A 72,089-nucleotide genomic window follows, 5' to 3' on the forward strand; every position below is an offset into this window, starting at 1 on the left:
TAACGCTTCTCAGCATCGATCAAAGAAGGGGCTGCATAAGCCACAGGCTTCCACACACCTTGATGCTCCTGAAGCAGCACTTAGTAGGCCTCTCAGGTTTGAAAAAATGTAGCACTGGCTTCAGCCAAAATGTTCTTTATATTGTTCCACTCTCTTTCATGTTCTCTGTTCCACGAGAACTCAGTCTTGTCCTGAAGGAGTGTCCTTAATTTCACTGTTCTAGCTGACAGATTTGGTACAAACTTATAATTGACCATACCCAAAACCTGCTGAATGCCTTTCCTATATGATTTAGCTTCAAACCATGCTTCTGAACCCTCTGCAGTCTTTTCCATTCACTCATTGTGTTTCTGAATAATAAACCCCCAGAACACAAAATCATCCACATACAAACAAACTCCCTCTCTAACCCCTCAATGACACTTCCCATGGCCTTGTGAAAGAGCTCAGGGGCAGCTTATGCCAAAAGGTAACCTCTTAAAGGAATATCTTCCAAAGGGTGTATTGACAGTACACAGTTTGGTGCTGGCTGCATCCGACCTAACCTACCAGAATCCATTTGAAGCATCCAACTTGGAGAAATAATGTGCGCCAGCCATTTCGCACACTATCTCCTCCCTCTTAGGAATCTGAAACTGCTCCCTTTTGATACATTTATTAAGGTCCTTGGGGTCCATACAGACTTTAAGATCTCCATTCCTTTTCCGGACACACACTATGGAATTGACCCAGTCTGTTGTCTCCTCTGTTTTCACGAGCACATCGAGTTTCACCATTCCTCCCAACTCCTTGCATGAATCACTGGCTTGGCATTCTCTGTGAGGGTAATGGAGTGAAGGAGAGGTAATGCAAATCTTGTGAACACATCCAAATATCTTTGAGCAATCTCCTCACCATTTTGATTACTTGTCACCCGTTGACCACTGTGCAGCCAGTCAAAGTCATTAATGGTGTACACTCGCTTAACCAGTCCCAACGACTCACATGCTGTATCCCCAAAAAGAGAATCATGCCCCACTGGTACAATCCCAAACATAAGTGTGTGGCTTCTTGTTTTCCCCTTTACAGTTAATTGACACAGACCTTTAGTCTCAATTACTTGGGCATTGTACGCTTTGAGAGCCACAGCCTTTTGCATGACGACTGGTTTGTGCTTTAACTCATGACAATTCCTCATATTGATTAGGTTGGCTTTAGCTCCTGAATCCAGCTTTAAGGTCAAAATTGTACCATTGTACAACCCAATGGTAACTAACTACAGTAAGGACCTGTGATGGTTCTTGCCCATCCTCCACGCATTCCACAGTGCCCACAAACAAATCGCTTTGTTCATTCTCCATTTCAATGGTGTGAACATTTTGTCTCCCATACTTGTCCTTTGTAAAACACATTTTTCAAAAATGATTTTCTCACTTGCACTTGTAGTAACATTTTTCCCAAAGGCAGGACACTTCCTGGTCTGGTGACTGTTGCGGTGCCCCACCTGTCACAATCATATTGTTTGTGAATCCTTTGATCAAAGTCATATTGTTTGTGAATCCTTTGATCAAAGTCATATTGTTTGTGGCTCCTTTGCTCATAGCGCCCCCTTGTGTCCTAATCTACAAAATCCATTGATGCGCTTTCCTCCTCCATAGCAGTGTTTGCCGGTGTGGAGCTAAAGGTTTTAACATGCAATTGTGCCAGCTCACTGTAACTCACTTTCCCGTGGCAATCTAACTCTGGAATCATTTATACCAAACACAATCTGATCTTGAAGCTGAGATGAGGTTAGGTCTACAAAAAGCACAGACGTGTAATTTAATCTCAAATCAGTAAGAAAGACGTTCACACATAACGTTCATATGTCTCGTTCTTCTTAGGTGAACAATATGCATCAAACGGATCCAGTAACTCCGCAAACTGGTCTTTATCCACATTTGCAAGCGTGAAGGTATTGAATATATCGATTGCCTGTGTTCCTGCTATAGTAAGAGAGCAACTTTACATACACCCGACTCCTTTGTAACTCCAATGGCAGATATATACAGCAACAACCTCTGCCGAAATGTTTTCCAATCCGCATCCACATTCCCAACCAGGCTCAAAGCCTCTGGTGGCTTGATTACATCCATTGCACTTCCATAAACTCCAACATTCACAGAAAAAACACAACTTCCACTCCTGGAACCATGTATTACTTTGTTAGTTGCAGCGAGCAAGGACAACCAGCACCATCAATCACAGATAACGAGTTTTAATGTTAATCCGCAATTGCTACACATACACCACAGGTGTCGTAAACCATCACTCAGAACACCATCAGTACACTTTTCTCCCAGCTCTGCTGACAAGTATTTTTCTCCGCTCATACAGGAATAAAGGCCTAGTGCACTTATTTGGTGAAGAAGAAAAAATATTTTATTTTAACATTTTTTTTTCATTGGGATTTATCAGGGTTTGCTGCAGCACCCCTACTTCCCGTGGCTATGGTGGATGTTGAAGTGTCAATGAACAAGGCAGAGGCAAAAGTCAACAGGAGCAGTGGAATAGAGACACTTAGGGCAGAAGCACAGTTTCGACTGCTCCTACAATTTCCTTACAATACCATACAAATAAGTCTGATTTGAAAATTCCTAATAAGACACTTTAGTCATCACCTTTGTGCACAAAACATGCATTGAATTATAAAAATTCTAATAAAAATCATCACACACAGCCAAAGATATTAACATTTTATATTCAACCCAATGTCTGCCATGTTTTTGGTGCTCCTTGTGTGCAGTAAGTGCTAGCGCATATGTGATGTTGGTCAACATAAACCAGATTCAAACCGGATATAGACGGTCCATGAATTAGCATATGCGAAAATCAGTAGATTACTTTGAAAACAACGGGCGGATATCTTGGACACAGTCTCCAGGTCTTATTATACCTCAACGGTCTGTTTCAAATGAATGCTGGGTCTAAATGAATTATTCACGAGGTTACCATGGATTTGATTTGATTTGGATCTCTTTTCGTCCCCATTTGGACTAATCTTCCAAGAGTCCTTAAACACTAAAATACAATTTATAATACAAACACACTTTCACATTTAACACACTATTACAAACATACATAATATACTAGCATAATGGCCCAATAAATACTCAATCTAAAAAATATTGATTCTTCATCTACTATAGTCCCACAACATTTCTATATACTATATTTAAATTGTTTTAAAATAATGTTTAAATGTATACATTTTCTAGTATAAATTTTCTATTTATACAGGTTTCTAGTTTGCTCAGTTAATTTATTCAATTTCTGTATTGCTCTAAATCGAAATGTTCTTTTGCCTATTTCTCTTTTCTGTCTGGATAACGGATAGATGGTGGACAATCTATTCCTAGTATTTACCAACTGAATTACCGTTGTGAATAGAACTTGGCCGTTTTAAATTGTGTCTATTATAAAATAAAATAAGCATGTTTTTTTCAATGACCTTGTTGATTGATGACCAACCAAGAACACTGCGCATGACTGCAACAGAAGAACCATATCTCCACCTTAAAACAATCCTTGCTGCTTTATTCTGTGCATTCTGCAGCCTCCTAACTTCACTTGATGATGCATTTCCCCAGACCACCGAACAGTAGTTAACCTGACTCTCAATTAATGCTTGTGTAATTTGCTGAATCATTTTTCCTGGTAAATATTTAGCTATCCTTCTGATTATGCATGCTGTTTTAATATATATATATTTTTTACATAGATTAGTTATTTGAGACGACCATGATAAGCAGTTATCTAGCTGCACTCCCAATAGTTTGGTTTCTGCCACTTCTTCAATTTGTTCTCCTCCCATACTTAATTGTATCCCATGCTGTTTTGGCCTTTTCCTAGTTGAACAGACCAACATAACTTTGGTTTTCTTGGTGTTTAAAACAAGGTTGTTTTGGCCAACCCCCTTCCTGATATTCTACAAATCTCCTTGTAAAACCTACTGTACCTGTTGAACCGATTGTCTTGCTGCATAAATTGTAGTATCATCTGCAAATATAGTAGATTGAGTTTCAACCAAGGCATATGGAAGTTCGTTGGTATATATTAAATAAAGAAGTGGCCCAAGGCAGCTGCCCTGCGGTATTCCACAGTTTAACACATTAGGGGAAGAAAATGAATCATTGATAAAGATGGACTGTTTCCTATCAGATGGATACAGCTCTGAAGCGCGAAATCAAGGGTGTATGATAGGCAGCCTAGTCTTTGCAAGTCTGATCTGCGATGGATTTGTTAGTATAATGTTTATACTGGTCACAATAAATAGTGTGGTAGTCTTTTCAACATTTGGAGCATAAACTGTGTGCATTAAGGAAATAAGACGCCTGGCTACTGTGTTCATTGATTGAAGCAAATAAATGCCTGGCCTATTAATTGAAGTTTTACGGTAGTTCCTCACTGTCTGTGGCCCACTGCATCCAATGCAGCAATGACATTGGATGCCAACCGCAGAAAAACCCCACTGAAGAAGAAGAAGTCATGTGGGACCAGACGGGTCGTCACTAAAGATAATCAATTATAGTGACAAGACAGTCAAGTGACCACTCTAACAATGAAAATACATGTCCTGAAAGATGGAAGGCAGGCTGGAGTAGGCAAGATAAGGTGGGACCATTCCAGCCACTTAGAGGGCATAGAGATAGATACTGGACCCATCTTTGTATATCAGTGCCATTATAGCATCTGTGACAGCATGGGCAGTGCATTTTAAAGTGGTCCATTTTCTTGTTCTTCATAGGCTGATTTTTCCCAATTCATTGGAATCCCCACCCAATTGACTGCTTTAAAAAGCCTTCAATGGCAACGTCCATGGCAACTCATTTTCAAAGTTGCCGAAATGCCACATGCATCCACTTATATCAGTGCATTCGTAACAACCTAACCACTATGACACTTCTATTCAATCTAGCAAATTAGCAATTTTGTTGACACAAATGCACGCTCTCTCATTGACCTCCATACAAAAATTCCTCAGTTCGTGGGCTTATTTTCATGGACAGATTTTGGGCAGTGTAAAACCTCTCGCCTCACCACTTCCACCCTGTAGTCACTAGCTTCTATAGCCACACGGTCATAAATCCCGCCCATTTCCACAATTTCTCTTCTTAAAATTGTATTTTGAACCTAGCCTTAACCCTAAACACATTGTTAACTTTATGCATAAACCTAACCTTAAATTAAGACCAACGTTTTTTTTTTTGGGGGGGGGGGTCATGTGTAAATACATACATGGAGTGTGTCTGAAAGTGGGCGTGACAACAGAAGTGGGAGGTACAAGGGAAGTGGGTGTATGGAAAGAGAATCAGATAATTGGGAAGATTTGTTGCCAGACAAGACTGTTTTGTGTGGCTGATTGGGCTGCAATACGACTCGATTTTTGACAACTGTAGCATTTTAGCTAACCCTTTTCCTAACCTTAAACTTCTTATCCTAACTTGCCATGTTAATTATCCTAACCTGCTACCCATTGTAGCTAAGCCGAAACCTAACCCTTTTCCTAACCTTAACCTCATTCTCCTAACCTGCCACGTTAACTATCCTAACCTGCTAAGTTAATTCTCTTCACCTGCTACATTCCGGGTCGCCTCTGGGGATAACATCAACGAATACACCGACTCAGTCAACGGATTCATAAAAAAATGCATAGATGATGTGATACCGATTAGTGTCTATCAAAACTTTCCCGAATCAAAAACCGTGGATGGATGACAGCCTTGTAGAAGTAGAGAGATGCTGCTTATAGACATGGCAAGGTGACCGGGGACAATAGTATGGTTAAACGAACAAATACGACCTATGCAGATTCATCAAGATGGCAAAACATGTATAAGGACAATGTGGAGGAGCAGTTCAGTGGGTCAGACACGAGGCGTGGCAGGAGCTCCTAACGATCACGGATTACAAAAAGAAAGCCAGACACGTCAAGGACACGAACGCCGCCCTACCAGATTACCTAAAAAACGTTATCCTCATGCTTCGAGCACAGTAATGACTCTGAGCAGACGAGGAGAACCCATGAGGATGAGGGTTACGTACTTACGGTCTCCACTGAAAACATCTGTAAATCATTCAATGTGTTAACCCTCGCAAGGCTACAGGCCCAGATGGCATCCCTAGCCGCTCCCTCAGAGCATTTGCAGACCAGCTGGCTATTGTGTTTTCTGACATTTTCAATCGCTCTCTAGGTCAGGCCGCTACCCCCCTCCTGCTTCAAGATGTCCACCTATCATCCAGGTGCCCCAGAAGGGAAAGTGACTGAGCTGAATGACTACCGACCCGTAGCACTCACTTCCATCATCATGAAGTGCTTCGAGAGACTAGTCAAAGACAGGGTTGAGGCGTAACGGATTACATGTAATCCTTAACATGTAAGGGATTACAAAAAGACGTTAACTGTAATCCGTTACGTTACCATCAAAAATATTGTAATTGAATTACAGATACTTTTGTTAAAGTAGATGATTACTTCAAGGAATACTTTTAAATTCGGAAACGAAAAATAATATTTCACACTTCTTTGCTTTCTCAATGACTTTCAAATCAACATTGAAAAAAGGTGCAAGTTTAAATTTGTTCCACCTGAGCGAGTCTGACCACAAATCAAAGACCACTATGATGACACACCAAATGTGTTTGATTGATCGCTAGAGAAAAGAGCAGGAATAGGCTTTTCTAGGCTACAGTCCAATCTATTTCTTCCAATGGTGTGACTGCTGTCGGCATCCAAAGATCATTCAACTTGAATAAACGCTTGGAGGTAAGGATGACAGCAGTGATATCTACATAGAGCATTGATGTGAATCACACTGCTGTTGTCTCATTTAGCTACTTGCGCCTTACAGAGTGTGGTTGTTGTGGATGGCTGTTTTCAAATCTAAATGTGTATTTGAACCCAATAATGGTTGAATTCAAGAAGTTTAAGCTGCCTATCAATCATTGTTTTTGAAATCGGTGGACAGCCAGTGGAAAATGCACTCTTGCAACAGTTTTACAGTGCAGATCCCAACCTACGGAATAAAAGTGGGACTTTTATTGCTCAATATAATTCATGCTGATAAAAAAAAATCCATAGGCCTAATGGATACATGCTCAAACTTTTGATAGACTTAAAGGGGCAATCTGTAGTTGCTACATCCATTTTTGGTCTTAGAAAGGATGTATATATATATGTATATACATGTATATACATTGATTCTTGAAGAATATATCAAATAAATAAATGCCATGAGTTTAGTTCAACTGTCATACTCCACGAGAACCCAAAATATAAGCTTGTTTTACTCCAATGTTTGTAAACATTGTAAATGTAACATGGTTAAAACAATAATTGTTATATAATGGATGGTCAGTCCTTGCATCCATAGCTCTGTCTATTAATCTGAGAGTGGTTACATTTCTCCAGGCCCTTCCCTCAGCTTTTACCAAACCAGAGGTGGGGTGTCCGTTTTGTTATTGTTTCATCTGTGGATTTGCCCTTTAAACAGCTGCATATTATGAAGATATCAAAGTGTCACCAACAAAAAGTTCAACAATAGGACTATAGCAAATGCAGAATATGGCATTCCATTTTTCATGATAGCAGAATTTATTTTTCAACTCGAATCAATGAGCCCATTCAGTCCTCGAAGACAACAAAATCATAAACATCAGAGTAGGGCTGGATAATAAATCCTTAGTTTGGGGTCATGCTCAGGTAAAAAAAATTGGCTAATCTATACTTCCATATTTCCAAGTCTTATTCTTGAAGATAAAGGAGCATAAGATTAATTGGAATGAACGAAATTCTGACAGACTTTGTTTTTAATGTAAAGATATAATTTAATTGTATTATTATATGTAGTAGAAACCAATGGGTTAAAAGAACCAACCCATAACCAACATAACCAACCCATAAAGTAAAATGTAACATCCATATATGGCCAGCTATGTAAACTTTTACATTGATTTATCCTGCAATAGATGTTGTTATATTGGTAACATGCATTTTTGTCTTCTTTTAAAGTGAAAGTAATCTAAAATTAACAGAATGTAATCAGATTACGTTACTGAGTTTGGGTAATCCAAAAGTTATGTTACTGATTACAATTTTGGACAGGTAACTATTAACTGTAATGGATTACATTTAGAAAGTAACCTACCCAGCCCTGGTCAAAGCCCACATCACCTCCTCCCTCCTGATAAACTTGACCCTATACAATTCGCCTACAGCCCTGACAGATTCACGGACGAAGCAATCGCCATTGCACTGCACACTGCCCTCACCCACCTGGACAAAAGGAATGCATATGTGAAGATACTGTTCATCAACAACACCTTGGCCATTAATACCTTAGTGCCCTCTAAGCTCAGCACAAAGCTCACAACCCTGGGACTGAACTCCTCCCTATGCAACTGGGTCCTGGATTTCCTGATGGGCCGCCCCCAGGTGGTGAAGGTAGGAAACATTACCTCATTGACACTGATTCTTAACACAGGTGCATCCTCAGTTCCCTCCTGTACTCATTGTCTTCTCCATGACTGCGTGGCCTCTCACAGTTCCAAGTCCATCATCAAGTTCGCTGACCACACAACAGTAGTAGGCTGACGGCCTACAGGGAGGAGGTAGGCACTCTGACGGCGTGGTGCGTGACGGCTGCCTCTCGAAGCAACATCAGCACAAGAACTGTTCATCGGGACCTTCATGAAATGTGTTTCCATGGCCTAGCAGCCACACACAAGCCTAAGAACACCATGCCCAATCCCAAGCGTTGGCTGGAGTGGTGTAAAGCTCGCTGTCTTTGGACTCTGAAGCAGTGGAAACGTGTTCCCTGGAGTGATGAATCACGCTTCACCATCTGGCAGTCCGACAGAGGAATCTGGGTTTGACAAATGCCAGGAGAACACTACCTGCCCCAATACATAGTGCCAACTGTAAAGTTTGGTGGAGGAGGAAAAATTATCTGGGGCTGTTTTTCAATGATTAGTGCTAATCCCATTAGCTCCATTAAAGGGGAATCTTAACGCTACAGCATACAATGGCATTCTAGACGATTCTGTGCTTCCAACTTTGTGATAACTGTTTGGGGAAGGCACTTTCCTGTTTCAACATGACAATGCCCCCGTGGATAAAGCGAGGTCCATACAGAACGGTTTGTCGAGATTGTTGTGGAAGTGCACAACCTCACTAAGGCTCTTGTGGCTGAATGGAAGCAAGTCACTGCAGCAATAACCCAACATCTAGTGGAAAGCTATCTCAGAAGAGTGGAGGCTGTTATAGCAGTAAAGGGGGTACCAACTCCATATTAATGCCTATGATTTTGGAATGAGATGTTCGATGAGCAGGTGTCCACAGTAGTGTACAGTATGTATGTATTATTATTTGTATTGTTATTATCTATTTTTATTATATACTGAACAAAACAAAAAAACAACATGCAGCAATTTCTAAGATTTTATTGAGATACAGTTCATATGAGGATATCAGTAATTTGAAGTAAATTGATTAGGCTCTAATTTATTGATTTCACATGACTGGGAATACAGATATGCATCTGTCACAGATACCTTAAAAGAAATGGGCCTCCCAATGGGACTCTGGATCTTGTCACTGTATTTTTGTGTATTCAAATTGCCATTCGATAAAATTCAATTGTGTTCGTTGTCCGTAGTATATTCCTGCCCAAACCATAACCCCACCGACACCATGGGGCACTCTGTTGATATCGTTAACTTCAGCAAACCGCTTGCCCATACGACACCATACACATGGTCTGCAGTTGTGTGCCCAATTCTCTAAAACAACGTAGGAGGTTGCTTATGGTAGAGAAATTAACATTAAATTCTCTGGCAACAGTTTTGGTGGACATTCCTGAAGTCACCATGCCAATTGCACCCTCAAAACTTGAGACATCTGTGGCATTGTGTTGTTGTGTGACAAAACTGCACATTTTAGAGTGGCCTTTTATTGGCCCCAGCATAAGATGCACCTGTGTAATGATCAGCTTCTGTTTAATCAGCTTCTTGAAATGCCACACCTGTCTGGTGGGTGGATTATCTTGGCAAATGAGAAATGCTCACTAATAGGGATGTAAACACATTTTAGCATTTTAAAGAAATAAGCATTTTGTGCATATAGAACATTTCTGGGATCTTTTATTTCAGCTCATGATACATGGGACCAACATTATATTGTTTATTTGGCTTTGTCCTGCATTGTTGGATCTCGGAGCTCAAGAATTTCATTGTACCCTGTAATTACATCTCCAACCCCATACATGTGACAACTAAACTCTAATCTAGACTAACATTAGTTCTCTTAACCTGCTATGTAAACATTAAACTGACCCGTGGTGCACCTGGCTGTGGCCGGTCTAACCAATATTGAAGCGCTGATGTTACACCCATCGCCCTTGATCCACCCACTTCTTTTGCAACGCCCACTTTCAGACACACTCAAACAGGTCAAATAAAATCAAATGTGATTTGACACTCCATGTCTGCAGTTATCCATACTTTATTTTGTGTAGCCAATTTTGACTTTATGGTTTTGGAATATGATTTTGGTACTGTAGAATCTGACTTTGTGGCTATGGTGGAAGGGTTAGTTGTCACGAATATCACCGAAGGTGGCTCCCCTTCCTGTTCGGGTGGCGCTCAGCGGTCGTCGTCGCCGGTCGACTAGCTGCCACCAATCCCCTTTTCCTTTTAGTTTGTTTTTGTCTAATTGTTTTCACCTGTTCCTTGTTGGGGTTTTGGGGTGGGTATTATTTAAGTTTGTTTAGCCCGCTTGTGGTTGTACGGGCTTGTTGTTATTGTACGTAGGTGGTATATTGTTGGTTTTTGTTTTTTTTGGGGTTTTCGCTGTCCGGTTTATGTAACAGTGGTCTTTGGGTTGTGTTGCGCCTGTGTTTTGGCTTCACCCATTGTTGTACCTGTTCCTGTTTACTGAGGACATTAAAGCGTTTTTTCCCGTGAAACGTCTGCTCTCTGCGCCTGACTCCACACCCATCACTCTCCCGACGTTACATTAGTGCTATCAGAAAACCTTGGGACATCCCTACCCTAAACTCTAACTTTAAGCATAACGCTTACCTAACCATAACCCTTTAAAGGGACATTTCTAAATTGCTCAACTTCATATTCATCATCTCCAGCACCACCCAACATCAACATATGTGAAAATGGAGTGTTTCTATGCTTTGTAGTAAAAAAAGATAGAAGCATTTCCAATAACATAATCAACCAATTAGTAGTCAATGCTTACTCATAATTGGTTAAAATCACACGATGCACACCGATGTCACTGGAAACACTTATCTTCCTCTTGTTTTTTTCCCTCAAACATAGAAAGGTGCCATTTTCACATGTTGATGTTGTGGTGGTGCTGGAGATGATGAATATGCACGGATGCAAACTGGTGAGGGCCCAAAAAGGTGAACATTTAAAAAAATCCCTGCTAGGGGGAACTGCAGGTTTTTACTAATTAAACAACAAAGAATATGATCTATATGATCAGTCTCTGTGTGTAAAATAAAGTGGTTAATGTAAACCTAACTCACAGCTAAATAAATTAAAGAAAGAAATCCAATGTTATTTGTTGCCTAGACTTTACTGCAAGACACTCAAGTCTTGAGAAAAACAATACACTAATATTGCAGTTAGCCATGACAACATTTATAATAGGCCGCTTGTGACCACACACATCTAAATATTGCACATGGGAAAAAACTTCTTAAAGTAGGATGGAATGGAATGAAACAAACAGGCATTCTATTTTTTTCTCTATTATAGAGGCCACTTTAGTAGACATCGATCAAGTGAACAAGGCTACATCTGTGCAAAAATAACATTCACTGAGTCAACAATGTAATAATCCCCCCTCACTCACACACAGGTGTTACTGTCAAGTTCAATAAAACAAAGACAATATCTTCGGACTACACTGGACATTATTACATTGTACACTTTCTGCCTGTGGACATCTGTTCTACGATGTACCAGCAGAGTATGATACCCTTTGTTGGCATAATTGATATTTTTCAGGCAGAGAGTACACCCTTTTTATCCACTGTATTGAAAAAGTGGGAAAGTGTGTGGTGTTCCTTTCACCGATATAGTGGCACCCAGTTTAAGCCAAGCCGAGCTCCAACTACACTTGATCCCTGAATCCACTTGTTTAACAAGCAATGTATAATTTTTACCTAATTCTCTCATTCAGAAAATTAACCACATACTGTAGCGGGAAAACATTAGTTCACAGATAGTTTGTTAGCTAGTTAACATTTCATACAGATTGCCAGGGTCCAGTAAGCAACTAACACGTTATAACTTTGAGGTAACATCAAGGAGTCATATACCAGTTAATACTATAGAGAATTGGTTAGGTTACTAGCGTTAGCTCATCTGATGTTGTAACGTTAGCTAGCTAACGTTAGCTGTCTGACTTTATTAGCCAGCTCATTTTCACACCATAAACTCAGTTATTTGATCAGTTAAATTGGCTAATGTTGCTCAACATTTCTCTGGCTCGCTAACGGAGAATTCGATAGCAAGATACTTAACAAGGATTACAAACCAAGTCATATGACTAATAGGTCTTCGTGTTCCCTTGAGAAAGGAAGTCCGACAGCAGTGGTGAGCGCTCTGAGGTTGAGCCAGTCCAGGTTGAAGTGGGCCTACCTGCAGTGGCGGGTGTAGGGGAGACTTTCAATGTATGCCCTGAGATTTCTACCAGAGATGATTTTGGACCAGTAGGAGTAGGGCTGTGGCGGTTATGACATTTTGTCAAGCAAATAACTGCCGGTCTCATGGTAATTGACAGTTAATTAACATAAACATGTTTAGCATCTCCTGGCTTCCATGCATAGCCTATAAGCCACTGATGCAGACCTTTGGAACATCTACATTTTTAAAAAGTATAATAAGTCAATTAATATAGCCTACACCATCAAAATAAATCCATTATTTATTTTAGACAGTCTTTTTCAGAATAACCGAATAGCATACTCTGACTTTGGCTGTGTGCTATATTAGTTCATTTATCAGACAAGATGTGCTTAGAATTCTGTGGTATTATTTTTTCTTATTTTATAGTATGAAGAATACAGTTGAACATAGCTTTAATAAAATAGAAAGGATATTCTCCAAACGATTTCAAATGAAGTGCACACATTTGGCTATTCTGTGTTGAGTGGTTAACAAATGCTCTGTCTGTCTTGAGCTTTGACACAGAGTTTCTGATATGGTCAGGTTAGGTTATATTTGCTATTCTGTGAGGGCCTATGTTCCGAACCTGCTTCAGTGCTTTAGGTGCCAAGGATTCGGACATGTTGCAGCAGTATGTAAAAGGGAAAAGGGCAATTTGCAGGAGGGCATAGTCAGAGAGAGTGTACAGGTGGAATAAAGAAAGCACTGTGTGTCAACTGTGGGGATTCCCATGTAGCTGGGATCCGAAGTGCCCTGTGAGAGAGAGACAGGTTGAGATTTCCAGAGTGGTGAGGCGGTGAAGAGTATAAAAGATAGCCAAAGGGTGAGTGAGTTGACTGGGAGCCCCTCATTGAGTAGGCCTGAAGAGTGAGACCCAGAGAGGCTGTTTTAGTACGGTTGGATTTCTTGCGTTTATAGCCACGGTGATCAACATAGTGCACTGATGGAGCAGAAATCACAGACGATAGATGTGGTAGTTGCATCGGGAGGGAAAGATTTGAGTGTGAGAGATTTTAGTGCAGAAGATCTACAGGAAGTTTTGAGAAAAAGGGTTCTATCCACCAGCCTATGGCCTGGTGTAGGATCGTTTAGGGTCAAGTAATGGGATGGGGTGGTGGGTTTTGGGGGATAGTGTTTAGGTGCAGGTTTAGATGGTGGTGCAACTTACGTTTTTCCTATTTCCCCTTTCCCTTAAATGTTTTGTTTTGTTACAATGTGGAATGCACATCCCCAACTGAGAAAGGCAGCAATACACGAAAAGCGTCTAATCCGCCGGGAAATTCACAAGAAGAAGACCCTGGAACATTTACAACTTCAATAGTGTAACGTTAGATGGACTTGTTTAGATGTTTTGTGTGTCTGCTGCTCAGCTGCTCGTTTCAAGACTCAGGACGAAAGCAGTAGCCTGATAACATGTTTACGGTCACGTTATAGCCACCATGGCGCCCTAGTAGCAGCCTTAGCACAGAGCTCCTGTAAATGTGTACATGTTTTTTTTTTTTTTTACTTTTTAATTGTTGTTTTTCAAATCATCTCTTTTGTATTTGATAACATCAAGTTTTTATTGCATATATCTGGCGTTTTTTGAGCCACAGATTTTCAAATTGACTGACAGGTTAACACTTTTTGGCTTGGCTAGCTAGCTTTTGTTCGAACAATGCATCTGGACACAGTACCATCGTCTTTGTTTCACCTGGCTGCCAACTCAAGATCTTTTGAGAACATCATTTGAGGAGTCGTCTGAAGCGTGATAGGAATGGGAGATACAGAAATACAGCAGTGCTGAGGCAGAGGGTTCATAATGAGTATGACTGGTGTGGTGAGTCTTCTGGCGCCCAGAGCTGCTGAGGCATCACCCAAGTGTGTGTTATACAGAGAGGAAGAGGAGAAGTCCAGTGGCTATAAGACTCAAGTCTGGTTCCCAGTCTTGCCCTCAACAAGATCATCACCATTGTCTACCATCCGCTGACCAGCTCTCTCTGTTCAAGCCATGAACTGATCCTCTCCATCTGCAGAGGATGCAGCTTTCAAATTATTGGCCTCTACTGGCTGACCTTTCATGATATATTGCTTTTTTTTTTTGATCTTCAAGCAGTTTGAGATTCCATGAAAAGCGCTATAGAAATGTAATAAATTATTATTATGTTGCAGCAGTATGTAGGAGGTAGATTCTGAGGTGTGCGAAGTGTGGAGGAGGGCATGGAACAAAATAATGTGTAGTTTCAGTTGAAAAAGAGGAGTGTTTCAATTTTGTGGGTGGTCATGTTGCTGTGGATCAGAAATGTCCTGTGCTAGTGAGACAGGTTGAAGTTTCCAGGTAGTAGCAGCCACAGAGAAGTTTTTGGTTATCAGAGATTTTAGTGCAGAATAACTACAGGGGGGTTTGAGAGAAGGGGTTGCAGCCTCCCAGCCCTATGGCCTGGAGTAGGTTATGTTTGGGCAAAAGTAGTGGGAGGGGGTGGTGATGATAATGGTGGTGCAATTTCCTTTTCTCGTGAATAAATGTGCTATGCACTTTACAAACTGTGAACGGCAGCAATACGAAACATAGCGTCGAGTCTACCCGAAAGGACGGTACAAAGAAGAAGAAGAGGAACGTCAGAGTTGGGACGTCCCAAGGATCCCAGATAGCATGGACCATAGTGGAAAAAGACCAGACGCGGTAGCGCCATTTTGAACTGTCTGCGAATGGCTGGTGTTGGAAGGACTTGTCCGGGAGGGTGCGCGAGTGATTGAACAAGCCGGGAGAGGGAGGAAAGAAAGTCAAGAAGGAGGGTGGCCCGCAACGTCTGTCCCACTACATAGCGCCATCATTTGAGAAATACCGCTTGCACGAGTCCATACCCGGACATACAAGCCCGGGAATCGAGCGCGCGGCTAGAATCCCACTCGCCATGGCAGGTAATGGTAGCTAGTTAGCTAACTGATAAGACACCTAGCTAGCTACCGGTGGTAATAACGGAACTGTAGCTAGCTAGAGAAAAGTCTAAATATAGCATTGCAATATAAATATGTATATATCGCTAGCTAGCTAGCTGCTAACGTTAGCTAGGAAATATACCGGCGGTAATGACGTTATATATAAACAATACTGTGTTTAGACGTAACTGCAAGTCTAGCTAACTTAACTAACTGCTAAAGCTAACTAACGTTAACTAAGTAAGTTAACTCATGACATATCACTGGCCCTGAACCAATCATCATCACTGGGGTCCGAGCTCCACGTTCCTCTCACACATCATAACTAGCTAATATGCATCACTGTCATTTCAAGATAACTGTTAGTATTATACTGTTGCTAGCCACAGTTATACCAAAGACTATACTTTCCGTTACCATTTTGGCTATGGTATATAATATAGTTAACTGTCTAAGATGAGGCGAGTTAGCCATGCGACCAATTATTGTTAGTCAAGCTAGCTAGCTTGCTAAATTATCCATAATGTGATAGTACTATCAAGTTAGCTAACTAGCTACTGGTAGCTTGCTAGGCCTGTGCGCAGCAAGCTAACCTAAACTTTGAGAGAGACACCGGTGGCATTTGTGAGTTTCCTCTGTCCTGCATTGTGGGATAGCAAGGCTAGTTAGTTCACGTTCTCGAACCACCATTTCTATATGATGTCTTGCAATGGAAGGCTATCTTAACACATTTAGCAGGTTCGCCAGTCGCCGCAGACTGACTGGCGAGTTGAGCGGGAGTCATGATGTGAAAGATTAGTGGATAAGGACTGGCTTCTTCTGAACAGCACCTTGCACATACCTGTACGATGTCCACCTTTAATTCCCCACCACCATCATGGATTAAGCCATGAGTCACAGTTGAGTTTTACAGCTGGATGTAATTCAACTGGATGTGGGATTTGATTTAATATTTACGTGTGCTTGAAAATGAAGATTATCAACACAATATAACTGCCATTTCCCTCAGGTGGATTGCTAGGTGTGATGATAAAGACATAGCTGAAGTCAATCTAATGCAGAATGCATCTAGGCTATGACTCAGATTATGCATGAGATTCAGTGTAGGCTGGGCAAACTCATTTTGGTGATTTCTGCAGTGGTGAACCGTGACTATAGGACCTAGGCCTTCGGACAAAAAAATAGCTTCACTTAATGCGCCCTACATATCTACTGTAGTTGGACCATTCTTGTTCTATTGAAGGAGGAGCAATAATTTTTGAATGAATCTAAAAGGCCTGGCCGTGCTTCGGGCTGCCGCACACACAAAGACCGAACCGGCATAGACACAACGTGACACACAGCATATAATAATGCACTGTTTACACAACTCATGATAGCCAACACCATTATAACACCATCACCAAAAAGGACAACTATGTCACATCAAAGGTGACAGACTAAGGGTGCTGAAAGAACAGTGACCTTAATACCTGTGCACTCTATGGAACTGAAGGAGAGCTAATTTTGGTCAAACACATAGACACGGCTGATAGACAGGCTGCAGAAGTCACACACAGCATCAATAAGTGTTAAAGAATAAGCAGCCCATTCACTCTAGTAGGCCCCATGAAGTCATAACAATACAAAAGCACAACTACTTCATGTCCAGAGTCATTAAAAATAGTTTTTGAACCACTCCAAAAATTTCTTGTTAACAAACTATAGTTTTGGCAAGTCTGTTAAGGACATCTACTTTGTGCATGACAAGTCATTTTTCCAACAATTGTTTACAGACAGATTATTTCACTTATGATTCACTGTATCACAATTCCAGTGGGTCAGAAGTTTACATACACCAAGTTGACTGTGCCTTAAAACAGCTTGGAAAATTCCAGAAAATGATTTCATGGCTTTGGGCTAATTAACTTGATTTGAGTCAATTGGAGGTGTACCTGTGGATGCATTTTAGGCCTACCTTCAAACTGTGCCTTTTTGCTTGAAATCATGGGAAAATCTAAAGAAATCAGCCTAGGCCTCACTTTTTTTTTTTTTTAGAACTCCATAAGGCCGGTTCATCTTTGGAGCAATTTCCAAATGCCTGAAAGTACCATGTTCATCTGTACAAACAATAGTACGCAAGTATAAACACCATGGGACCACGTAGCCGTCATACCGCTCAGGAAGGTGACGCGATCTGTGTCCTTGAGATGAATGTACTTCGGTGCGAAAATTGCAAATCAATCCCAGAACAACAGCAACGGACCTTGTGAAGATGCTGGAGGAAACCGGTACAAAAGTGTCTATACAGTAAAACGAGTCCTATATCGACATAACCTGAAAGGCCGCTCAGCAAGGAAGAAGCCACTGCTCCAAAACCGCCATAAAAAAAGGCAGACTACAGTTTGCAACTAAACATGGGGACAAGATCATACTTTTTGGAGAAATGTCCTCTGGTCTAATGAAACAAAAATAGAACTGTTTGGCCATAATGACAATCGTTCTGTTTGGAGCGAAAAAGGGGATGCTTGCATGCCGAAGTACACCATCCCAACCGTGAAGCACGGGGGTGGCAACATCATGTTGTGGGGATGCTTTGCTGCAGGAGGGACTGGTGCACTTCACTAAATGGATGGTATCATGAGGGAGGGGGAAATTATGTGGATATATTGAGGCATCTCAAGACATTAGTCAGGAAGTTAAAGCTTGGTTGCAAATGGGTCTACCAAATGCACAATGACCCCAAGCATACTTCCAAAGTTGTGGCAAAATGGCTTAACTTCTTGAGTGTAGGGGGCAGTGTTTTTGGCTAAAAACCGTACCCATTTGAAACTGCCTATTTTTCAGGCCCAGAAACTAGAATATGCATATAATTGTCAGATTAGTATATAAAACACTCAAGTTTCCAAAACTGTCAAAATATTCTCTGTGAGTATAACAGAACTGATATTGCAGGTGAAAACCTGAGGAAAATCCAAAGAGGAAGTGCTGTTTTTCCAGAAAGCTCTCTGTTCCATTGGATGCCTTGCCTCCATTTAAAGGGATACCAACCAGATTCCTTTTCCTATGGCTTCCTAAAGCTGTGAACAGTCTTTAGACATAGTTTCAGGCTTTTATTTTGAAAAATGAGCGAGAAAGAACCCATCGCGTCAGTTGATGGCTGGGTGCCAGCAGAGTTTTTCATGCACAACTGCCATTTTCTCTCTCCTATGGAAGAAGCTACATTCCAGTTGACATATTATCGATTATATATTGTAAAAAGAACCTGAGGATTGATTATAAAAAAAACATTTGACATCTTTCTACGCACTTTACAGATACTATTTGGAATTGTTGTCTGCGATGTCGTGACCGCTCGAGTCTGGATTTCTGAACATAATGCGCCAAACAGATTTAGGTATTTTGGATATAAAAATACTCTTCATGGAACAAAATGAACATTTATTGTGTAACTGGGAGTCTCGTGAGCGCAAACATCCGAAGATCATCAAAGGTAAGCGATTTAATTTATTGCTTTTCTGAAATGACCAATCTACTTGGCTGCTAGCTGTTTGTAATATTTTGTCTACTGAGAGAGATGTGCTTACATAAACGCTTGGATAGCTTTCACCGAGAAGCTTTATTGAAATCTGACACCCCAGGTGGATTAACAACAAGCTACGGTGTGTTTTGCTATATTGCACTTGTGATTTCATGAAAATTAAATATTTTTAGTAATTTAATTTGAATTTGGCGCTCTGCAATGGATGTTGATGAAAATGATCTCGCTAATGCTGTGGGTGCGTCAAGTAGTTAAGGACAACAATGTCAAGCTATTGGAGTGGTCATCACAAAGCCCTGACCTCAATCACAGAACATTTGTGGGCAGAATTGAAAAGGCGTGGGTGTGCAAGGAGCCCTACAAATCTGACTCAGTTACACCAGCTCTGTCAGGAGGAATGGGCCAAAATTCACCCAACTTATTGTGGGAAATTTGTGGAAGGCTACTCGAAATGTTTGACCCAAGTTAAACAATATAATGGCAATGCTACAAAATACTAATTGAGTGTATGTAAACTTCCTACCCACTTGGAATGTGATGAAATATATAAAAGCTGAAAAAAATAATTCTCTCCACTATTATTCTGATATTTCACATTCTTAAAATAAAGTAGTAATCCTATCTGACCTAAAAACTGATTTTTTTACTAGGATTAAATGTCAGGAATTGTGAACCCGAGTTTAAATGTATTTGGCTAAGGTGTTTGTGAACTTCCGACTTCAACTGTATTTTTTTATTATGTTCCTCAGACTAACCGGTGGTCTAAAGTTTAAATGCAACAATGTTTCAGTCATGCGCTGTTGAAACTACCACAACTCAAAAACCAACTCAAAATATTTTTACCTCACTGGTTTGATGACAACCTGCAGAACACAGTTGGCTACGTTTTGGAATGATACAGGTTCACCAAAACAGAAAGATCACCACAACACTTTTTTTTCAATCACTCATCAATTATCATGTTGAAATAAATTGTGCGAGGTGAGGTTGCGCATCCTGTTAAAATCAATACGGCAAAAAAAAAATCTGGGAATACTGTACATCACTGGTTGATGGACAATTTCTAGAAGAGAGCTAGCTACATTTTTTGAGGTGTTGCCAACACGGTAACTGTAACGCAACACTTTTTTTTGTTAATCGGTTCCTTGGATATCAGGGTGAAATCAATAGAACCGGCAGCAAACGTTTGGGGTGTAGTGCAGTTTAAAATAACACTATTCAAAGGCCACATGGATACTTGGAATAACCTATATATGGTTGGTTAGATGAGAAATTGTAGAAGGCTCATTTCTATATTATGAAATGGCAGATGTTGATTTTGGGAGGCTGCCATCACGGAAAACGGAACCAATCACTTTTTCTGTTAACCTCAACAAATCACGACCCGCCTTAGGATATCAACCGTGACAACGGTTGTCTGCTTTCAAGTCGTAGTTTAACTGTCAAATCAGTGTGTTTGGCTGGTGGCCCAGCGCCTATGACAAAATCAATAGTACATTTACATTTAAGTCATTTAGCAGACGCTCTTATCCAGAGCGACTTACAAATTGGACAAAACAAAATATGTTGATCTGTTTTAAGCAACTGATCTTGTCATCGTCACCAATCTGAGGTAAAAAGGATGTGTAATTCGATCTGGTCAAAGCATCCACATGTGTGATGTAGTAATGCGTACAGTCCACATCATGGAAAGTAGAGCAACGTACATTAATTAGATATGCCAAAATAATTCAGTTTTAATTTAGGATGGTAAATAAAGCAAATTCACACATTTTTGCATTCACATATTTCACACTAGTTTAACCATTTTAGAAATAAATACAGTGGGACAAAAAAGTATTGTCAGCCACCAATTGTGCAAGTTCTCCCACTTAAAAAGATGAGAGGCCTGTAATTTTCATCATAGGTACACTTCAACTATGGCAGACAAAATGAGGGGGGAAAATCCAGAAAATCACATTGTAGGATTTTTAATGAATTTATTTGCAAATTATGGTGGAAAAGAAGTATTTGGTCACCTACAAACAAGCAAGATGTCTGGCTCTCACAGACCTGTAACTTCTTCTTTAAGAGGCTCCCCTATCCTCCACTCGTTACCTGTATTAATGGCACCTGTTTGAACTTGTTGTCAGTATAAAAGACACATGTCCACAACCTCAAACAGTCACACTCCAAACTTCACTATGGCCAAGACCGAAGAGCTGTCAAAGGACACCAGAAACAAAATTGTAGACCTGCACCAGGCTGGGAAGACCTGAATCTGCAATAGGTAAGCAGCTTGGTTTGAAGAAATCAACTGTGGGAGCAATTATTAGGAAATGGAAGACATATAAGACCACTGATAATCTCCCTCGATCTTGGGCTCCACGTAAGATCTCACCCCAGGACCACATGGGGGGCCCTAGTGAATGGCCTGCAGAGAGCTGGAACCAAAGGAACAAAGCCTACCATCAGTAACAAACTACGCCGCCAGGGACTCAAATCCTGCAGTGCCAGACGTGTCCCCCTGCTTAAGCCAGTACATGTCCAGGCCCGTCTGAAGTTTGCTAGAGAGCATTTGGATGATCCAGAAGAAGATTGGGAGAATGTCATATGGTCAGATGAAACCAAAATATAACTTTTTGGTAAAAACTCAACTCGTTGTGTTTGGAGGACAAAGAATGCTGAGTTGCATCCAAAGAACACCATACCTACTGTGAAGCATGGGGTGGAAACATCATGCTTTGGGTCTGTTTTTCTGCAAAGGGACCAGGATGACTGATCCGTGTAAAGGAAAGAATGAATGGGGCCATGTATCGTGAGATTTTGAGTGAAAACCTCCTTCCATCTTCAAGGGCATTGAAGATGAAACGTGGCTGGGTCTTTCAGCATGACAATAATCCCAAACACACCGCCTGGGCAACGAAGGAGTGGCTTCGTAAGAAGCATTTCAAGGTCCTGGAGTGGCCTTGCCAGTCTCCAGATCTCAACCCCATATAAAATCTTTGGAGGGAGTTGAAAGTCCGTGTTGCCCAGCAACAGCCCCAAAACATCACTGCTCTAGAGGAGATCTGCATGGAGGAATGGGACAAAATACCAGCAACAGTGTGTGAAAACCTTGTGAAGACTTACAGAAAACGTTTGACCTCTGTCATTGCCAACAAAGGGTATATAACAAAGTATTGATAAACTTTTGTTATTGACCAAATACATATTTTCCACCATAATTTGCAAATAAATTCATTAAAAATCCTACAATGTGATTTTCTGGAGAGAAAAAAATTCTCATGTTGTCTGTCCTAGTTGAAGTGTACCTATGATGAAAATTACAGGCCTCTCTCATATTTTTAAGTTGGAGAACTTGCACAATTGGTGGCTGACTAAATATTTTTTGCCCCACTGTAAATCAATCCTCTTATGCACAATTTAACTGGGCACTCTAGAAAGAACTCCCCATAGTGACTGTGCAGCAGCCCATTCAATCAACTTCCCTATTCAGTGTGACAAAGTAGGCAGCGCTCTAAATATAGCCCTGTCTGCCTTCCAGCATGTATTGTAAGTTAGCCAGCTAAATAGGCTTTTGCAATGCCTCTCTAATGATGGAATTAGGACTGGTCGATTTATATCGAATTCATTCGGGTTCATGTTTTGCACAATATTCAAAATACCTGTATCACAAGAATCAAGGTTTTGTATTTTTCGTTTTTATGAGCGATTATGTCCTCTTGTTGTCTTTTTGGTCTCATCTCCTTCGCTCCATCTGTGCTGTGTGCACCTTCCCATTTACACCGGAGATCTGAATATAATGACGAGATACTCATGTCCCCGCCCTAACAATCGGCATCGTCGTCCCAAAAGCTGGAAGGCTGGCGACAAGCTTAGGTCCAAAATTAACGCATTGGGCTTATTTTGGACAGATTTTGGCAATAGTGAAACCTCTCGCTTTGCTTCTTCCTCTCTGTTTACACACACAGACACCAAGCCCCTGCCACTCACACCAACGAAGTTGAGAGATTTCTACTAACTCGCTATTTGCTTTTGAGGTTTGGTCCAACAGAATCAGTCATATTAACATCAATGCACACTGAGAAATTATTTTACTGAATTAGAGGAAGTTGACCTTTCTAACGATACCTTTTTATGTTCCAACTATACAATTTGCTCTCAGAGAAGACACTCCTGTTTTAGTAGGATCATTGAACATTGATTCTGGAAAATTAATGCTCAATTGATTGTGTGTTGCCTTGCGTTACCATGTAGCGCTAGCATCATTTTAGCCAAAGACTTATACTGTCTAGTCTGTTTTATAAATGCAATGAGCACCCAACACTATTTTATAAGGAATTGGCAACTTGTTCTCATTCTGCAAAATAAAGTAAGCTACTTGATTTCAAAATCGGAACAAAGTGGAAAGGCTAACATCCTTTTCAGATGGACAGAAGGGTGTGTTCATAACAATTCAACTGTTATGCCTTTTTTTAAATAGCAAGTAGTTGGCAACTTGAAAAAACAACATTATCTGGCTATTCACTAGCACGTGGGATTGTGCTTGAAGTTGTTTGAAACCTGTGTTGATTTTCTAAAATGCGTGCTACCAAGAGGTTAGTAATTATTAGTGAAAATGCATAATGCATGGTTCTGGATAAATTTGTTATGAAAAGGGCATTTTCATGGACAGACATGAGTGCCAGATCAGTGATTACTGCAAAAAGTTCATATTTACCCTAATTTCACAAGCTCAATTCATTAGATTATTGCTGACTGTTTTGAAATGCAGTGTATTTGACCTTTTTAATTGTACAACAAAGCTTCTTTTTTTTTTTTTTTTGCCCATAAATTTGGAATAATCTAGATATGATTTCTAGGCCATCTCGCCCAGCCCTAGATGGAATAAGTTATTACTTGTTGCCAAATGGCTCTATGGTGCTTGTATCACAATTTTCTGCAGAGGCAGATGACAACCTAATTGTAGAAAATAAACCAGTCCCATTGCCTATTATCGATGGGACATTAGGCTTCCCCCTCTGCATTGAGAACCTCATTGTCATAACCGCTCCTCCTGCAGTTCACACACCCAACCAATCTACACCCCAAACGTATATTTGTATGGACAAATCTCACCAGTTTCATTGTGCAATGAAATAAATGCTTACATGTGGAAATGTACAACTCAACCTGTTTCATTGTGTAATGCCAGTTTTCAATCAAGTACCTGTCAGGACGAGTTATACTGTACCTGTATTAACCCAGCAAGAGAGAGAGATTTTGATATTGACACATTTGAGGCTGGCTGTGCACAAGTCTTTTTGGGGAAAGTTTTATATTTCTGATCTACAGTGCATTCGGAAAGTATTCAGACCCTTGACTTTTTCCACATTTTGTTACGTTACAGCAGTATTCTAAAATAGATTTTTTTTAAATCCTCATCAATCTACACACAATACCCCATAATGACAAAAAAAGGTTTTTCGAAGAAAGAAAAAAATATTACAACTAAATACTAACTGCAATATCACATTTACATAAGTATTCAGACCCTTTACTCAGTACTTTGTTGAAACACCTTTGGCAGCAATTACAGCATTGAGTCTTCTTGGGTATGACGCTACAAGCTTGGCACTGTATTTGGGTTACTCCCATTTCTTCTCTGCAGATCCTCTCAAGCTCTGTCAGGTTGGATGGGGTGGGTTGCTGCACAGCTATTTTCAGGTCTCTCCGGAGATGTTAAATCGGGTTCAAGTCCTGGCTCTGACTGGGCCACTCAAGGACATTCAGAGACTTGTCCCTAAGTCACTCCTGCATTGTCTTGGCTGTGTGCTTAGGGTTGTTGTCCTGTTGTAAGGTAAACCTTCTCCCCAGTCTAAAGTCCTGAGCACTATGGAGCAGGTTTTCATCAAGGATCTCTCAGTACTTTTGCTCCGTTCATCTTTCCCTCGATCATTACTAGTCTCCCAGTCCCTGCTGCTGAAAAACATCCCCACAGCGTTATTCTGCCACCACCATGCTTCACTGTAGGGATGGTGCCAGGTTTCCTCTCAATGTGACCCGTGGCAGCCCAAAGAGTTCAATCTTGATTTCATCAGACCAGAGAATCTGGTTTCTCGTGGTCTTGAGTTTTTTAGGTGCCTATTGGCAAACTCCCAAGCGGGCTGTTATGTGTCTGTTACTGAGGAGTGGCTTCCGTCTGGCCACTTCTCCCCCGATTGCTCAGTTTGGCCGAGCAGCCAGCTCTAGGAAGAGTTGGTGGTTCCAAACTTCTTCCATATAAGAATAATGGAGGCCACTGTGTTCTTGGGGACCTTCTATGCTGCAGATGTTTTTTGGTACCTGTACCTTTCCCCATATCTGTGCCTCGACACATTCCTGTCTCGGAGCTCTACGGACAATTCCTTCGACCTCATGGCTTGGTTTTTGCTCTGACATGCACTGTCAACTGGGACCTTAGGCAGATGTGTGCCTTTCCAAATCCTGTCCAATCAATTGAATTTACCAAAGGTGGACTTCAATCAAGTTGTAGAAACATTTTATATATATATATATATACACACACACGTTTCTAAAAACCAAAAAAAACTGTTTTTGCTTTGTCATTATGGGGTATTGTGTGTAGATTGAGGGGGGAAAAGATTTAAGGCTAATGTAACAATTGGAAAAAGGTCAAGGGGTTTGAATACTTTCCAAATACGCTATATTAGAAATATCGTACTGTATCATTCCCCCTGCTTTGACCTAGTGTATGTTGTTGGACCTTTTGACATTAACTCCTGTTGATCTTGAGCTGTGCCTCAGTGCCTGCGAGTTGTATTGTCAATAGGCTGTGGAAGTACAGTCCTAAGCCATTGCTGTTTAATTTCTACTGTATTGTCTGTCCATGAAGTATGTTATTAAAGACAAATTGGCTTATTGCACGAGATCAGACCAAGACAGACACAGAATGACCTTCTGAGACTGTCTACACATTTTCTCACTGCAATGGTCAGGATACAGGCTCCCCCCTTTCTTCTAAACTCCTCTTCCTGTCAGATTTGTAACGTAAACCGTCATGCGATATCTTGATCCGTTACTGTCATTCTGCCATTTCAGGAACTGGAGGTGGGAGCAATGACGTGCAGTGGTGCTTCTCACAGGTGAAGGGTGCCATTGATGATGACGTGGCCGAAGGTAAGAGCCCTTACTCATATTGTACAGTACCACTGTTGCTATGACCAATGGCAGTACTTGTTGCAGAATCATCATGGAGTAGGGTTGTTGCCAAGCAATTCTATCATCTCCTGCGAATCCTCAGATCTGCCAACCTGCACACGTTTTGCGTACCATGGCTGTAATTTGAGGTCCTATTACGAAAAATACGCAAATAATAGGCTTCGACTTGGCACATTTTTGTTTTTTGACAACAGTCTGAAGTTGGAACTGAGCCAATCAGAGGACTTTAGCAAGGAGAAATAAACTCTTAACTCTGCTTTGGCCTTCCTTGGGCCCATCCCCCGTAGTCATCGTATTATTTTCCTCCCCCATGCTGGATGGCAGCCCTCCACTTCGTCCCCGTTGACACCAATGATGTGTGAGGAAAATGGTAGCGAAAATGGACAACGAACTTTTAGCAATAAACATTTTCCAACATTGTATGTGTTAAGCACATAACTACAAAATAGTGGTTGACTATCACCTTAGGTAAGTCAGCATTATGACGAAGGTAGTTAGCTACAGCATTTAGTAAACTAGGCGAACAGTTTTGTTTGCCGGCACATGCTTTGATCCCCGCAACCATAGTAGGAGGAAGCGCATTGACTAGCAAGGAAGTGTGTGTTGTTGTGGTAGAAAGCAGACACGGCAGAGAGCTCTTACACTAATATCGCTCTTCAGAGATAGTCATGTCGGGCTGTTAGATTAGTAGGCCTATAATAATCAGTTCTTGATCTGACCCCTTGATATAGCCATATGTTTTTTTCATTTTTGCCATGAAAAAAATATTGCAGAACTGGTATGTCACAGCCCTACTTGTATTTCGAATACCCCCTAAATTTAACCTAGAAAAATGTGTCATTGAGACCACCTTAATTTAAGTTAGGATCAAACACTCTACTACGGTGTTGGCTACAATGTTTGATATAATATAAGACTCTAGGTTTTAGAAAATTGCAGTTATGGGTTTTTGAAAAATGTTAAATGCTCAACCTCCCCCGTACCCAACCTCAGGGCTACATCACAACCACCCAATCCTACAGAGAACCCTGATTTGTAGAATGAAACATATTTCTGGTTGGCTGCTGAAGAGCAGCAGATTACCAGGTGTCTGTAAGTCTATAGTCTACCATTCCTACTGAGCCAGTGTTCTGCCAACAACATTATTGGGCTAATAAAGGTGAATTTGTCTGATTTGAGCAGTGTGGGTGTCACGCTCCGCCACCGTGGGGTCCGCCTCTGGGCTGAAGTGGTAGGTCTGGATCCTAGATCAGTCTAAACCTGCACAGAAGGTGAACTGATTCACTGTGTGCTCTGCTCATGGTCGTAGGTCAATCTCTTAAGGATTTAGTGTGTGTGTTACTCTGTAGACTGGCACTAGGCATATGTGTGTGTGTGGTAAATGGGGGGGGGGGGGGGGGTGTCAGTCAGTATATTGACAACGTGGCATTCAGCCTCCCCATCCTTACACGCGATACAAACACTCACCCACATACCCCCACCCTCGGCCCCAGGGTGTTCAGCCCAGACAATGGCCTCCTGCTGCAACCTTTCTCGGCATTGTCTTTCTGCTCCAATAGGCAACAAAGCGTGTGTGTCAGCCTCTGTCTAAAAAGCCTCCATACTGCTGTTGGTGTAATGTGTGCTGCGGCCTGTAGAAACTAGGTTACCGATCATTGTGTGTTTGCTTTGGATGCGTTCACATCCTCAGTAGGATACTATGGCCTGCCTCAACTCATCCAGGCCTAAGACTCTAGCTCCTAGACATCAGACAGACTCCCTAACTAATCCAATGCCTGTAATGCTGACATGCTACCTGCCCTTGCATGGATACAATGAACTGAAATTCCTTAAGTGTTGAATAGAAAATGATAGTGGTCTAATTTCTTGTTTTCCTGATGTTGTTCAGCCGACATCATATCTACTGTGGAGTTCAACCACTCAGGAGAGCTGCTAGCCACAGGAGACAAGGGCGGCAGGGTCGTCATCTTTCAGCAGGAAATAGAGGTATGGCTGCCTGTCTGAAAGTTTAGTTTGAATTCAAAATCTGCATTATTAATTCTAGTTACATTTGAATGAAAAGGAGGTGATGATGAAAACAAAAGCTAACATTTTCCAGCCTTTCCTCTGCCTTTCTCCATCCCTTACTCCATATCTTCTTTTCCTCCTCCTAACAGAATAAGAGTCAGCCACAGTGCCGCAGTGAGTACAATGTTTACAGCACTTTCCAGAGCCATGAGCCTGAGTTTGACTACTTGAAAAGTTTGGAGATTGAGGAGAAGATCAATAAAATCCGCTGGCTGCCCCAGAAGAACGCAGCTCAGTTCCTGTTGTCCACTAACGGTTAGTCAGTTACCTTCACCTACAAACAGCCAGTTCACACTCTGGTGAACTTTTGTACGAGCTTTGTTTGGCTGTTAAATATATTTATCTACTTGTCTGTTCTGATTGGCAGACAAAACAATAAAGTTGTGGAAGATCAGTGAACGAGACAAGCGACTGGAGGGTTACAACCTGAAAGAGGAGGATGGACGCTGCATCGACCCCAACACTGTCACTGCACTTCGGGTACCTGCTTAGCTAGCTGATTACATGCCAGGGGCTATAGTATAGAGAGACACTTGTTGTCACTGTGTGGGTGTTGCCCAAACTCATAGACCCTCACCCGCTAACTCTTCCCTCTGTGCCCTTGCAGGTGCCCGTGTTTAGACCTATGGACCTTATGGTGGAGGCGAGCCCTCGAAGGGTGTTTGCCAACGCCCACACCTACCACATCAACTCCATCTCAATTAACAGTGACCATGAGACATATCTATCCGCAGACGACCTGCGCATCAACCTCTGGCACCAGGAGATCACTGACCGCAGCTTTAGTATCCTCAACCAGCTGTTAATTATGGGGGGGGTGTGTGTGTGTGTGTGTGTGTGTGTACCACCAGTTTATCCTGAATACCTTCTCAGTAGTTGTTAGTTCCCCTTGACTCTAGCCCCTCCAAGATATTGTGGATATAAAGCCAGTCAACATGGAGGAGCTGACAGAGGTGATCACAGCAGCTGAGTTCCATCCTAACCAGTGCAACACCTTTGTCTACAGCAGCAGTAAGGGCTCCATCCGCCTCTGTGACATGAGGGCATCAGCGCTATGTGACAAGCACTCCAAACGTGAGTACCTATGATCACCAGTCACTTAGAGGCTTCAGCATCAACCTCTATATTAGGGTCTTACACATTTGACCAATGACTTGAATGAATTCACATCGCTGCTAAGGACAGATGTGGGAATATCTTGGAAAGGGCTAGCTAGCACAGCAACATGCACTTATCGCTAATAGCAGTTTATAAATGAACATTACCTCATCTCCCCCTCCAGTGTTTGAGGAGCCAGAGGACCCCAGTAACCGCTCCTTCTTCTCTGAGATCATTTCATCCATCTCGGATGTCAAGTTCAGCCACAACGGACGCTACATGATGACCAGAGACTACCTGTCTGTCAAGATCTGGGACCTGAACATGGAGACCAGGCCTGTGGAGACGTTCCAGGTGAGACTGGTAGAGGGAGTGTGGGACTGGCAGAGGGAGTGGGGGTTTGAGGTTGGGGAAAGTCAACAGACTTGGTAGTTTGTGTGCATGAATGACTGTAAGTCGCTTTGAATAAATCTGTCTGCTAAATGGCATATTATAGTGTCAATAAAAAAATGCATATTTTGACCAGTGGGTAAAATATGTTAATTGTATAGATAATTCTCTAAGAAAACCAATGGTCTAAACCTCACCCCTCAATAATAACCCAGTCAAAAATAAGGAAAATTGCACTGCATCGCGTCAGCTTGGCAGGATGCTGTGCAAGAATTAAGCTACCAGACAGGCTCCCATTGAACTCATCTTTGTTCTCGAATCCGCATGACATAAAACAATATCGAGGTGATATTGATTTTGAGACGTGACATGTAGCATTTTCATATGTTAGTATACACTTCATATTAATGTGAAGATTTCTCACAAAAACAAGCTTATCTCTGTGAAATGTCAACAGAGCACTGAAACATGTCAAATCCTCAAGTTGCTTCGAGGAATCTGCACCGCTCTGTCAGCAGAGCTGTGCTTTTTATCGGATGTATTAGGTTACAAAATCCAACTATGGATATACACTGTTAATGAAATGTTAGAGACCCCACTGAACAATTCAGAACATGAATAATCATATTTGTCTTGGTAAAAAATGCATTTTATAACATAAGGAAGGAGTGGGTTGACACCTGATATATTATTATATATGGTAGAATAATGATTTATTTATTTTTTATCAGAGGGTAGGTTTTTATCAAGGACTGACCCACCTCATTTTCTTTATGCCGTTTCAGACAATGTCCACTAGAGGGTTCTCTAAGATTATGTTCTTGCCGGACTGCTGCACTAATGCACCTTGAAAAAATTAGAACCCAAACAATGAGTTTTACTTTGAACTTATTTAATGGTGTTGTAAGCCATTTCAATCATTTGAATTAAAATGACCCTCCTAAATACCCAGAGTTGACCCCTGTTGTGAACTCTGAGCTGAGGTTCAGGTATGTGACTATGTAGAAAGACCTTTGACCTGTCTGTCTCCCTCCATGGCAGGTTCACGAGTACCTCAGGAGTAAGCTGTGCTCGCTCTATGAGAACGACTGCATCTTTGACAAGTTTGAGTGCTGCTGGAATGGAAACGACAGGTCAGCATTGCCACGTTCTCATTGTATTCATAAATGACAATAACAAGCCCTAGGTTCTTCATTTCTTCTTTTAATCCTCTCCCTCATTTCCCTCTACAGTGTGGTGATGACAGGCTCGTACAACAACTTCTTCCGGATGTTTGACCGGGGCCAGCGGCGGGACGTGACCCTGGAGGCGTCCCGGGAGAGCAGTAAGCCACGGCAGGTCCTGAAGCCCCGCAAGGTGTGTGCCGGCGGGAAGCGGAAGAAGGACGAGATCAGTGTAGACAGCCTGGACTTCAACAAAAAAATCCTCCACACTGCCTGGCATCCCCAGGACAACATCATCGCTGTGGCAACCACCAACAACCTCTACATATTTCAGGACAAAGTGAACTAGATGTGCCCGTGAAGGCAGACATGACATCCACTACCTTCAGCCTCTAATTTTAGTCCAGGACAGTGATTGAGTGACAACAACGTCGCAGTCAACAACAACAAAACCTGTCATTGGACAAAACAGACTATGCCATGTTTCCAGGTGTGGAAAACTGAAACCTCATTCTTGCCCACCATCAGCCTCTGTGACACGTCGCTCAACTTGTTATTGTTTCGGTGATGTTGTGCCAATCTGTGTGCCGCCCGCCAAGTATCGCCCCACCCAGCCCCGCCCCAGGGCAACATGGGTAAAGAGCACCATTTTATATGTACGTCTGACAAGCACACTTTTTTTGTTTTGTTTTTTGCTGATGGTTAGAAAAATCTAAACACACCTCGAACCATCCCTACCCCTGTTCAACTCCTCTCATTGTCTGGTGTCATAGTCATGTTTTTTTATTAGTCAACTGCCAAGCTGTTTTGTTTTTAATTCAATTGCAAGAACTGGAGTTTTTATTTTTGTTCGTCTTCATAGTTGGAAAGGAAAAGGCGCAATGCTTGCTCACCGTTAAATGATTTGTTTTATTTAAGCAAGGTTAAAAGATTAACGTTTCGGCCTTCATCATATCACATTTCCTCACTTGTGTACGCACAAACAATTCATGCTTACATAAACCCAATAGGAAACAAACTCACACTTATTAAAGAGCCTAGCTGTCTCTCAAAGCTGTTGCTGCTGTTGGTGGACTGCTGCACCTCAGAGGAACACTTTAAAACGTGTACTGAGAGCATGTTGTATATATGTAGTGTGACTGGTCCTTTCTGCACACACTACAAGATGCACAACCAGTCTGTCTGGCCCAGTGAGGACTCCCTGCTATTGCTGTGAGTGGACTAGCAGGCTAAGGCTTGGGAGAGAATTGACTGAGTCTGGGAACTAGAGTTCTTGCTGTGTCTTGTTGGGGTTTTTTTTCTTTCTTTTTTTCCTGTTGACGGTTTTCTGTTGTCAAAGAAGTGCTATAGGTATCATACGTGATCTGTATCATTGTACTCTATTAGTATAACGCAAATGACATATTGAAACGTTATAGATGTGTGTAGCGTTTTAAGCCGGCATTTCATGAAGAACTGCCACCATAACAGTGGCTAGGTTCAAGGAAAATCCTGAATCTGAGTACCCATTACCATGATCTTGCTCGTCAAGCCTGTCTACACCAGTGATATTTGAAGGTTGAAATCATGATTACAAATACAATCCAACTGTTGTAAATCTACAATGACAGGAATAAAGTAAATACTTTTTTTTTTTTTTTTTACTAATGTGTCACGTCCTGGTCATTACATTCTGCTTCAGAATAGACTGTATTCCTGCCATAGTCTGAGGATGACATCCCTCTGTTGATAACCCCCCACATGGAAATATAAATAAGGACTATTCCCCAGGTACATGACATTCTTATACAAGGACTTGTTTCTGTGCACCTTGGGTACATGCATATGTGCACATTCTCCAATTAAAAAGGTCTTTCAGTTCTCAGAAATATACAGGTGCCAGTAATTGTGAAAGTAGTGAACGCCCATTTAATAATTTTCCCCCGATATTTTCTCACAAGGTGGTGAACCATTTCCAGCAGTTACATAATGTTTGTCTACCCTGCTCGACTGCCTTCGTTATCAACAACTGGCTTATCTGACGTCATCATAGAGTTCCAGGAATATTGCTGTTCCACCTACAGGTTCCAGATCAGCTAACAAAACACAAATACTGTGACTGTGTGGCTACTCTACAATAAATTAAAGGGGACCCGGGTCAGTTTTGGTACGCGATTGCGCGCACGTCCGAATGTGTGGAGGAAGTGCACGTGTTCCATTGACAGTCTTATGCAAGCCACCATGCATACAGGCAAGATGTCCGAAGCTGCTGCTGTATCAGAGAACAACGGACTAAATGGTAGGTGTCTTCGAAATGCTTGGTTATATATCATTGTCATTCTAATTGTTTATTTGAGAACTTGTCAGATCATTTTAAACTGTATTTTGATACTTTACTATCTGGTTTTGAGAGATAAAACAATCTACTGAGCTTTGGGTTGATTTTCTATGTAGACATGGAAAAGGGTTGGAGGGCTAACATCGTGAACGGTGTGCTATTTCTGTATTGACAGTATCATGGACCAATAGGATTTTAAGAGGCGGTGTAAACTGTATGATTGACCAGCAGTAAACCAATCGTTGATGCACGTGGTGCTGAATAGGCGGGTGATTTTCATGGCAATAAGACATAGAGATAAATGGAGGACTCTTCTTTATCTATGCCATTATAGTTTCTATGACCTCATGGGCAGCGCCATTGAGGCTACAACCCACAGGAACCTCCACCAAGTGGTGGACTACTATGACTACTTTCAAATGGCGGATGCCCTCAATGGCGCTGCCCATGCTAAAATAGAATTCTGGCCACTAGAGGCTTCTATAAATCTCTATGCAACAAGACGCGATGGAAGAAGAAAGAAGTCTGAAAAATCAAATATTGGGTTTGGCCAAATGTTCGGAATTTAAAAATGTTGTAATAGTTCATATACCCAAGTGCTGAGGAAAAAACATTCTGAAAACCTAACGAAATCTACTTTGAAATATTACTTAATTTTTTTTTTAATGCATAATCAGCTAATTTTGCATTGTGTAACAGTGTAATAGCTAGCGTTACTTGTCGTCGATGTAATCAATACACATAGCCTACTGGGCTATTTAATCTGGTTTTGACTAGATGGGATCCAGCTAATGTCAGACAGATGTGACTTTTCGTAGCAGGTTAGGTTAATTAGGAAAGGGGTTAGGGTTAGTTTAAATGCGAAAAAATCTCCCCGACGCGACTCGGAACATGCGACTTTTGACGTCAATTTGACATTAGCTGCATCCCTTCTAGCCATGACCAGTTAATCTGCGAGTGTGAATTTATATGTAGACCAGCAAAGAGTGTCTGCTACACCTACCTCAACACACCTGTCAATGAGGGATTGCTGCACTCGAGAGTCTGGTCAATTTGTATACAGCCTGATACCTAATAGATCATTATAGACTGATCATATTGTATTATTTTCCATGTCATATACCATAGATTTATTACAGATGTATTCACTATATCAGCCCCAAACATACATTTAACACAATTTAATCTTAACATTGCATTGTGATCTTCCTTTGTCAGAGTCTTCTACTCAACTGTGTTTGTCGTTATGAGTGTGTCTATATGGATTTGTCCTGTTAGCACATTGATGGACTATGTAATCAGACTGGAATGGACTGAAGGACGTGTTTATCAGAGTGTCACACATACCATGCCTCTGGAGTAATCACACAGTCAGCTGTGTGTTAACCTGCCTTTATGGGTCTGGGTTTGGATGTGGTGGAGCATTACCAAGCCCTGAAAACCAGGGGGGCTCGTTGACTTGGCGCGCTGATTTATTTATGGACACAGTGGAGAACGTTTTACAGGACACACCAGGGCCAGGAGGGGTGGAGTACGAAAGTGGGGGTGGTGAGGCTGGGGATCAGAAGCTTTTCATTCTGAAGTTTGAGAGTACATCTCGTGTCAGTTACGTGCTAGCTTCTGTGAGGGTCAGAGGGGGAACAGGTTTATTATTGCTAGAGACCGCTTACTCACTCTGCCTAGAAATAAGTGGACACTCATTTTTGATGGGTAATTCTCAGAATTGAGTAACGCTTCCTGTCCACTGAAGTGTCATTGTCTGATAAACGTTGGTACTTATCTCTGCATCTGCACTGTTCTTCAAGTAAATGTGTTTTTGTAAAGAGTAGTTTGTTAAAAGTAGTCCTTGTGCATAGAGTTGTGTGGTTTGTTTGACTTTGCAGTCATTGGTTTTTGTTTGACACATTTTAAGGTGAAAAATCAGTCTCAGAATCACTCTGCTACCGTGGAATTGCCCATCTCACTCCCATCCACACACTAGAAAGTCAGTTGGCTTTACTCTTCTTTTGTGAGTCTTTGGCGCCATTGTTTAGGCTATATATTTTATGGTTAGATCGAACCAGGATCTATATTTCTCTACCTCATTTGTTTGAATATTTTCAGGGTGTCTTCCAAGTTTTTATGCTGTTTCATGGATCCCCCACACCAAGTAAGCCAGGTCTCCAGGAGCTTCATGGGGTTTTGGTGGGCTTTGTTCCTGTGGGGTTCAAGCCAGCTTGACAAGGGGTTGTGGATGGTGGTCAGGTCATAACACTGGGGGCTTCTCTGTGACCTCCTACAACAGCTGATAATGGCTACACGACAGAGAGAGCAGCAGCCAGAACGTTCGGCTCACTACCGGCGCCATGGTAACCTTGTTTAGGCGATGGAGCATAGACAATAGCTGTAGATAGTGGCTCGGCTCACGCCACTGTGTCATCCTTGGGATGAACCTGGGTGCTGAGTCGGGCTTGGGGCAGGGGGGTGGGGACTGCTATCATCCAATGCCTGGCCAGCGAAAACTGTTTGCGCTAGTTACCATAGCCACAAGGTTTAAAATAAATGTCTAGATCATATGTCTAGATCATTTTTTTTTTTAAGGTTAGGATTAGGTGTACGGTTAGCAGTGTGGTTAAGGTTAGGTTTAATAACATTTTAAGAAGAGAAATTGTAGAAATAGGTGGGGTTTATGACTTTGGCTGTGGTAACTAGTGACAACCCAGTGATACTGACTGAGAGGCTAAATCGGCTAGGCTAACTGTCACATGACCAGATTGTTTACTCTCGGCCAAGAGATCATGTGCTCTGCTTGTGAGCTCTAGCTTCCTCGTTTCTGGCAGGATGTGTGATGGAAAATGAGATAGAGATTTGATATGTCTCTATTCCTTTTAAACTTTTGGGTGTAATATTTACTGTTCATTTTTTATTGTTGATTTCACTTTTGTTTGTTATCTATTTCACTTGCATTGGCAATGTAAACATATTTTCCCATGCCAATAAAGCCATTTGAATTCAATTGAGATACTGGATGTCTCTCCAGTGGCAGTATGTGGATATCTCTTGCCCCGCAGCCACTTGCCTACCAATATAGCAGTGGTTTCCCGAAAAAGTTTGAACACACCTACTCATTCCAGAGTTTTTCTTTATTTGTACTATTATCTACATTGTAGAATACAAGGAAAGACATCAAAACTATGAAATAACACATATAGTATCATGTAGTAATCAAAGTCTTAAACGAATCAAATTAGCCACCCTTTGCATTTGACAGCTTTGTACACTCTTGGAATTCTCTCTGTCCTACATTCAACATACTCTTGAAAGTTGTAATAGTGGATGCACAAGGTGCAATTTTGAAATTGGGTATTGCATCATCAGTTCCTCTTGTCATGTTAGTCAGATGCAGACCTTAGAGAGCTATTTATAACTTGTCAGAAATGTCCAAATCAACTAGCTCATGTCAGCTAATGTTGTTTTGCCCATAGATTTTTGTTATCCAAATATTACATGAATACACATTAGACATGTCAAAATGTATAGAATTGCAAGAAAAGTATCTTTAAAACTGCAACATTTTCTCTGCAAAATGTGTAGAATTGCAGGAAATAAGCTTTAAACCTGCAAAACCAGTTTGTGTCATGAATAGTGTCTGTGCCCATAGAAATAGATGTGGCGCGCGCACGCTCAGGGGGGGGGGCATGGGATGTTCCCCAATGCTGGAAGGGGGGCCCGGGTGCAAAAGTTTGGGAACCTCTGCAATAGAGGACCACGATCAAAACAAGTCTTTGACTTGTGTGTATAATCTTTGGCAATTGTGGTACATGTATTGGTTGCCTGATGTGGCTTCTTTATGTATTTCAAATTTCCAAATCAAAACTCGTGTCAGTGTTACTCTGAAGAGTTTGTATCCTAGCTGTTATTGGCACTCTCCCCTGTAGCCAGTCTCTGCCTGTGCTCATGTAGGAGCATGATCAGCTGGCTTGTATATCACAGCAGGGACTGTAAAAACTGTCATCACACAGAGGTATTTACTGCCCTTTCACCATGCAGTAAATAGACACAAGACCGGCTTAGGGAGAGTTAAACTTCCTTGGTTGTGTGTTTCTGCCAGACTTTCTGTCTGTCTAGCTCAGCGTTCAACACAGTGCCCTCCAAGCTCAGGACCTTGGGACTAAAAACCTCTCTTGGCAACTGGATCCTGGACTTCCTGACAGCCGCCCCCAGGTGGTGAGAGTAGGCAACAACACACCCCCCACACTGACCCTCAACTCGGGTGTGTGTGTAGTTTCCTCCTGTACTCCCTGTTTACCCACAACTGAGTGGCCGTGCACGACCCCAACACCATCATTAAGTTGGCTGACAACACGACGGTGGTATGCTGATCACCGATGACAATGAGGCAGCCAATAGGGAGGAGGTCAGTGAGGTGGTGTGGTGCCAGGACAAAAACCTCTACCTGAATGTCAGCAAGACAAAGGAGCTGATCGTGGACTACCGGAAACGGAGGGCCGAGCACACCCCCATCCACATCGACAGGACTGTAGTGGAGCAGGTCGAGTGCTTCAAGTGCCTCTGTGTCCACATCCCTAAGGAATTATCATGGTCGAAACAAACCAACACAATAGTAAAGAAGTTACGACAACACCTCTTCCCCTTCAGGAGACTGAAAATATTTGGCATGGGCCATCAGATCTTCAAAGTTTTATAGCTGCACAATTGAGAGCATCTTGATTGGCTGCCTCACCGCTTGGTATGGCAACTGCTTGGCATCCGACTGCAAGGTGCTACAGAGGGTAGAGCGTACTGTATATAGCTGCCCAGACTGCATTGATCCTTTTTGCGCTAACTCTTTTGACCCATCACATACGCTGCTGCTACTGTTTATGATGTATCCTGTTGCCTAGTCACTTTACCCCTACCTTTATGTACATATCCACCTCAATTGCCTCTGACCCCTGCACATCGACTCAGTACTGGTACCCCGTGTAATATAGTCAAGTTATAGTTACTCATTGTGTATTTATTCTTTGTGTCATAGTTTTTTTTATTTTAATTGTTCTATTTTTCTCTCTACCTTGTTGGGAAGGGAGAGTAAGCATTTCACTGTTAGTAAAGTCGTTGTTTATAAAACGTGACAAATAAAATGTTGTTTGATCTTTATCCCCTTCATCTTCCCTTGTCTACATTGTCTTTTGAATGTTTGTTTTTTTTAATCAGAAAAAAACATCAATGTTTTTCTTATAATTTTTTGTTCAGCATACAGGCACAATGTCCCAAGGTCTGCTCTAACAGAAACCATAGTAATAACATCAACAATGAGATACAAAAACAAACCAAAGTTGCTCTCTAGAGCTCAATGGGGATACATTTGCTTATTCTCCCCTTAGTTCGGAATGGAACCAATGTCATGTGTACCATGTGTGCTTGTCCTCAGGGTCCTGGGTGGAGTTGGAGATGAACAGAGCTGCGGTCACAACTGCAGCGAGATTGTCCCAGTCTGCCTCCGCCGTAGGCCAGGCTCTGGAGCTGCTCCCCCTGCCCCAGGTGGAGGAGGAGGTGGAGTCCATGGTGGGGGGACTGGAGCACGTGCCCTCCTCATCCTCCATCCATAATGGAGACATGGAGAGGATTCTACTGGACGCTCAGCATGAATCCAGCCGGAGCAACTCTTCCTGTGACAGGTAGGGGGCAGAGTACAGTTCGAATCTTGGCCTTGGAAAACTAGGTAGATCATTACCCCCCCCTGTTGAGGTCCTTTCGTGTTAATTCATTCTGTGTCCCCGGTCCAAAATTAATACATCCATAATAATACATATATTATCACCTAATGTTGTGTTAGATCTTTTTATCAACTTAAGTTCTTGTGAACATTACAAGTTTTGAACTTCTATTTGCTATTTATGGCCTGTAGGCCTCGTTGACCTGAGCTCATACAACTCGTTTTTGAGTCAAAAAAAGCATAATGTATGGATTATTTTAACAATAACAAATACTCAAATGAAACATATTGTGCTATTTATCACAGACTACTTTGTGTCAAAGTTGAACAAGGACTCTTTCCTCACCAGTATCATGATCAAAGATATGATCAAAAACCTCACATACAGTATATCGTTTGGTCATTGTGCTGCACAGAATGAAAAGCTTTTATATTCCAGAGCTGCAAGAAAAGTTCTATATATTATTGAAACAATGTTGCGATTGTTTGTGAGAATGCCAACAGGTGTGGTGCCTGTGGGGGAAAGATTATATTGGGGAAAGGTTCCCTTGGGGTTTGCCATGGAAACCAAGAAGGGGTGTGTGTGTGTGTGCGTGCTCAAACACACATGCATGTGGGGGTCTGGGAGAGGAAGTGTGTCCATCTGATGAATGGGCATGTGCCTGAACTCAATTTTAAACACTAATTCTAGTCTCACCCATTCATTTCTAATGACAGGTCATTTTTGACCGGGAACAACACAGGTGTACAAAAGTTAAATAAAACACTCAAAATGTTATGAAAGTCATCAAAATGTATTTTGTGTGTTCAGATGCCCCATGTGGACAAAGTCATGGAACCTTATGACAATCAGATTAAATTAACTACATTTTTCAGAGAGAACTTGTAAATCGGTCCAATTCGACCGGAACACAGCAGGAGGATTAAAAATATGTTGATTTCACTGATGAGGTCACGTACTAGCCCAAAATGAATGTGATTTAATATCTAAATTCATGTAGTACGAAGTGTGCTGTGATGGCGATGTAAATACAATCGATTTACAATAGGAAACACCATCCTCATCAGCTGTGTGTGCACAAGGTGATGTTCCCCACCAAACTTAAATCCAGTCACACTGTGTGCTTTCCATTTCTGACCCATGAGGCTGCCTGCCATAAACCCAGGCTTATCTGATCACCCAGAGTCAGTCAGCTGTCAATGAGTCACCTGACCATGTTTACCAGGTGTGTTTCTACAACAGCTTACTGCGGAAGCTCACAGATAGACAGACTCATCCAGACTCATCCATCCACTTTGAGGTTGCAGGCTGAGAGGCAAAGTGAGATCCTAATAGAGGCAAGATCTGCATGCACATTTGGCCATTAGAGATCAAATCTCTCTAGTAATATGTTGGGAATTTGAACATGCCCCAAAACTTCAACCTGATTACTGCCTACATTCTCCTTCACCAAGGGAGAAAAGACTTGGAGTGCAGTGATTGGCTGTAACAGTTTGTTATTTTGTTGTTTGATCCTCCCTACAGTCCTCCCCGGCCTCATAGTCCCCAGGAGGATGATCATGATGGACAGATCATATTTGATGTGGACGTGAGCAGCAGGAGAGACAGCCAAGTAAGAGTTATTGCTCAGTCTGCCTGAGCTGCCTATGTCACTTGTCTGTTTCCATGGCAATATAACCTGCTGCTTCCCTCACTCTCTGTATCCATGTGAATGACAACCATAGCATTTGTTACTATTTGTGATGGCGGCACGAAACCCCGACCCGGTGGGTTTGACTCCATGGGCATGGCAGTAGCCACAGCTTCAGGTTCCATTGCAGTTACACACACACACACACACACACACACACACTGTCAGTGGATGACATGGAAAAGCCACACTCTTGTCTGTTGATGAATGGAGACTTGACTCTATGTGCCTGTAACCATGGCAGCCTCACACACAGGGTTTATTGTAAGGTCTGTATTGTATGGGTGATCAGTCATATAGTCTTAGTGGCTCAACCTAGGATGAGTTGGATGGGCTTGTTGATTTGTCTTAAATCAGTGTCCTAATGCTCTGCGTGTGTTCCTGTGCAGTCAGAGGAGGATGCCCTGGAGAAGGAGAGGGACATGGATATCCTCATGAAGGACTCCGACTGGGTAGCAGACTGGTCCAGTCGGCCCGAGAACATTCCCCCTAAGTGAGTGATGTACACAGCCTATTGCTCCTAAAACATACAAGTCTTAGTGTATCTGGTCTCCTTGGTAAATCCTAGTGTGTTTGCATTATACTACTTAGACTGAACATTTTGACATGATGAAGAGAAGATGAATTATACTGTTATGGACAGCTTTGGTTTTTCGTTGCAGAGTGAATGGTAAACTTGATGATGATGTTGACGTTACTGTATGGTAACTATAATGTGTTGTTGCCTGTAGGGAGTTCCATTTCCGCCACCCCCGGCGTTCAGATACACTCAGCATGAGAAATACAAGGGCGATGAAGAAAGGAGGCGTCTTCTCTTCAGAGTTCCTCAAAGTGTTCATCCCCTCGCTGTTACTGTCACACATCCTGGTTCTGGGGCTGGGGTAAGAGAACACATAGGACACTATTTGGCCATCAACCTCAGCTAGGCAATCATTTCAGTGATAAATGTGATGTCACTTTTTTTATGGTAGTGAAAAAGCCGAGTGATGACATTTATATGGAATGTTTGTTTCAACCCATCAATGGGTCTGCCTGCAGAATAACATGTTCCATTATTTAGCCGTGAACTGGCCAAGTAAACACTCTATTCATAGATGAATGTAGACAAACACAGCAATTCCCAAATATAATCTCATGAACAGCTTTTAATTTCCTTTTGTTACAGTTAACATAAAATTAGAAAACTACAATCCGATCCCATATAGAATGTGGTTAGGAAAATTGAGAGGACTGTTCTGTTTACTGGAAATCAGATACCCATAGAACAGAACTGCATGTACAGAAAATGATGAAACAATATATTATGAACTCTGTCTCATACCTGCTCTCACACACACACACACACACACACACACACACTTCCATGCAGTTTTCTGTATAGACCAGCAGAGGGTGTGTGGCAGCAGCAGACAGTGGAAAGCTGCAATGTTCCAACCCTGTTTATGTCTGTGTCTGGCTGGTAAAACAGCTGCTGCTGACATGGATATACACCTGCACCACACCCTTAACACACACTTTATGACAGCATACATTATACATTACATGACAGGGGCACACTCCATCTGTCACTTATCAACCTACTAGTTAACGACTCCGGGTGTAACTGCCCTCTCCCTCTCTCCCCCTTCAGGGTGTACATTGGGAAGAGGTTGACCACGCCCCCTACCAGCTCTTTCTGAGCGGGAAACTGAAGAAGTGCCTGAGGAATGGCTGTAAATTTTGGGGGGAAATGTTGCTGTTTTGCAAAGAATGCCCATCTCTCCTCAAACTTTCCTTCTCTCCCTTACCCCTCTTTCTCTCTCTCTCTCTCTCTCTCTCTGTGCTTTTCCCACCTGTCAAAGCATTTCCTCTTCCTGTATCCTGCGCAGACCTGAGATGTGCTGTTCTCAGGACAGATGCGTTGCCCTTTCTCTTATTTTACCCCCTGCCCCCCTTTCTATCAGTCATTTTCTGACTGCTTCCAGAGTGAGGCCATAATTCCCCTTTGCTCCTGTTTGGGTGGGTATTTTGGGAAGCGACAAAGCGTAAAACCAAACCTAACTCTTCTACACACTCGCTCCAGCACTCTGTCATTGCCTGGTTGTACGAGAGAGAGCTGTCTGCCCTACAGATTTTGAAGATAGAAGTAGCCCAAGATCGTGCCACCTACAACGGTGGTTGGGTGAAACTCTCAAACCCTGAACTGGTCCAACCAAATTCAGAAAGAAAGAAGCTAACCTGAAGATGTGAGCATGCCTTTGAAAGTAATCATTATGTTGAGAAGTAGAAACACATTTGACTATAGTTATGGTATTTTCCTATAAATGTATTTCACCAACAGTGGTGTATTGATAATGAAGCCTGGGTTTTGATTATGAAGGGTGTTACCATAGTGGCCATCTCAAACCCACAACCACCTGACGCTGTGCACTGGAGGGAATCTGCTTGGCCTGCCAGATGAGATGTCTACAAGACCTATGGTATCGGGAATATATCTACACCTTGATGGAAAATATCATATTTACACATGTATCCAGTTGTTAATCATTATAAAAATGTCTGTCATTTTCAAATGCATTTTAAACCATTTTCAAAACTGACATGAATGACTGGAAAATGATGGATATGTTCCTCCTATTAAATGTAAACTGACACAGTTGTTTTGTGGGTGGAAGTTGGGTAGCCACACTGGGGTGGTGTGTTTGTTCTGTTGCGTGTCATTCTCTTGTTTGTCTGTTTTGGAGTGCTCTACCACATATCATGGGCCTAGTTATTTAGGCCTGGTTCACTGGGTAGACCTCTGATATGCCTGCACAACTGTGACAGGTCAACTTCCCACCTTACACACCTGTACAACATACATGCATACACTTAAGAACAAGCTCATGCGGGTTGTTAGTCCAGCTGGAGAGAGATAAACCCTGATGTTTCACCACACTGATAGCAGGAGCTGGAATGAAGTCCAGATGCAGAATTGTTCGAGAGGCACAACCCCACGTCCAAACGTAAGCATGCTCTGACTGTCACGGCGACCTATCTCATAGTGCTCCAAGATGGACAGCAGTATTTTTCAAAGTTGACACAATGTGCTGTTTGTACTAACTCCACCATTGGACCTTGCTGAGCTCAACCTCTTGTATACAGTATCTTATTTTTATCTCCCTCTACACAACTGCCAAAAAGGAACTGAGGTCCACCTCGAAACTGAACTGTTCTGAGTAACCACGTGCCTCACCTCTGTTCCCAAGCCTCCATTGTGGTTCTTTTGGGCTCACTGTCTGCCTGTGATCAGACTTTGAGAGGCTAGTCCATGGCATGTTTTTAAGAGTGTTGTTGTTTTGTTTTCCTCAATGAGTTTTATTGTCTGTATTGTTGTGACATTGGAGTCTGAATAGACAGAGCATGAGGTGTAGCTGTGATGAGATGGAACTACAGGGATTTAATGAAGATTTATGTTAGAAAGACAGGATGTTAGAAAGACACCTTGCAAGGCCCAAAAGGAAAAGGAATGTGTAGAAATGGTTCCCCTCAGATTGCTATGGTAACAATAGTTATTATCATGCACATCCTTTTGATTTCATTTGATGTTTTTTCCCCTCATTGGAAAATGTAAAAAATAATTTCTCAATAAAATTCCCTGAATCAAGCTGAATTGTTGCTATGGATTCTTTTGTGATTGATCAACGACACTGAACAAAAATATAAACGCAACATGACAATTTCAACGATTTTACAGAGTTACAGTTCATATAAAGAAAAAGAAAATCTGTCAATTGAAATAAATTCAATGGGCCCTCATCAATGGATTTCACATGAAGCTGCAGGGGTGTGGCCATGGGTGAGTCTGGAAGGGCATAGGCCCACCAACTTGGGAGCCAGGCCCAACCAATCAGAATTAGTTTTTCCCCACAAAAGGGCTTTATTTCAGACAGAAATACTCCTCAGTTTCATCAGGTGGCTGGTCTCATACAATCCTGCGGGTGAAAAAGCTGGATGTGGAGGTCCTTGGCTGGCGTGGTTACACGTGGTCTGCGGTTGTGAGGCCAGTTGGACATACTGCCAAATTCTCTACAATTGTGTAGGGGGCGGCATATGGTAGAGAAATTAACCACTCAATGATCTGTGGTTCCTTTCCTGCAATTCCTGCAGTCAGCATGCCAATTGCATGCTCCCTCAAAACTTGAGACATCTTTGGCGTTGTTGCGTTGTGTGACAAAACTGCACCTTTTTGAGTGGTCTTTTATTGTCCCCAGCACAAGGTGAACCTGTGTAATGATCATGCTGTTTGATCAACTTTTTGATATGCCACACCTGTCAGGTGGATGGATTATCTTGGCAAAGGAGAAATGTTCACTAACAGGGATGTAAACCAATTTGTGCACAGCATTTGAGATAAATAAGCATTGTGTGCATATGGAAAATGTTTGGGATCTTTTATTTCAGCTCATGAAACATTGGCTCAACACTTGTAGCGTTTATATTTTTTGTTCTTTTTTGTTCAAACTTAAATTCATCATCTCACTATTGTCATGGTTTTGGTATTTTCCTAAACAACTATTGTGGTCAGAAGGAAATTTGGGGAATGCATTGGAGAGACACCCCTTTCAGCTCCTAACCAGGTTCCAGCCAGAGCCCATTCCTGCTTTGCTTCAGATAAAATCCAACAGGTAGAGGCAGGGTGATATAGCTGCTAGCCAGTCCTCATACCTCAGCCTATAACACTCAGTCAGTTGTCATATTCCAGAGCCTTCATTTGGAACTGGTCAGGCATACACAACATCAAATGTTTAGCAGAGTGCGCACCTGCAATGGAGCTCGTCATGTCTCTCCCTGAATGTCACAGGCCTGGTTCTGCTGACTGGAACCTCTGTCTCTTCCTGGACATTGTCCCTCTGTCTTTATGTAAGTGCATGGAGTCAACACTGACAACACTGTGTTGTTGCTTCTAACATGATTTTGGATTTCTTTTTAAGCTCTTCAACTGGAAAGTAACCACCCCCCTCTCTCTTTCGCACGCACACTCACTCACATCCTGTTACTAAACTGATTAGGTTCAAATTATCAATCAGTGAAACCCCTTTTAGTGGCCTCTGGCTTTCTGTAGCACAGCACAGATATGCTGTAGAGGTCTCACCAACCACTGGTGAACAACACCTGCTCTTTCTATGACATAGAAAGGGGATACCTATTCAGTTGTCCAACTGAATGTATTCAACTGAAATGTGTATTCCGCATTTAACCCAAACCCTCTGAATCAGAGAGGTGCGGAGGGCTGCCTTGATCGACATCCACGTCTCCAGCTCCTGGGGAACAGTGGGTTAACTGCCTTTCTTAGGGGCAGAACAACATTTTTTACCTTGTCAGCTCAGGGATTCGATCCAGCATCCTTCCTGTTACTGGCCCAACGCTCTAACCACTAGGCTACCTGCCGCCCCATAGATTGACCAGGTGAAAGCTAAGATCCCTTATTCATGTAACCTGATAAATCCACTTCAATCAGTGCAGATGAAAGGGAGGAGACAGGTTAAAGAAGGATTTTTGACGCCTTGAGACAATTGAGACATCAAATCAAATCACCTTACAGTGAAATGCTTACTTACAGGCTCTAACCAATAGTGCAAAAAAAGGTATTAGGTGAACAATAGGTAGGTAAAGAAATAAAACAACATTAAAAAGACAGTAGCAAGGCTATAAAAGTAGCGAGGCTATAAAAGTAGCGAGCCTATGTACAGACACCGGTTAGTCAGGTTGATTGAGGTAGTATGTACATGTAGATATGGATAAACTGACTATGCATATATGATGGACAGAGAGTAGCAGTAGCGTAAAAGAGAGGTTGGGGGGGCACACAAAGCAAATTATCCGGGTAGCCATTTGATTACCTGTTCGTGACTCTTATGGCTTGGGGGTAAAAACTGTTGAGAAGCCTTTTTGTCCTAGAATTGGCACTCCGGTACCGCTTGCCATGAGGTAGTAAAGAGTGGCTGGGGTCTTTGAACATTTTTAGGGCCTTCCTCTGACACCATCTGGTGTAAAGGTCCTGAATGGCAGGCATCTAAGCCCCAGTGATGTACTGGGCCATAAGCACTACCCTCTGTAGTGCCTTGCGGTCGGAGGCCTAGCAATTGCCGTACCAGGCAGTGATGCAACCAGTCAGGATGCTCTCGATGTTGCAGCTGGATTTTGTATGTGGAATGTGTATGTGTGCCATTCAGAGGGTGAATGGGTAAAACAAAAGATTTAAGTGCCTTTGAACAGGTTATGGTAGTAGGTGCCAGGCACAGCGGTTTGAGTGTCAAGAACTGCAACACTGTTGGGTTTTTCATGCTCAACAGTTTCCCATGTGTATGAAGCAGTGGAGGCTCCTCAGAGGAGGAAGGGGTAGTTATCCATTTTATATAAACTATACTAAACATATTCACGTCACCAAATAATTTATTAAAACACATTGTTTTGCAATGAAGGTCTACAGTATCCTCAACAGAATTCTATAGGGTAGCACCATGGTGTAGCCAGAAGACAGCTAGTTTCTGTCCTCCTCTGCATACATTGACTTCAATACAAAACCTAGGAGGCTCATGGTTCTCACACCCTTCCATAGACTTACACAATAGTTATGACAACTTCCAGAGGACATCCTCCAACCTATCAGAGCTCTTGCAGCATGAACTGCCATGTTGTCCACCCAATCAAAGGATCAGAGAATGAATCTAGCACTTAAAGCATAAGGTACAGCTAGCTAGCACTGCAGTGTATAAAATATGGTGAGAAGTTGACTCAAAGAGAAAGGCAGTAGTTGAACAGTTTTGAACAAATGAATTTCTTCCCAAATAAAGGAGAAGCAAGAGAGAGAGAGAGATATTTTGTTGTATTCTTTTTCACTTTCACTTTCACTTACTTAGCTAGTGAATGCTGCTAGCTAGTTTAGCCAACTCATAAACCTGGCTATGTCTATCCAACATTGGAACACTTTGGAACACTTTCAAGTCAAGATAAGCTTTTGTTTTATTTATTTATTGTCATCGGGCCTGCCGGTGTAACTGCTGAACTGCTTGCGGGTACTGCATAATTGTAGTGGGTTTACTAACACGCTAATTCTAGTAGCTATGTTCACTATGACATTAACACGGTGACAAAGATGTAGGCTGTGTGTAGCGGTTAGCAGTTATGATATGAAGGTTTGGCTTGGAAAGTTTTTTTTGACTGGTCACAGAAAGCTGATGTGTTGTCCACAAGCGAAGGGAAAAGGTGAGCGAAGGTGAGCACGTAGATGCGAGAAGGAATACAATGATCAAAGGGATCATGCTTTTTTTATGTGGCTTCTAGAAAAGTGAACTGTGTTTGCATGTGATCAGGGGTGTATTCATTCCGTCGATTCTGTTGAAAAACAATTCTTAAATGGAAGCAAATGGAATGAAACAGGAATAAACATACCTGATATTGTCCAATAGAAACTCTCGTTTGTAACTGTTGGTAAAGATTACACCCTAATTCAGCTAGACACATGCAAGAGCGTGCAAGACAATATTGAATGTGTCAATGTCTGTCACCTTGATTACTCAAATTTCTCTCGACCTGTGCACCTACGTTGTAACCTTTCATTAATAGGTTAGTTTGTAGCAACCTCATGATGTGTATAGGGAAAATTAAAGTATCATGTAGTAGCCTAAACCTATTGATGTTAGATTGATTTGGTTGAATGGAATATGAATGACAGTCATCCAATATGCTGTAATAGAAATAAGGACATGCTCATTTTTTATCATCTTCCATCATCTTCAACGGCACCAACCGTGACTGGTATCAAGAATTCCTAATGTTTGGTGTACTCCGTGTATTTTCTGGTTCAGTGCCTAATGAAGAATACTGTCCTCTAGTGGTGAAAATGAGTATGAGGCGAGGCTCTGCTTTGTGTGTTCGGGAAGGCTGGGGACCTGTGTGTCTCTGTATGTTTGTAGCCTATATGAAGTTCATGTTCAGTAGAAATTACTGATACGTGTGTCAATATGGTGAAGTTATGCAATACTCGTACACTCTGACAATACAAATGACACAGATACTGAGAGTCAGACTCTAAAGTGAAGTGTAACTTGATCTTAACACAATTGCACTGAACCTTTTGATACTCAGCCTGGCATGTGGCGAAATGGTTGACTCGGATAAACAGTCAGTACGGCTTCCTGAATCAGCTGAGTCAGTGGCTGTTGAGCAGCATCCAAGAAAAATTCACCCTCACTCCAATTCTTCTCTAACAAGTGGGACATGAGGCAGAACAGTAATTAATGGTAATCAATGAAGGGGGATACAAATAGGAATTATCCTAGAATTCAGTTCTACTTCCTTTGTAATAATGTATGCATACAAATGGGATGGCATGCCTAGACATCATTCCACCTTCATAATACACTGAACAAAAATATAATCACAACATGTAAAGTGTTGGTCCCATGTTTCATGAGCTGAAATAAAAGATCCCCAAAATTTTCCAAACTCACAAAAAGGTTATTTCTCTCAAATGTTGTTGTTACGTTCATTGAGGAGACCAAGGTACAGCGTTGTAGGCGAACATCTTACTTTTATTAAAATGAACACAGAAAAACAACAAAATACAAAGCAAACGTAAAGATCTGCAGGCTACACAGCAACTATACAAAATCAAGATCCCACAAACTAAGGTGGAAAAAAGGCTGCCCAAGTATGATCCCCAATCAATGACAACGATAGACACCTGCCTCTGATTGGGAACCATACCAGGCCAAACAAAGAAATATGAAAACTAGATTGCCCACCCTAGTCACACCCTGACCTAACCAAAATAGAGAATTAAAAGAATCTAAGGTCAGGGCGTGACAGTACCCCCCCCCCAAAGGTGCGCCTCCGGCCACAAACCTGAACATATAGGGGAGGGTCCGGGTGGGCATCCACCCTCGGTGGCGGCTCCGGTGCGGGACGCAGACCCTGCTCTGCTCTGCTCGTGGCTCCGCCAACTTTGTTGGCGCCTCTGGTGCGGAGATCATCGCTGGAAGCTCCGGACCATGAATCATCGCCGGAGGAATCGAAGCATGGATCATCACTGGGGACTCCGGACCGTAGATCGTCGCCGGGGACTCCGAACCGTAGATTGTCACCTGGGACTCCGGACCGTAGATTGTCTCCGGTGACTCCGGACTGGGAACCGTCGCTGGGGGTTCAGGACTTGGGACCGTCGCTAGAGGCTCCGGACTGGGAACCCTCGCAGGAGGCTCCACGCCATTGATCATCACTGGAGGCTTGGGGCCATGGATCATCACTGGAGGCTTGGGGCCATGGATCATCACTGGAGGCTTCGGGCCATGGATCATCACTGGAGGCTTCGGGCCATGGATCATCACTGGAGGCTTCGGGCCATGGATCATCACAGGAGGTTTCGAGCCATGGATCATCACTGAAGACTTCGGGCCATGGATCATCACTGGAGGCATCGGGACATGGATCATCACTGGAGGCTTCGGACTGGGAACCCTCAGCCGAGGCTCCGGACAGAGGAGGTGCACTGGACGCCTGGTGCGTGGAGCTGGCACAGATCGTACCGGGCTGGAAGACTCATTGGAGGCCTGGTGCATGGAGCTGACATGGGATATACTGGGCCGTGGAGGCGCACTGGAGGTCTGGAGCGTAGAGCTGGCACAACCCGTCCTGGCTGTATGCTCACTTTAGCCCGGCAAGTGTGGGGCGATGGCACAGGACGCACTGGGCTGTGAAGGCGCACTGGCGACACAGTGCGTAGAGCCGGCACCGGATATCCTTGACTGAGGAGGCGTACTGGAGACCAGGAGCACTGAGCTGGCACAACCCGTCCTGGTTGGATGCTCACTTTCGCATGGCAAGTGCGAGGAGCTGGCACAGAACGCACCGGGCTGTGGATGCGCACTGGAGACACATTGCGTATCTCTGCAAAACATGGTGCCTGACTGTTCCCATGCTCCTCACGGCGACTGTCTTGCGCCAGACACCAAACCATCCACTCTACCTCAGACACCTCTCAACTATCTCACAATACTCCTCGCTCAGTCTATCCCGCTCTCAGAACACGCCCCTCGGCTTTGCCGACCAACCCGTGTGCCCCCGCAAATAAATGTTTTGGGGGCTGCCTCTCGGGCTTCTGTCGTGGTCGCGAACTCCGGTGTCGTCGTTGTTTCTCCTTCACTGCCTCTGCCTGCTTCCATGGCATGGTCTTGTCTCCTGCCATAACCTTCTCCCATGTTCATGATGTCCTCCACTCCCTTTTCTCCCGAGCCCAGGATCCCTGCTCCTCCTGGCCACGCTGCTTGGTCCTTTGGTGGTGGGATCTTCTATTACGTTTGTTAGAATGAGGAGACCAAGGTGCAGCGTGGTAGGCGAACATCTTACTTTTATTAAAATGAACACCGAAAAAACAACAAAATACCAAACGAACGTAAAGTTCTGCGGGCTACACAGCAACTATACAAAATCAAGATCCCACAAACTAAGGTGGGAAAAAGGCTGCCTAAGTATGATCCCCAATCAGAGACAACGATAGACAGCTGCCTCTGATTGGGAACCATACCAGGCCAAACAAAGAAATATGAAAACTAGATTGCCCACCCTAGTCACACCCTGACCTAACCAAAATAGAGAATTAAAAGGATCTCTAAGGTCAAGGCGTGACAGTTGTGCACAAATTAGGTTATGTCCCTGTTTCTCATTTGCAAATATAATCCATCCTCCTGTCAGGTTTGACATATCAAGAAGCAGATTAAACAGCATGATCATATCACAGGTGCACCTTGTGCTTGGGACAATAAAAGGCCACTCTAAAATGTGCAGTTTTGTCACACAACACAATGGCACAGATGTCTCAAGTTTTGAAGGACCGTGCAATTGGTATGCTGACTGCAGGAATCTCCACCAGAGCTGTTGCCAGAGAGTTGAATGTTAATTTATCTACCATAAGCTGCCTCCAAAATCATTTTAGAGACTTTTGCTGTACGTCCAACCAAACTAAAAACCGTAGACCATGTGTAACCACGCCAGACATCCGGGCTATTTCACCTACGGGATCATTCAAGACCAGCCACCTGGACAGCTCAAGAAACTGAGGAGTATTTCTGTCTGTAATAAAGACCTTTTGTGGGGGAAAACTCTGATTTGCTGGACCTGTCTCCCAGTGGGTGGGCCTATGCCCTCCCAGGCCAACCCATGGCTGCGCCCCTGCCCAGTCATGTGAAATCTATAGATTAGGGCCTAATTCATTTGATTAGGGCCTAATTCATTTAAATTGACTGATTTCCTTATATGAACTGTAACTCAGTAAAATCTTGAAATTGTAGCATTATACATTTATATTTTTGTTCATTATATGTACATCCTCCTCCATCTCCCTTTTTTCTTTAGATAATATCAGTAAAAGCCTGTTGAGATATGGAGTGTTGTGTTTCACTAGAAAACGACACACAGAGCTGGCCACCACCCTGTAACCCATGGTAACACCACAAGCTGCAATGGGAGGAGCTGGGGAACTTGCCGCCTCTGGATTGGCTGGAAGCAGGTGTTCTGAGGTTCCATATGGGGATTGTGTAGGAGGAGGAGATGGGATGGGGTAGGAGGAGGAATGGAGAGCAACATAATGTTTATTTGTGTGTGTTTCTGTTACCACAGAAAACAGTGATCATTGCTGTGCACTACCTGTTAATCCAGACACAGAAACACATTCTCTATCCATTGGGGGATGTTAAGATATGTGTTATCTGTGGCAGTGTAACAGAAGCCACAGTGTATAAAATATGGATTTACGATTCCTTGAACACCATCTGTTTTCGTAATGCCAGGACCATACCCTCCATATGCTGGTGGAATACCCAGAGGTCAGACATGGGGCCCCTTCAGTTTTTTGTCAAACTGCCCACTTTTCTCTCTTATTATCCAAGTCCCTCCCTCTTCCCTCTTTACTACAGAGTGTTGTATGTAAGTATGAAAGGCCACCACAGTAACAGGCCTCTCACTACTCACTACTCTTGATTGTTGGGTGTGGTTGTGTGGACATATTTTTATTGTTTGCATTTGGACATAAAAACTCCTCTTTGACATCCAATCATCCACACCTCTCTTCCATTCTGCCCTTTCCTAGACAACCCTAATGCTCACCCAGACATGGGCCCCGATGTCCCCCCTGGAGAGCAGCCGGGCCAGTTTGTACTATGTTGTTATGGAAACTAGGCCTTGGCTCTGTCTGTCTTGACAGGAGAACAAAATGGCCTTGTGTCCTTCCAAGATGGGCAAACTGTGTTCTGACTCTGCTGAACGCTATTATCATGTGTGATACTGCCTGATCGAGCTTTTGTCATAATGCTGTTACAAGAAACCATGTATAACATGTTATGTAATCTAAAAAATACAATTTAATGTCATCAAATGTACAAGTATGCATAAATGCCCATGAGAACTTATGATCATCATGTAACTAAACATAGGCCTATACAATCTGCATTCATTTATATAAGAAATATCAGTGGACACTGATATAAAAAAAGTCTAATTTTGTGATACTGAGGAAAATATATAAACGTTAAAACGCAATTCTTTTTCAGAATATAGTTGAGTCATGTTTTTTTCCACGTGTGAGCAAGCGAGGAAGAATTCAGAACATGAACAACTGCTGCCAGAGCTCTCAGCGCCACTTGTGCAGAAGACTTGCCCAGTCACACATGTGGATGGGATGGTGCTGAAGGGACAGCGCCCTTCATTGTTGAGCGGGGTGTGACGTGGAAAAGTCAGAGGTGCTCTGACTGCATTTTGACCCCATTCTGAAGATTCGAAGTTTTCAGTTGGCCACAATTTAACCCAATAGTTACATTTATTGACGTAGTTTTCTCACTACCTCTCCGGTGCAAATCACATTAAGACCAGACCAGTGTTTGAGGCTTTTGATTGACGTCATACCCCTCTAAGTAGTAGGCTACTCTTAATCGATTGGGGCAACAGATGAGCTACATTTGATTAAGAAAGCATTGTCTGTCCTATGCTAGTGAGTGCACTGTTCATTTTTGGGCATTACTTCCGGACAGACGGCTCTGATATCCTCCAGCTATATCTGAGCACCATTTACCAGACACTGGAGTTTGCTCGCATCTTCAAGGTAAATCTTCTCAGCATATCTCAACCTCATTCATTCATTGCGCATTGGGATGGGAATTAGGTTACTAGGATGGGCAAGTTACTGGATCATTTATTCATGTTTTGCATTTAGGCTGTGTGTTATACAGTATTTTCTATTTACATGAGAAAGCAATTATGTGAGTGCAAGAGATTACATTTGGTATCAAAATCGTATGGGTATAGAAAATGATAGGATATAGTGTACATTTGGTGCATCTCTGTGTAATTGCTTGAGATTAGCTAAGGAAATACTTGGACTTGCATTAGCAAATAATTAGCTATTTTCGATTTTACAGATAAAATAATGTCGCACCTTTCCTATTAAATTATGATGTATGATATTCTTCCCTTTCGCACTGAGGACAGAAAGAGTATTTTCATCCAGCACTGATACCGTTCAGGGACGACCACCTGCGCTATCAACCGGCAAGGCGGTGGCTGTCCAAGCTTAGGGTTCGCAATTCGCAAGCAGCGCTTCAAAGGATCAGAACTCATCAACCCCGCTGTGCAATCATGTCGACTACCGGGGAAGTCCCTGCCTTCTTCAAGAACATGGGCTCGGGTAGCCCCATGCCACGACAGAAATTCTGTGGCATGTTCTGTCCAGTTGAAGGATCTGGCGACAGCAAGACGTTGGATTTCCAGTCACTGCCGGGGGGCAGTAGAAGGAGTGACGGACAGGTCATTGACAGGCAGACGGACATCTCCCAGCCAAGGGTCGAGATACGGGAGAGCAGAGGAAAATCAGCCCTGCAAAACCTGGATGACAGGGTAAGAGCTAAAGATTTTTGTGCTTTGTCACCTTGGATGAAATGAAATAAAATACATGAATTTCTTTCCTTCTTCTATATATGTCTGTCTGTCTGGCTCCCACAGATAAAGCAATAAATCGACACAGTCATGCAGAAAGGAGTTCACTGGGATCTCTAGAAACTTCCCAATCGGTAAAAAAAATGTCAAGTCGCTTTCCAAACCATTTAGCTATTGCCTTTACTCAATCAATCAATGCCAGGGCAATTAATTATGCCGACCTCTTGAATTACTGCGTTTGAAACGTGACAACCATTATTCTAAATTAGGAAAAATTGACACAAACCTGGTTAATAAAACATTTATATTACACCAAATTGCAGATACAAAATATACACTTACAAAAATACATCTCCCAGTGTGAATAAGCCTCAACATGTTTACTGCTCATTTTAAAATAAATTCTAGCCTAATAAAAATATTCAGACAACAGCAGAGTAAAAACGACCTAAATATTATATTATTTATATTATTACCATCATCAATTACAATCGATCAGGGAATTATTTTAACCTAATAATTTAAAAACAGAACAATGGGCCTGTCTACAAAATGGTTGAAATGGGTGAAACAGCACCGCGCATGGTCAACTGGTATAGTTTATACATTTCGCCAGTTCCAAACGAGATCTGGTCCCTGCAGATGGTATAGCTTCCACATTTCGCCTGGTCCACACGTAATCTGGTACCTTCAGTATCGGCACCCTCTCCGGGGATTTTGTAGGATACTGGGTTGCAACATAAACTACCAGTTGCATAAAATTACTTGGTTATTTAGCCATTACCTACCAGGCCTAGAGGATAAGGCTTCATAGGCTATTTAATGTTATTGAGGTATGGATCATTGGCTATAGGGAAAGCAAATCCAGAGCAAGGATAGCACACAGTGAGCCTTCAAATCACCTTTCAACAGACGGGACATTATCAGGTGAAGTTTGCCTACATTCCCCATCAGGCTCTGTGATGGGCCATTACTTCCTGTGCTATGCTGGGTGGAGTAGCCATCAGAGGGAGTAGTTCCTGTTGTGAGCTGGCCGAGATTGATGTTCCATAGGGTCCCTCTGCAATGGGTGTAGGCTATAGGTCGGTGGGAAAAAAAGCTAATGTACATTTCTTGAGTCGTCTAATGTACTAATTTCTCACAATCTGATACTTTTCCATACATTTATATAATGTTTTATATACCTTAGAAGTATTTTTTTAAATATTTAACCAGAAAAGTCGATGGCATAGGAACAGTGGGTTACCTGCCTTGTTTAGGGGCAGAACAACATATTTTTACTTTGTCAGCTCGGGGATTCGATGTAGCATCCTTTCGGGCTACTGGCCCAACGCGCTAACCACTAGGATACCTGCCGCCCCAGTATATCTCTTTGTATTGTTGATCTATGCTTTTTGTGTGGTTATGATGACGTTCTTACGCCAGATTCTTCAACGATGACATGAATTTATATCCAGGGCAGGCAGTAGTGGTGTAGCTAGCTGGAGCCTACTACTGTACTAGAAATGGCATAGTGCCTGACTTCTCAATGGATCAGGGCGGGGTTCTGCGCATGCACGTTGGGCTTCGTCCAGAGTATATGTCCCTCCCTCCCTCCCTTCCTCTGTGTCTGAGTCGGTCTGGCAAGGTTTGGTGCATCGGCGGAGAACAGGAGAGAAGACGTGATCTGGAGCTGCGATTCTTTTCCTAGATTCTGCGAGCGGTGGCCTCCCCCTTTAGGACGCACGACTCCTTTTGGAATTGTACCCACTCTTTGCTGCTATATTTTTTCTGCCGATTCCACACCGGCCTTATCCACCCGGCGCGCCTCGGTATTCTGAACATCCATTCAATTGATAGCGGTCCACTAAGTGCAGCAAGAACAGAACAGCGAAGATGTCTGGGCAAGGCTATCAGGGCAAGAAGAACATTCCCCGCATTACAGTGAGTTAGGAAAACATGTATTCATTCCATTGAACGAAATGAACATTGTGCATGTAACTAATTAACCTACAACATTCGCCACTCACCAGTGAAATTAGGCATGTGGTCCGTAGTTGAATGCTCTCTCGGGTAGACCTACAGCTCAGAGGTGAAGGACCTGTTTGCATCAGCTGTGAAATAATTTCTGCACGAGCTCTTGGTTATAGGCCTTTAATAAGGTGCCTATAAATAAAATCGGGTCAACACACGTGATCTTTCAGAGCGTCTATTTCAAGGAATTATTTCAATTGTCTTTATTTGACAACATGTAAGCCTGTGGTTGACTGTCCACGTTTGAATAAGCTATATCACATGGCTATTGTAAAACTATCATTGAAATCCATGTTGTCCGTGAATCATTTTCACGCATAAAAGGCAGTCAGCGCACTGCTGAGGTTTCACGGTCGCGCGTTATTACATTTCCACGCCGATGTTCTTTGTTAGAGAACGGTGTCTGGCCGGTTATCACTGCAAGCCAACGAGTGGAGCAAATGCAATAGTTTTCTCGCAACCGCCCATCCGCTGCAATGTCGGGTTCGCTTTTCTGGACAATGCAAACTCGGTTAATTCGGTTAAATGTTTTATTTAAAGGCGGGTTTAGGGAATGCAGGCCGTTATTGGTGACGGATTTTGTGTGGTTTGGGTGAGGCAGCCCTGTCTTTCCCCCCAGGTTATTCCCGGGAGCCGGGAGAAATCATGGCGAAGAGAGAATGGCGGTAGGCCTATAGGATAATGGAAAGAGAAGAAGAATGGGAGAGGGGCGGCAGTAGCTCCAATTTCCGTCCTCGTCTCTTAGCTTCCACAGCAATGAAGGGAAAGGGGAAACAACTATAGACTACGGTCTTTCCATATTGATTTCGCTGAACTGGATCATTAATATGTTTTCGTCTCTACTAAACTGTACTGGTCTATGAACTCCTCATGGTCACAATAAACTACTGACCCTCATGGTTCCCCACCCCACTGCAATGATCCCATACCTGCATACATCCTTATAAAAGACGTAGGCCCACATGTCATAAAACCTACCCTTTCATCGAAAATATGACCTAAAGAAAGATCTTTAACAGTCTAAGCTTTTGGGGGGTAGAGCGCCTCTCCTCATTGTGTGTGCATGAGCTTTGGTGTGGACAAAGAAAGCACTTTGAAAGGGGCTTTGGCTGGCATCCTGGTGGGTTACTCCAGCAAGCTGTCCTGCTGGCTGAGTCTGACACAACTGGAGCAGGTTTGCCCTAAACTCCTGCCATATCCTACACCCTGCTCATGTGGATACTGCATTACTCAGTGAAGGGAACAGGCCAGGCCTAACTCACTAATGATCTATTCACACATGCACACACACAGTCTTGTATAACTAACCTTGTGGGGGGACACAATTCAGTCCCATTCAAAATCCTATTTTCCCTAACTCCTAACCCGTACTCTTACCATAACCTTAACCTAACCTTAACCCTAACCCTGGCTCCCAACCCTAACCATAAAACTAACCCCCTAAATTGAATTATAATTAATTCTAACTTTCACCCCAAACCCCCTAGAAATAGCATTTGATATTGTGGGGACTAGCAACATGTCCCGAGTTGGTCAAATTGTTGTTTGTTTACTATTCTTGTGGGGACTTCTGGTCCCTACAAGTATAGTTAAACACGTCCAGACACACACACACGCACAGCCGCAGTGTGTGTTACTGTGCCACACCCCTGTGGCAGGGAGCAATGAGCACACTGTGTGTTGTCTGTCTGTCTTAGAGACAGCCTCAGTCACACACACTTATGGAACCACACAATCCCCTTATAATCCAACAATCTGCTGCTTATCCAGGTCGTCACTGTCCTTGTTTATTTCATTAATTTACCCAGAACATAGCCATCGGTCCCAGGACCAGTGGCCAGGGCGTGTCACTGGGTCTAATTGACTGTCATATCAACTGTTTCAAGGTAGATTGATGACCATGTGTATGAATGTGTTTGCGTTTGTATATCAGCTGTGTGCACAGTCAAAGAGAAGCTCTTTCATTCATTCTCATCTTCTTGCTCCGGGCTCTGTCTTCATCCAGTTCTGGAGTAGACTCCATGATGAGCCTAAGTGTTAAATCAGAGGAGTAGGAGCCATAGTAGCCCCAACAGTGATCAAGCTAACTCTAAACAGATATAGAATGTATACTCTGGACCAGGGAAAGAGACAGAGTAAGAACAAAGTAAGGTAAATCTAACGTACTAAACAATTCACTGTAAAACCAAACACACACGATACACACAAAGGATGGATGCTACTTTCTGTATTGCAAGTTAATCCAATTTTGTCGTTGTTTTTACACACACACACACACACACACACACACACACACACACACACACACACGCACACACACACACACACACACACACACAGATTGGAAAGTCAAAGGCCTAACAAAGGACAGCAGGCAGGCTGCAGTATGAGGCTGTGGTCATCAGCTGGAGTGGTCAGCTGCAGACTGCAGAGAGAGGCAGACTGGGGAGCAGCACACCTCAGGGCCTCATAAAATATGAATCTCATCCTAAAATCACCACCTGGGACTGCCTTCAAAAGATGACTCATTCAATTCCTCCATGAATAAGATTATTTGAATTTACAGTCAGACACACTCAAAGTTACAGTTGAAAAAGAAGGAAACATAAATAGATTTTTTAGATGTATTTTTTATTCAAGAGTAGGATTGAAAGGGCTCCTGTATAAAGATGATGGACTTTATTGCAGGATTGACACGGTCATGGATACTTTTACTGAGAGAGGTCTTCTTGTGGTTCCCAGGCTCTGGGGTCAAGAATTCAGGAGTCAGTGCAGGCTGCCGTGGATGCCTTTTTACCCAGAAGACCCTGCCTCTTCCTGTTCTATCAGTCTCTCTTACTAAAGACAGTCCAGCCTGGCACTGCTCATCTCCAGCCTGCTATTTTCCTACAGTAATCCCACAATGCACTGTGGCCCGGGGCATTCCATGTTCACACATTACACAAGGCACACTCTTGGTTCTAAGGGCCACCGGCCACCTGCCATATATGCTGGAAAATATAATCCAGGATGTCCCCATTCATAAACCCTCCAGTGTGAGGTAGCATGTATTTATGTCCACTTCACCAGCTGGGCACAGGAAGATAGGGGAAGGAAAGCAACTGGGATGCACGCATACCTCAGCCTTATGGTGCCCCAGTGCAACCTGGGATTGCTTCCTGACAAGCAATGTTTCCTTTTTCTTTAAGAGGATCCGGCGGCCGCTACACAGTACTTCTTTAGTCAGATTGTTGGCTCCACAAAATCCATACTTCTAAATCAGAGCGTCTGTGCGGTGAGATTAAGAGTACAGTAACAGTCATAGTCTACGTGTCTTAAACCAGACTGCCACCCCATCAGCAATTCCAGGTCCAAGAGACATAGAGCTGACGGGGTCTGAGGGCGGTGTTCAGGTCTCCCCTCCACTGGAAACAAACTGTTGGATCAGTGGCTGTGATTTAGATGAATCGGCATGCTTGATGCTTCTCCACCCCAGCTGTAGCACATGTTTCCTGGGAGTTTTCCGCTGGGAGAGAACAACACATGCTGTTGCCTGGTTACCTCATTTGACAGCATTAGTCTTTGATCTTGGAAGGCTGCTCAGGCTCAGTAGATGAACGCCTTTGCCTTATGGTTTAATGTTCAAATTTGCTGATACAGCTTTATTTAGGCATCAGTATAGTTTTAATCCAAGCCCTCTATCACATGATGCACTGGATTGATCTTCCACACACTGTGGAAAGAGGACTAATGAATGCTACCTCACTCAGTCTATCTCTCTGATATACAGTAAGTCTAACCAATCCAGGCTCTTGTCTGCTGCTGGGCTTGTTATTGGTTCAGATCTGATTTTGACCATAGGGACATTTTGAAAACTTGATTATACACTTAAATCTCAATTGAATCAGTTATTATTAAGGTATTTTTGTTAACAAAGATGTATGGGCTGTATTAGTTGGTCAGAGATGATTAATGAACATTGACCAACAACCATAGGCATATTATTTGTCTAAGTTGAGTTGATCATTTGTTGTTGTTGAAACCCTGTCCACATCCTCTTTGTGTGTGTCTGGAACTGGTTCTTATCCAGGGAAGGTCACTGTCATGTTTGGCTCAGGTCCAGTAAAATCAAAACGATGCTCTCCCACGGCATGATGCTGATGGCCGTCACAGGCCAAGCAAATGGGGACTTTCTCTGACCTGCAAATGCATCTTCAAATATACAGCACCAGTGAAACATTTTGACACAGCTACTCATTCCAGGGGTTTTCTTGATTTTTACTATTTTCTATATAGTAGGGTAGTAGTGAAAACATCAAAACTATGAAATAACACATAGTTTTAATCAATGTAGCCCTCTTGGACGGCAGGCATTCTCTTTGCCTTGATGCCTAGTGGTTTTCAGAATTCATTTCAATTAACAGGTATACGTTAAAAGGACTTTCCTTAGTAACCAATCAGGAAGGTTGTATACAGAAGTTCAAATATTATGGCCCAAGTAAGCAAAGAGAAACCAGTCCATCAACTTTAAGGTACAAAAATCTGTTTGAAATTTTCTTCCAAGTTCTGCCCTCTGAACAGGCAGTTAACCTGCTGCAGAGGATAAGTTCATTAGTTCCCAGGCAGCCCAAATAAATGTCATTGAATAAGAATAAGAATGTGTTCTTAACTGAAAAACTTGCCTGGTTAAATAAAATGGACATTTGACCGTAAAATGAGTTAATTTATGATTCCAACCGCCATGTCTTTGTGAGCTCTGGATAAGAGCGTCTGCTAAATGACTTAAATGTAAATGTAATGTAAATGCAGTAATACGCCATCCCATCTGGTTTGCGCTTAGTAGGACTATCATTTGTTTTTAAGAAGGACAATGACCCAACACACCTCCAGGCTGTGTAAGGGATATTTGACCAAGAAGGAGAGTGATGGGGTGCTGCATCAGATGACCTGGCCTCCACAATCACCTGACCTCAACCCAATTGAGATGGTTTGGGATGAGTTGGACCGCAAAGTGAAGGAAAAGCAGCCGACAAGTGCTCAGCATATGTGGGAACACCTTCAAGACTGTTGGAAAAGCATTCCAGGTGAAACTGGTTGAGAGAATATCAAACGTGTGCAAATCTGTCATCAAGGCAAATGGTGGCTACTTTGAAGAATCTAAAATAGACCCTATATTGTGATTATGTCACACTTTTTTGGTTACTTCATGATTCCGTTCATGTTATTTCATTGTTTTGATGTCTTCACTATTAGTCGAAAATGTCAAAAATAGTAAAAATTAAGAAAAACCCTTGAATGAGTAGGTGTTTCCAAACTTTTGACTGGTACTGTATATATATATATTTTTATACCTACAGAGATCCTACAATTCAGAATCAAATGGCTAAATAATACATTTTATGACCATCTTAAAACAATTCCATATGTTAGTTTAGTAGATATTGCGATCTAAGGCTTAAGCCTACAGGGGTTAAACACAAGAAACCGCTAAGTAGGATGAAATAAGAAGAAACATGGAATAGGCATACACATTTATATACGGAAATACTCCACAGCAGATTGAATTTGAAAGCACTTGACTGTTGTTATCTTGGGACCACATTTTTCCTGTAACTTTTCTTGCCGTTTTTGGTCAAGTATGAGTATCTAAAACTGAATGTATTGTTGTTATATCATGATGGCTGTCTTACACATATTTGTAAGAGTGTGTATGAATGGATTTCAGTAAAGACTTCCAGTTTACACATCTAATGGCACGACAGAAAATGATGTAATGATAGTCAAACACATGACTCAGTTGTTCAGTGAATAGTTGCCAAAACAGGATGGAGTCTTGCCAGGCCCTGCAGCACAGCATTCTGCTCCACATAGATGTGAGAATAGACTGGGTTCATCACTCCTGTCACATGAGTCATCAAAAATGACAACTGCTTATATGCATGTGCCAAGACCTGACATAGTCATCTCTAACAAGACATTCATTGGGGGATGGTTTGAAAGAGAGTGTGTTTCTGTGTATGTGTCTGCGTTTTATAAAATGTTTTTTAGCTGGCAGGGAACAAGTAACCACCTTTATTGGTGAAAATATACCAAAGGATGTCAATGTCACAGAGAGGGGTTTTCTATTCTTTAGCCCAAATGCATTTTGGGGTGAGGTATTGTTTCCCTTTGGAAAGCAGTTCTGATTGGGGCCAGGGTTTCTAGCAGGGAAACACGCTTGCTGCTGAAACTCAAACAGAGCAGCCTTTGTTTGTGGAGGATGCTAAAGGGCTTGTGACCAGAATGGTGCCACTCCCCTTTTGGAGAAGAGCCCATCACCACTGGGGCATCGCAGGGAGGGGGGGGGGGTACCAGGGGGCCAGGTCCCCCCCTCTCTAAGTCTCACACAGAGACAAGTGGCCTGGAGACAGAGGCGTGGATGATTGATTACCAGGTCTGCATCCTGATTGCTCCCTTATTATGCCCATTATTCTGTCAGCCAGTCAGGGTGAGGATGCCGGAGGGGCGTGTCCTCAGGCGGGCTTGCTGCTTGCCAATGTATCATCAGTGCACTCCTCACCCTAATTAGGAACCATGTTGGTATCAGGTATTAGAAGATGTATATTCCAGATTTTGTTCCTGGTCGCGACATGTTGTATCCAGCTGTCTGTAATAAGCACACTGTAGTTCTGCTTCGCATTCACTTTGTCCCTGTATTAGGATGTGCATGAAGCGTTGCTCACACAGTCTCTCTTTAAGACTGTAAAAGCTGCTGCTGAGCTCCGATCCACAACCTGCTGTGTATCTGTCTTTTGTTCCTATTTAACTCCTGCTTCCTCTCTCCTATCTCTCTCTCCCCAAACACATACTTAATGTCCCTTACTCTGTCCCTTACTCTGTTTCACACACACACTGTAATGGTTGAACAAGCTTCACCCAAAATCTGGTGCTGATTCATATCTGTGCATTGAACTAAAATGTTAATTCTTACAGCTCTGCTCTCTGCTCTCTCTCTCTCTCTCTCTCTGAGACTTTTAACAAAAGCCTAGATCATTATGGGAGGACACGTGGTTCCTTATCAACACAGAACTCACTTGGACAAAGCCTAATATAAGTGTAACGCAACAGAGCATAGGCAGAACGTCAGCTAATGCTGTGACAGTGACACATGTTGTTACACTGCCCAATATGTCAGAGAGGGTGTCATCTGCATCTTTTGGCCATGGTGTGGGTGGCAGATGTAGGATCTTACATTTGAAAAACATTATCCTGAAGTTACAGTAAATGTGAATTATTATGTCGATTCTAATTCATGGCCATTTTTATAGGGTCACGATACATATTTCGTAAGGGAAAACCGTGTCTGAAATTTTTCAATGTGGAAATCACAAACTTCAGAAGCTTTTTTTAAACCTCAAATGCGCCACGTTCTCCTGCAACAGGATAAACAAATGAAGATCCTATATTTTGATGTAATATGTTTATAGCACAGTGCTAGCCGATGCTTCCTGTAATGAAAGTGGATTGTATTGTGGTGGTGCCAAATACAATACTCACCCTCATAAGCTCATTTTAAATGGTTACATAAAGTCTCAGGCCATTCTGTGTGTGTTACATTCTGGTGTCTGGCATTAAAGCCTTTTCCTGAAATAACTCTTACTTCACTGTGTCAATTCTGTGAGAATGAAGAGGAAATGGATGTGTTTACTAACTAAATAGTTGTATTATTTTTTATTATCTTCTAGAGCGACCGTCTCCTGATCAAAGGGGCGAAGATCGTGAACGATGACCAATCCTTCTGTGCTGACATCTACATGGAGGACGGCCAGATCAAGTGAGTATCACAACAACACCTCCTGAGGATCACTGGCTCTGCCTCCGAGAGGTTAACTATCGCTGAACCATCTTTATTATTCATTACACCTAACAATGGTCCTTGTTCGGTTTTACAGAGTAGTTTACAGAGTAAGTGCAGTCATAATGATAACTCTATTACAACTATCTATATCTCTGTTTCTGTTCCTTCTCTCTCTCTCTCTCTTCTCTCTCTCTCTCTCTCTCTTCCTCTGATTTCAGACAAATTGGCGAGAACTTGATAGTGCCCGGTGGGGTGAAGATCATCGATGCCCACGGGCGCATGGTTATGCCAGGGGGTATCGATGTGCACACACGCTTCCAGATGCCCGACCGGGGCATGACCTCAGTGGACGACTTCTACCAGGGCACCCGCGCCGCCCTGGCAGGGGGCACCACCATGATCAGTATGTACACTACCACCGACACCCTCTCTCTCTTCCCTCTCTTGCGAGGCATTGGGAGGGTGCAGAGCCAGCTCGATCTATGGCAGCGCCAAGTCCTGAACCCTTAAAGACCCATCCGTTACAGAGTGTTAGGCTTGCGTGGCCACCAGGTGCTGCGGAGTGCGGTGAAAAGTAGATGAGGGAGACATTCAAAACCATTTGCAAGTCGTTTATCCACTCTCCTCATAATTGCTCAGTAATAGCATGGCCTGCCTGAAGCATTCCTAGAGTTTAGATGCCTCAGCACTATGCCATCTGTTCAGGTCCCCTTCCCTCCTCAGCAGTCACACAGACTCCTGGAGAGTTGGATAGCTTTGTCCTATCATGCAGAATGCTGACTCCTGCTGACAGCACTGCAAAGTCCACAGAACCAGCTACGTAAATGGTTCACACATCTCACAGCCCTACAGTTGCTGTACAGAACATCCTGATGGAGAACAAAAAAATGATGCAAGACCCAGATATAGCCGATTAATCTGAGCTACTTGGCAAGGCTTGGGGCGGCAGGGTCGCCTAGTGGTTAGAGCGTTGGACTAGTAGGTTGCAAGTTCAAATCCTCGAGCTGACAAGGTACTAATCTGTCGTTCTGCCCCTGAACAGGCAGTTCACCCACTGTTCCTAGGCCGTCATTGAAAATAAGAACTTGTTCTTAACTGACTTGCCCAGTTAAATAAAGGTGAAATAAATTATAGTTGAAAGCACCCCCAACATTACAAAGGAATATTTTAGGACCAATTCGCTAACTAAATGTATGTGTCTGTGTCCACTAGTTGATCACGTGGTTCCGGAACCCGGGGCCAGCCTGCTGTCAGCCTTTGAGCAGTGGCGTGAGTGGGCGGACAGCAAGTCCTGTTGTGACTACTCCCTGCATGTGGACATCACTGAGTGGCACAAGGGAGTTCAGGAGGAGGTGGAGGCCCTCGTCAAGGACCACGGTATTGCCACACCCAGTACATATGACATCCTATAGTAGGTTAAGATTAGTTGTGTTTTCTCTTTGTGTATGGTTGTTACATTTCCCAAAGATTGGTTTAAATATGTACGTTTGTTCAGTCTAGTTGGGTCTCAGTCTGTTTCTTCTACAACCGTTATTGGTGTCTTTGTCTCTCTTTGTTTCTCTTTCCCACTCCCTGTTTACCTTCCTCTGACACGCCCTCTCTTTCCTCATGTGTCAACTCTTTCCCACTCCCTGTACCTTCCTCTGATACGCCCTCTCTTTCCTTATGTGTCAACTATTTCCCACTCCCTGTACCTTCCTCTGACACGCCCTCTCTTTCCTCATGTGTCATCTCTTTCCCACTCCCTGTACCTTCCTCTGATACGCCCTCTCTTTCCTCATGTGTCAACTCTTTCCCACTCCCTGTACCTTCCTCTGATACGCCCTCTCTTTCCTCATGTGTCATCTCTTTCCCACTCCCTGTACCTTCCTCTGATACGCCCTCTCTTTCCTCATGTGCCAACTCTTTCCCACTTCCTGTACCTTCCTCTGACACGCCCTCTTTCCTCATGTGTCAACTCTTTCCCACTCCCTGTACCTTCCTCTGACACGCCCTCTCTTTCCTCATGTGTCAACTCTTTCCCACTCCCTGTACCTTCCTCTGACACGCCCTCTCTTTCCTCATGTGTCAACTATTTCCCACTCCCTGTACCTCCCTCTGATACGCCCTCTTTTCCTCATGTGTCAACTCTTTCCCACTCCCTGTACCTTCCTCTGACACGCCCTCTCTTTCCTTATGTGTCAACTCTTTCCCACTCCCTGTACCTTCTTCTGACACGCCCTCTCTTTCCTCATGTGTCAACTCTTTCCCACTCCCTGTACCTTCCTCTGACACGCCCTCTCTTTCCTCATGTGTCAACTCTTTCCCACTCCCTGTACCTTCCTCTGACACGCCCTCTCTTTCCTTATGTGTCAACTCTTTCCCACTCCCTGTACCTTCCTCTGACACGCCCTCTTTTCCTCATGTGTCAACTCTTTCCCACTCCCTGTACCTTCCTCTGACCTCTGATCTCTTTCCCACGCCTTCCTCTGATACTTTTTCCTCATGTGTCAACTCTTTCCCACTCCCTGTACCTTCCTCTGATACGCCCTCTCTTTCCTCATGTGTCATCTCTTTCCCACTCCCTGTACCTTCCTCTGATACGCCCTCTCTTTCCTCATGTGTCAACTCTTTCCCATTCCCTGTACCTTCCTCTGATACGCCCTCTCTTTCCTCATGTGTCAACTCTTTCCCACTCCCTGTACCTTCCTCTGACACGCCCTCTCTTTCCTCATGTGTCAACTCTTTCCCACTCCCTGTACCTTCCTCTGACACGCCCTCTCTTTCCTCACGTGTCAACTCTTTCCCACTTGTACCCCTCTGACTCCCCTGTACCTTCCTCTGACACGCCCTCTCTTTCCTTTCATCTCATGTGACACGCCCTCAAATCTTTCCCACCTTCCTCTGACACGCCCTCTCTTTCCTCATGTGTAAACTCTTTCCCACTCCCTGTACCTTCCTCTGACACGCCCTCTCTTTCCTCATGTGTCAACTCTTTCCCACTCCCTGTACCTTCCTCTGACACGCCCTCTCTTTCCTCGTGTCAACTCTTTCCCACTCCCTGTACCTTCCTCTGACACGCCCTCTCTTTCCTCACGTGTCAACTCTTTCCCACTCCCTGTTACCTTCCTCTGACACGCCCTCTCTTTCCTCACGTGTCAACTCTTTCCCACTCCCTTTCCTCACGTACCTTCCTCTGACACGCCCTCTCTTTCCTCACGTGTCAACTCTTTCCCACTCCCTGTTACCTTCCTCTGACCTTCTTTCCTCTGACACGTCAACTCTTTCCCACTCCCTGTTACCTTCCTCTGACACGCCCTCTCTTTCCTCACATGTCAACTCTTTCCCACTCCCTGTTACCTTCCTCTGACACGCCCTGTGTCAACTCTTTCCCACTCCCTGTACCTTCCTCTGACACGCCCTCTCTTTCCTCACGTGTCAACTCTTTCCCACTCCCTGTACCTTCCTCTGACACGCCCTCTTTTTCCTCATGTGTCAACTCTTTCCCACTCCCTGTACCTTCCTCTGATACGCCCTCTCTTTCCTCATGTGTCAACTCTTTCCCACTCCCTGTACCTTCCTCTGACACGCCCTCTCTTTCCTCATGTGTCATCTCTTTCCCACTCCCTGTACCTTCCTCTGATACCTCTTTCCTCATGTGGCAACTCTTTCCCACTCTCTGTCCTCTGATACGCCCTCTCTTTCCTCATGTGTCAACTCTTTCCCACTCCCTGTTACCTTCCTCTGACACGCCCTCTCTTTCCTCACGTGTCACACGTACCTTCCTCTGATACGCCCTTTTTCCTCACGTGTCAACTCTTTCCCACTCCACTCCTCTGTACCTTCCTCTGACACGCCTTCCTCTCGCCCTTTTTCCTCATGTGTCAACTCTTTCCCACTCCCTGTTACCTTCCTCTGACACGCCCTCTCTTTCCTCACGTGTCAACTCTTTCCCACTCCCTGTTACCTTCCTCTGACACGCCCTCTCTTTCCTCATGTGTCAACTCTTTCCCACTCCCTGTTACCTTCCTCTGACACGCCCTCTCTTTCCTCATGTGTCAACTCTTTCCCACTCCCTGTCAACTCTTTCATGTGTCAACTCTTTCCCACTCCCTGTTACCTTCCTCTGACACGCCCTCTCTTTCCTCAGGTGTCAACTCTTTCCTTGTCTATCTGGCTTATAAGGATGTTTTCCAGCTTACTGACTCTCAGGTATGACTTCCTTTATCACACGGTAGCTTTTTCGACATTGGCTCCCTGTTTGCTTCACAGGAAACACACAACGGATCGCTACCATCACAAAGATCATTAACGGTTATAATAATCTTTAAGGATATAGTATGAAAGGAATTCAATATATTTTGCACCTCATTAAACCATACTATTAAAAGGAATGTGGCAAAATGAAACTGAATGCTTAATAAATTACACTGTATGACATCATATACTCTAGCGCTTAAATCCAGCTGCTTCCCGTGGCCTGCTCTGGCTGAGGACTGTGGGCTGGGTTGATGGTGGATGGGGAGGCTGATGCAATAAATGTCTGTGTGGGTCCCCAGAGGGTGTAAAGGATGATAAAACAATGCACCAGTCCATGTCTCTGTCTCTGGTAAAAACAGATTCATCTTGGACGCGAGGCTCATTTGAAAACAGCCTGTGTTGGTCTTTGCAGCTGCCTGAGGAATGCATGGAGGCTGCCCAGGCCTGAGCATTATACTCTAATTTGTGCACGTCTCCCAAGGAAAACGATGATAGCTCTTTATTTCATTTCTGGCTGTTGGGAAACAATGACTCATACTAGACTCATATATCAGCCATGCATCAGTAACTGGTTCTTACCACTGATGCATCTGTGAGTGTATGAGTTTTACATACAAAACCATGACAAGATGCCAAGTTTGTCTGTGTGTCTGTTCTATGATCCATCTGTGGTTGTCCGATGATGCTGACATGGTTATTTCCTGTAGGTCTATGAGGTGTTCAGTGTGATCCGGGACCTGGGGGCCATTGCTCAGGTCCATGCTGAGAACGGAGACATCGTGGCTGAGGTAAAGACCTGGGGCTGACGATACACCATTTACTGGACTATAAAACCCGATTTACTATACCTAACACCGGACAATTTAAAAATATGCCTGTTCTTTTCCATTCAGGAGCAGCGGCGTATTCTGGAGCAGGGCATCACTGGACCTGAGGGACACGTCTTGAGCCGTCCTGAAGAGGTAGGATGCACCAGCATTTTACTTCCTCCCTCTTTCTGTTTCAATCTTCCCTTTTTTGTCCCTTTTTTTTCCCCAAATGTGTCCTTGCAAGGTCACCTTGACCTCTGAACCCTGGGTGTCTATTTCAGGTGGAGGCGGAGGCTGTCAACCGCTCGGTGACAGTAGCCAATCAGACTAATTGTCCCCTCTACATCACCAAGGTGATGAGCAAGAGTGCTGCTGATGTCATCGCTCAGGCCAGGAAGAAGGGTGAGACACTGTTTCTAGGATGTTTGCTAGGATACAAAACATACAGAAAGATGAAGGGAAGATGCACACATGTGAACCAAAAGAAGGGAGAGGCACCATATTGTTTGCGTCAATAACATCATTTACATCTGTAATCACATCATGTTTCTGATTGGCCTTGGAGGCACTGTTGTGTACGGGGAGCCAATCACTGCCAGCCTGGGCACAGACGGCTCACACTATTGGAGCAAGAACTGGGCCAAGGCCGCCGCCTTCATCACATCCCCGCCCCTCAGCCCAGACCCGACCACGCCCGACTATCTCAGCTCCCTGCTCTCCTGGTGAGAGCACTAACTCAATGCCTTGACACTACCAAGCCTGTGTCTTCTGTCTGGGTTGTCCGTTTCGTCTTACATTGATTGTTTAAAAAAAATCTCAGATGAGGCCTTTTGCCTCTTGCCAGGCTGTCATTGTAAATAAGAATGTGTTCTTAGTTGACGTGCCTGGTTGAATAAAGGTTCAATAAAAACAAAACTGGATTGGACTATGAGGACAAATACCCATATTCATGATGTAAAGTGTTATCAGGGTAACAATATCAAGTAGGACAATCATCCCAATCTGACCCCAGGTGTCACAGTCTGTTTGCTCTCCTCAACGTCTCCTCTCCTCTCCCATCCTAATCTCTTTCACTGTGCCCTCCTCTCCAGTGGGGACCTGCAGGTGACTGGCAGTGCCCACTGCACCTTCAGCACTGCCCAGCGTGCCGTGGGCAAAGACGACTTCACCCTCATCCCTGAGGGTACCAACGGCACTGAGGAGAGAATGTCCCTCGTCTGGGACAAGTGTGTGGTGAGAGATGAATACATACTATAAACTATACAATACAGTCACATATTCTCACATACGGTACTTAGAGTGGAACATACTGACATGTAGATATAGTGTACAGTATGTGTATTTGTATTTGTACACATTTTTACCTTACACACTCACATGTCCTAACAACACAAAGTTAACCGCCTGGTCTCTGTTTTCACCTGGCCCATCCAGGTGACAGGTAAAATGGATGAGAACCAGTTTGTGGCGGTCACCAGCACCAACGCTGCTAAGATCTTCAACCTGTACCCCCGTAAGGGTCGCATCGCTGTGGGCTCTGACGCTGACCTGGTACTCTGGGACCCAGATGTCATCAAGATCATCTCAGCCAAGAGCCACAACTCGGTCAGCCAGTCACACACTACGCACAAATACTGTACAGTCAGAAAGGCACATGTATTACATGTTACCACAGATTGATCTTTGGGAAAATGCCCCAAAATAAATTGTTCATCTTTAAACATTGAAGTGAACATAATAGGTTCAATTGTAATAGTTCTATGAAACGACTCTCCATATTGGTCTTTTTATGGTCATCTTACTCCTGACCACATATGATTGGTGGGTTCCCCAGCACTGGGGCGTGGGCCTAATGTTGACTCAGGGGAGTGATGTCATCCTCAAACTCTGCCAGAGTACTGAAACATCTCATTTCTGATTGTTAGCAGGCAAGTCACACTGTTTGTGTGTGTGTGTGTGTGTGCATGTGTGTGTGTGTGTGTGTGTGTGTGTGTGTGTGTGTGTGTGTGTGTGTGTGTGTCTGTGTGCCTGCGTGTCTGCGTGTCTGTGTGCCTGCGTGTGCCTGTGTGTGTGTCTGTATGTGCCAGTCTGTAATGCATATGTGTTTTTGAAATCTAATTGCTCTAGCTCTCTATGTTCTATGGTTTCTTTCTTTCTGTTTGGTCAGGAAATAGACTCATTTAAATGTGGAAAATTGGTCATTCAGAGAGAGTGGTGTGTTCGTCCGTGTGAGGTGGGATGTCCAGCCTCCGTGTGACCTCATGCTGTTTCTAAGCCCTGTGAAGCCCACCAGATTGCCTAGTCAGCCAGTAGCTTTTAGGAGGTCACACTGGTCACACTGCACACTACTCTCCACTACACACACCCTGTTGTAACTGCCTTGTAACACTCTGCTCCTCGCTGCCTGGCTTAATCAATGGTCTGTTGTCTGGAGAGACTAAAAACTCACCAGCACATCAATGACGCTCTCTCTAGAAGGGTTTTCAATTGCCATTTATCTAACCATTGAAAA

The 72,089-nt window shown here is 43.1% G+C and overlaps 3 protein-coding genes across 5 annotated transcripts in view; all 3 read left to right on the forward strand.

Annotated features, from left to right (window-relative positions):
- The first annotated feature begins 15,342 nt into the window (after positions 1-15,342).
- On the forward strand, positions 15,343-32,693 carry LOC135544396 (serine/threonine-protein phosphatase 2A 55 kDa regulatory subunit B alpha isoform-like). The gene is made up of 10 exons (XM_064971964.1): positions 15,343-15,612; positions 26,213-26,290; positions 28,221-28,318; positions 28,489-28,654; positions 28,767-28,879; positions 29,007-29,184; positions 29,309-29,473; positions 29,682-29,851; positions 30,929-31,020; positions 31,120-32,693. The coding sequence occupies exons 1-10, from the start codon at positions 15,606-15,608 to the stop codon at positions 31,397-31,399; spliced, it is 1,347 nt and encodes a 448-aa protein (XP_064828036.1). The 5' UTR covers positions 15,343-15,605; the 3' UTR covers positions 31,400-32,693.
- Positions 32,694-33,051: 358 nt separating this feature from the next.
- LOC135544397 (BCL2/adenovirus E1B 19 kDa protein-interacting protein 3-like) lies at positions 33,052-44,381 on the forward strand. Its single transcript, XM_064971965.1, has 6 exons — positions 33,052-33,328; positions 38,781-39,027; positions 40,591-40,678; positions 41,146-41,249; positions 41,488-41,637; positions 42,387-44,381. Exons 1-6 carry the CDS (start codon positions 33,259-33,261, stop codon positions 42,433-42,435), a joined length of 708 nt encoding a protein of 235 aa, XP_064828037.1. The 5' UTR covers positions 33,052-33,258; the 3' UTR covers positions 42,436-44,381.
- Positions 44,382-54,263: 9,882 nt separating this feature from the next.
- The window catches only part of LOC135544398 (dihydropyrimidinase-related protein 2), a 24,022-nt gene continuing 6,196 nt past the window's right edge, over positions 54,264-72,089 (forward strand). The window contains exons 1-11 of one of the 3 annotated variants that reach the window (XM_064971966.1): positions 54,264-54,661; positions 64,417-64,505; positions 64,748-64,932; positions 65,742-65,906; positions 68,659-68,720; positions 69,476-69,556; positions 69,662-69,730; positions 69,859-69,979; positions 70,143-70,299; positions 70,669-70,810; positions 71,012-71,182. In XM_064971966.1, the coding sequence (XP_064828038.1) occupies positions 54,404-54,661; positions 64,417-64,505; positions 64,748-64,932; positions 65,742-65,906; positions 68,659-68,720; positions 69,476-69,556; positions 69,662-69,730; positions 69,859-69,979; positions 70,143-70,299; positions 70,669-70,810; positions 71,012-71,182 (1,500 nt within the window). In that variant the 5' untranslated portion in view covers positions 54,264-54,403. Of the gene's footprint in view, positions 54,662-55,711; positions 55,783-56,323; positions 56,624-64,416; positions 64,506-64,747; positions 64,933-65,741; positions 65,907-68,658; positions 68,721-69,475; positions 69,557-69,661; positions 69,731-69,858; positions 69,980-70,142; positions 70,300-70,668; positions 70,811-71,011; positions 71,183-72,089 lie in introns of those variants that run through there. The other 2 variants (XM_064971968.1, XM_064971967.1) reach the window with 2 other exon arrangements.

This window comes from Oncorhynchus masou, chromosome 8, assembly GCF_036934945.1.
Source record: "Oncorhynchus masou masou isolate Uvic2021 chromosome 8, UVic_Omas_1.1, whole genome shotgun sequence".
Taxonomy (NCBI): Eukaryota; Metazoa; Chordata; class Actinopteri; order Salmoniformes; family Salmonidae; genus Oncorhynchus; species Oncorhynchus masou.

Coding starts and splice junctions, on each gene's coding strand:
- LOC135544397 (XM_064971965.1), top strand. CDS start 33,259: ATGCAAGCCACCATGCATACAGGCAAGATGTCCGAAGCTGCTGCTGTA. Junction 33,329..38,780: donor AGAGAACAACGGACTAAATG/GTAGGTGTCTTC, acceptor GCTTGTCCTCAG/GGTCCTGGGTGGAGTTGGAG. Junction 39,028..40,590: donor AGCAACTCTTCCTGTGACAG/GTAGGGGGCAGA, acceptor TCCTCCCTACAG/TCCTCCCCGGCCTCATAGTC.
- LOC135544396 (XM_064971964.1), top strand. Junction 29,474..29,681: donor ATGTGACAAGCACTCCAAAC/GTGAGTACCTAT, acceptor CTCCCCCTCCAG/TGTTTGAGGAGCCAGAGGAC. Junction 31,021..31,119: donor TGCTGGAATGGAAACGACAG/GTCAGCATTGCC, acceptor TTCCCTCTACAG/TGTGGTGATGACAGGCTCGT.